Source organism: Ipomoea nil, unplaced genomic scaffold (genome assembly GCF_001879475.1).
Source record: "Ipomoea nil cultivar Tokyo-kokei standard unplaced genomic scaffold, Asagao_1.1 scaffold2580, whole genome shotgun sequence".
Classification (NCBI taxonomy): Eukaryota; Viridiplantae; Streptophyta; class Magnoliopsida; order Solanales; family Convolvulaceae; genus Ipomoea; species Ipomoea nil.
Window position 1 is genome coordinate 71,244 of NW_017619008.1, and position 72,089 is coordinate 143,332.

Genomic DNA, 72,089 nt, shown 5'->3' on the forward strand with positions numbered 1-72,089 from the left:
CTAGTCTTTGTGCAATTCAATGCAAACTTCATGAACAAAAGGAAAAAAGATCAAAATGTTGAAACATTACTTGGTAGTGATGCAAGCTTCGCACAAGATTGGACTGTTGAGGTTGTTGAAAATGAAGTGGCTAATAATGAGGAGGGTGATGAAGCATTAAGATCACGACGGAGTTCTAGATTGAAAGAGCTTGAAGAAGAGAACTTTGAATCCGAAAGTGAAGAAGAAGAAGAAGTGGTTGTTGAGTTTGAAGATGATGAAAATTATGTGATAGATGGACAAGTGGGAGAATAAAACCTTGAAAGTTGAATACTTGAATTTGATATCTTGTTGAACTTAATTGTCATGTACTTTGTTTGAAATTTGATGACTTGAAGTTTTTTGTATTGAACTAGTGACCTAGTGTCTAGTCCTCTAGTGATATGATGAATTGATAATATCTTTATTTGAAACTTTTGGAGTTTGTATGGACTATGGAGTTATGAACTATGAATTAATGGATTATCGATTATGATTTATGAGTTGTGTTTAATGGTATTGTGGTATTGCCTATTGGTATAAAATATTTACTTGTAAAGTTTAATTGAGTAATTCACTAATTCTTTAAATTGTATACTTGTATATAACTAAATAACTATATCATTCAAAAAAAAAAAAATAATAACTATATACTTATATAGTAATAAAGTAATAACTAATAATAGTATATATACTATTTAATTATTTATACTAATATACTATATAATTTAGTAAATTTACAATTAAACTAATGGATTATAATTTTTTAATTACTTTTTACACTTTTAGCCATTTTAGGTAATTAGGTATTAGAATTTTACAATTTTTAGTTCTGATTTTTTTTTAAATAAATAAAAAAAAAAAAAAAAAAAAAAAAAAATTCGGCGCCTAAGGGGCGCCTAACGTAGTTGCGACATTGCTTCCAATATAATAGCTAAAAACTTCATCTAGAGGTTATGTTATATTTCCTGTGAAAATTACATAACCTGAACCAAACATAGGAATCTTATACTCTCAAGCAAATATGACCTTAGCTATCTTATATAACATGAATCAAACCCCCCCCCCCCCCCCCCTTTAGGGCTAGGAATGTGTTCTAGGTTGCAATGTGGTTGATTAGCATGATGTGAGTTTAATTGATGGAGTGTGTTGACGATTAATTGTATGGATTTCTTGTTGTGGATGATTGTTTGTGATGTATTCTTGGACTGGGGCCCAACTTCTTGACAATCTCATAATCCTAGGTTTAGGCAAGAGATTGCTAAGCCTAGGTGAGCCTTATAGTCCTTCCACATTCCCCGTCCTAGGTCCGAGAGAGCATGGCCCCAGAAGGAATGTAGGCTAAGTGTTTGATGAATTGCCTCGTGGAGATTATGGACACTTAGGTGCCATATTGATCTACGATAGGCCGTAGAGACCAAAATTGGCTACGGCATTTGCAATCATTCATCTTGAAGCCATGTTCATCATGCACACACTCTTAATCTACCTTATAGACGCTAATCACCATTGCAATGTAGGTACAATCCTAGACCGCTTTCTTTGAATTGTTGTAGTTTCTCAGATACTTTCTCTCGCATCCAAATCTTTTGTGCTATGCTCTCCTTAGATCAACGCTTGACAAGCTTGAAAACCTCTCAACACCACTCTCTTTAAGCTTCCAATTTATCACTCCTTGAGTACAACACTCGGGGTCTCAACTCCACGTTTTATCTTTTCACCACACCAAACACGCACCTCGAAAACGACACTTTCAGCCACACATACAGAGAAGGCAATGAGATTACTGACCGACTTGTACGAGTTACTCTTAGAAGAAATTGTGATTGGATTGAGTTCCTTGAGCCTCTGGAGGACATTAGAGCATTCATGGATTAAGATAGGGCTTTGTTGGCTTTCAATAGGAATACCTAGTGCTTGTACCGGGTCCCGCCCCCTCCCTTTCTCCCAAAAAAAAAAAAAATTAATGAAATATTCCGTTACAAAAGTTTATACTGATGGAATGCATGACATTTAAGAAAACGTAAATGATATAATAGAGGGTAAAATAGGAAAAATAATAAAAATACTAAAATCAAAATAATATGAATCATTCATTTCAACAAACAATTACACCAGCATTTTTTAGTTCACGTTAGGGGCCTAACTTTTTTGGCTCTTATTAGGTTTGTATATTAATTTTTTAAGTCAATTCAGGGTATAAGGGGCATCCTCAATAGTAGCGGTCTTTTTTTTTTTTTTGTTTTTTGTGCTTTTTGAGGTGCCAATTAGGAGAGAGATGGAGGAAAAAACAATGAGAAGAAAAAGAAAAAAAAAAAGGAATCTATCAAAAAAATAATTAATAATTAATAATTAAAAACATTTAGTTACGTGCCTAATAAGTGTGTGCTATGCACGCCCCTACTAGGTGTGAATATTGCGCCACAAGCACAAATCTGAGCAATCTTTTCTCATTTTCTCTTTTCATTTGGCCCCACAAAGAATCTTTAATTGCAAGAGAAAAATCCAAAAAAAAAAAAAAAAACACCATCCCCATTTTTTAAAAAACAACACATGATTTTTTCTTTCTAAAAAATTGTGATAAAATCATTGTTGTAGATGCTCTAAAAGCATTCTCAATAGTGAGGTTTTTGAGATGAATTTTTTTAAGAGTTTTTGCAAGTATGATTAGGAAAAAGAATATGGGAGGGAAAGGAAACAAAAAAAAAAAAAAAAAAAAAAAAAACAATATCTAAAAAGTAAAAATTAAAAAAAATTAAAAAAAATTAAAAAAAAAAAAAAAAAAAAAAACCGACAAGTCGGGCGCGTGTATTACACTCGCCAGACTGGACTTGCTGTGTAGCTCACGCTTTAGTGAGGCAGTTGCCTTTTTCTTTAGTGGGACCTACAATTTCTGAAAGAACCAAGTTACTCCTGCAACACCCCAACCTCTTCTCCCTCTTCCTTGTCTCTCCTCCACATATGCACTTGCACATGCAAAAACCATGTAATCCCATATTGGGAGTTGGGACTTGGGAGAGTAATTCTACATGTACTTTCAATTCCTACTCTCATTTTATACTCCCTATGATTTGACATGTTTTGATTGCTCAATTTTATATGAGGTCATGATGTTTATCCATTTCTTTTTTTTCATCCTCCAATCAAATTTAGATACACGTGAGAGTAAAAGTTGAGAGTAAGATTTTAGGAGTACATCTAGTATTTTTCTATTGGGGATGCCCTAAGTAAATTTTAGAAAATAAAATATTGTTTTTTTATTTATTTATGGAAACTTGGCATTTTTGTGATTGGTAGGAACACGTAATGATTTTTATAGAATTAATCCAAAAAAATAAATAAATAAATAAAATGAGAAAAATCAGTTTGGAGAGAGGTGGCGGAGCAAATTGAAGGGCCTATAACCTTAAAACCCCTTTGAATTTCTAAAATTGGAACCCTAAAGACCTAAACACTAAAAATTAGGTAGTAAATCTGTGAGAAGAAGAGGCACAGCAGCATGAAGATGCCTCGGAGACCGATCCAAGCCGTAACGACATGGGTAAAGCGGCAACCGCCCAAGGTGAAGGCCTTCCTGGCCGTGATCACCGGCATGGCGGCGCTGGTGATGCTCCGAGCCATCGTCCACGATCACGACAACCTCTTTGTCGCTGCCGAGGCTGTTCACTCCATTGGAATCTGCGTCCTCATCTACAAGCTCATGAAGGAAAAAACTTGCGCTGGTAGGTTTACCTTTTTCGAATTGTTATCGAACGCCGGAAATTGGGGAAAAAATCGGTGCTTTAAGGTAGTCTGTTAATCCTAAAAGGTGTCGATTTAATGGGGGAATCAACAGATTGGCTCTTTTCCTATCATCGATTACTATTGAGGATGAATTTAGGGGTTTATCTGGAAAAAAACCTGATTTTTATCTTTTTCATGTTGGTAATTCATTAGTTTCTGAGGTTTGATTTTGGGTTCATCAGATTGAGTTATTGATGAAATCTAGGTTTTGTTTACAAACATGGTCTTGGGAGCTGAGTAAAAAAAAGAGTTACTACTGCTCAGTTCTGTGGTCTGATGACTTGGGTTTGTTGACTTTAGAATCTTCACTTCCAGGCTCCAGTAAAAGCCATATATAGTGTTGTTAGAATTTAGTTATAAGTAAAATCTGTTGTTTGAATTGCTTTTGGCTGTAAAAACAAGTCATTGTTAATCTTAGTATCACTTTTGCATAGCTTTTTTTTTTTTTTTTTTTTTTTTTTTTTTTTTTTTTTTTTTTATGTTGGGGCTTTGAAACTTGGGGGAAATCACAGTCATGAATAGAATTTATGCTATTTCCTTATAATGATTAGGGATAGTTTTAATTTTTCTATTATAGATTTAAAATTCAACTAACTATGCTACACTTGCGGATCCTTTGCCAGCTTCACTCTCAGCATGTTCAAGCAGCTTAGGTTTATTCAAGGAAAATAACATCGTATAACCTTATTTAACATTCATCCTAATGGATAATTAACAGCTATAATCTCGAAGCCAAATCATGTCATGTTTCCTAGGCTCCTAGCAGCACCTTCTTCTTATTCAGTTAATCATGACATATTCTTTTATGATTCATAGTAAGATTAGGAGTAGCTTTTCTTTTAATAAAATCACATGTAGCCTTTAGCATAATCATCCAACAGTACACTACCCTAGGTTGTGGCTATGCTCATTCATGGTCTTTGTGTATAAGTATAGGACATTGTACATGTTATTATACATATAGTAATGTACAAAGCTTCTTTATTCTACATGGTATTAGAGCCCTAAACCCTAGTGTTCATAAAAAAATTGGAAATTTTTTGAAACCCTAGGTTTTTTTTGGCAAAATAATCTCTCGTATTAGCCTCTTTAGCTTCAATCATTTTCCAATGGTCATCTCAAAAAATTAACAACACTGCTGTGCTCAAAACCCCATTGCAACCTCACACCCGAATGGCTGCAACCCCTACCACGTGTTGTCATGCGCCACCTAAACAGTGTGGTCTTTGATTGGATCTTCACATTAATTTCCATTTCTGGTGATCACCAGTCAACACTGCCCTCACCGGCATATTCCTCTCCCTCTAGCGACCCAGCCTGCAAGATTTGGTCACTTGTCTCCAACCAATGCACCCACGCTCTGCCACTGTCTGTCTTTGCCTGTTTCTGGCAAGAATTAGGCCCCATTGCCTTGGCGAATTTCCAGTCCTCAGAAGGATTATGTATTCCATGTTTTCACTTGTGTCTAGTTTTTGCCCTCTCTTGTGTATGCCTACTCATATTGCCAAGGCAAGGGAATGGGCACTCTAGATCTCTATATGAAGGTTGAATAGATGATTGATGTCTTTGAACTTGCAATCCTTCCATTTATTTCTAAAAGTAGATAGGAGGTATCAATGGGATCAATTCAAAAGCATTTTGTGGAATTTTAGTTGCACTTCTTTTGTAATAGTTTCAATTTAGTTACTGCATCTGGATCAGAGCTATAGGAACAAATGAAGACATTTTGTAGAATTTTCTTTTAAACTGGTGGAAATATTTTAACTTTTTAAGGAAGAAACTAAGCTTAAAAATTTTCTCATTTAGGTGGCATCACTTTTTTTTTGAAGTGCTAATTTGATGTAGGCCTTTTACCTTTAGAGAGCAAAGATTGTGAACTGCTTGCATAAATAAATTTCACTTTTAGTTGAAAATGTGGATTTTTATGTATGTCTTTATACAATTTACCACGGTTCTTTTCTATCTTTCTCTCATTCTTATAGCTGGTCCAATATGCTGTGAATTGGGCACTTGAAATCATTGCAGGGCTTTCTCTCAAATCCCAGGAGCTGACAGCTATGTTTTTAGCTGTTAGACTGTATTGCAGCTTCGTCATGGAGTATGACATACACACTTTGCTTGACATGGCTACGCTGGCTACAACTTTGTGGGTTATTTATATGATTCGTTTTAATCTAAAATCGAGTTACATGGAGGACAAAGACAATTTCGCAATGTATTATGTGGTGAGCCTCTTGTTAAATCCTGCAAAGAAGTATGATATTACTATCAATATGTCCTTTAATTGGACTAAAAATAGGAAGACAGTTTTGATTGCATTGCATGGAAAGAATCTTTTTTGAACATATTTACATCAATAGTTGGATCTTAAAAAGGTTTTATTGACATGTCCCAAACATACTTGTGTTCTACAAGCACACTGTTGCAAAAATCGGTCTAGGCGCCCGCCGCCTAGGCGCTAGGCTAGACTGTGACGATTTTTCCCCTAGGCGACCGGCCGCCTAGGCGTCCGCCTAGCACCTAACTCGGCCAATTTGGCCGCCTAGCGTAAAACTTAGCCGAGTTAACTCGTCCATTTCGGTCGAGTTAACCCGATCAGCTTGGTCTGGATAATTTTTTTTTCATTATATATATGTGTGTGTGTACACCCGTAGACTAGTTTGATACTTTCAATCTTTGGATGATTTCAGTATTTGAGTATTTTTAATTTTTAATATTGTTTTGATGTTATGACTTATGAATTATCATTATTTCATTTAGTAAGATGTGTTATTTGATTTAATGTTGAAAACATCATTAAAATTGTCAAACTGCAAGTATGCCACTGTTTTTTTTGCGCCCGCCTAGGCCGCTTAGGCGCTAGGCGTTGCCCGAGCGCCTGACTAGCGCCTAGCGCCTACTGCAACGGTGCAACCATGTACAAGCATCTATTCTAATTCTTTCTTCTTTGTCATGGCTTGTGATTCTGTAATATGTGTTTTCTATTTTAATTGCATAGTTACAGGCACAAGTTTGCTGTTGACAACTTGGCTTCTTTGCAGGTGGTTCCATGTGCTGTTTTAGCTTTTTTAATTCACCCAACTACATCGCATCACATTGTAAACAGGATCTTCTGGGCTTTCTGTGTATACTTGGAGGCAGTTTCGGTGCTACCTCAACTCCGTGTCATGCAGAACACTAAGGTATTAGTTCTTGTTCTCCCACATCACCCTTTGCTTTTTGGGCTGAGGGGAAGGTGAGAGTTGTATTGGAGCTTGTGCATGGACTGATGATTTCTATATTTGTTTTTCCTCAGATTGTTGAACCATTTACAGCACATTATGTATTTGCACTGGGTGTTGCGAGATTCTTAAGCTGTGCTCACTGGGTTCTACAGGTTTGACTTCTAAACTTGATTGTATTGCTGTTTATATTAGGCAACTATTATCTAACTTTTATCTTATGTGCTTTTTATTATTCAAATTTGCTTTAGGCCTTTTTTAAATAAAATGTAAACTAGCATCATACAGAGTAATATATCATATGAATTTGAACAAGTGTGTTAGAGCTTGGGTCACAGATGGATTGAATATCCTACTAATTGGAGAAATAGGAAACACGAGAAAGGAAAATGGAGAATATGTTTACTTTTTCATTTGAAAAAAAACAAAAACAAAAAACAAAAAACAAAGAATGGAGAACGGAAATTTAGAAAAATGGAAGTAAATACAGCTTTAAATTTTGTGTACCTGGGTTTTATTTCTGTACTCACAAGTCCTTGTTTGGCCTAACTAAAGTTTATTGAGATGGAGCCTTTTCTAGAAACTCTCAACTATGAAGCTTTTTGAAATATATGTTTTGACCTCTTATTTGGCTTTAAAAAGTTTTTCCCTTTTAAGTATTTGACCCAGCTTTTTTTCTTTTTTTTTTGGAGTAGATAAGATGTTATGCACTTTAGGCCAAACAACTGAATGAAGCATTATATCCAACTTGTCTAAATAGCAATTCTCAAAGACTAAGTTATGTGTTAGGAGAGCTAACACGTTGCTGCATTTCTTTCATAGGTTTTGGATAGTCGTGGCCATCTCCTAGTGGCATTGGGTCATGGTCTATGGCCTTCTATGGTTCTGATATCTGAAATTGTGCAAACTTTCATCTTGGCAGACTTTTGTTACTACTATGTGAAAAGGTTAAATAAACAAACTCGTTCTTCCTTCCAGTATGTTTGTCCTTTACAGGAACAGATTACTCGTTTGTTTGATCCGAATGATTCATCGATTCTTGTTTTTCTCGTGCAGTGTTTTTGGAGGACAGCTGGTTTTGCGCCTTCCTTCGGGGGTAGTGTGAGTGCTGATTGCAACACACACACGCCTTCTGTTTTCTATATTCTTTTGCTCTCTATAGCGTTCCAGGGACAAAGTGGTCAAGTGGGGAGTGGATGTAATTTGTAGTTGACAGTTGAAGCAAAACGTGATTATCCTGAATGAGTTGACCTTGGAGAAATCTCAATGCTTTCTGAACACTAACTTACGATCTGAGAATATGTATTTCATCGATGTTTTATCCCCTCCCTCCCTAAGCTTTAAAGCTGTGCAATGGGTTGTTTATCTTATTCTCCAACTTGTGCTCATTTCTATCTTTTCAATTTCCACTTGCACTTGAACATTAGAACCCTTTCTTTCTTTAACTTAGATGATGTTACACTCGTGCTTTAACAATATTGATGTGGTACCAATTTGCCCATTGAGAACCAAACCCCTGATTTCCCACATTTTTTGTTTCCCCCAAAATCTGGCCAATTTTGTAAGTGGTTTTTTTGAAAGTGTGTTGTATGACCAGTGTTGCAAAAATCGTGGATTAATCAGCGCCTACCTAGGCGGTTCCCAGGCGCCTAGTAATTTTTTCAACATTGTGTGACAGACAACGACACATTGAAATTAGATTACCAAAGAGAAATTAGCAGTGAGCGTGTGTGCAAATTGAATTGAATGAATTCCAAGCTGTTTTTGAGGTTGGTTCTCCGGAAGGGTTTGATGCTGATTTAGTTGGAGAGGATCGGAGAGACTAACAATTTATATAGTTACCTTTTGTTTTTCCTATTAAAGAAACCAACAAAATCTTTTAAAGGTTCATTACATTTGCATTTGTGTGAGTGTCATCCACACAAGTAGAGATGGAAGGAAGAATGAGATAAGCAAGCAAGCAGCATATATGTATGTATCAAAGTTGAGGCAGAGATTTGGCGTTTATGAAATCAACGACTCGACCTGCTGCTTCATCCAGAGCAGCAGTTACTGCTGTTAAATTTTCCAAGAACTCTTCCGATGTCGGCCTATCACCATCCACTATATCAGTCACGCCTTTCAAATAAATTGCAGGAACTTTCAAAAGATCCGCCACATAAGCTACCGCTGCTCCCTGCAACCCATCAAACCAACTCTTAACCTGATATTATTCTTCCTAAAACATGGCAATTCTTTTTCTTTGGCCCCAATATCATACCATACCATAGAGTAAAAATTTAACGATACAGCATATTACCACCAAACTTCACTTCCTACATCCCAATTATCATTGTATATATTTGGAAAGCACAAGTAAAAGACAGGCTAACCAAATAGGCAAGTCTGCGTACTTTTTCTTTCCAAAGGTTGAACCCCAACCCTAAGGGCCCCTCACACCCCGGCCCGACAGAACATCTGGGATGATGTAAATCATGGTAACTCAACTGAACATGAATCACGGAGGTTAGACCTTTGCTTACTGCGCACAAGGAGTCCCCCTCACTTTGAGAGGTTGCTCCCACACTGCCGCCGGTAAGACTCGATCCCTGGTCATTCTTTTCAACTTTCACCTCTATGACCAGTTGAACTGCCCATGCGGGCAGTCTGTGTACTTTTTAGTTGGTTGGGCAAAGACCACCGTGAATAAATAAATCACAGTGGAGGAGTAGATTGAAAGAAGATTACCTCCATATCTTTTACAGTTGCATCATTCGCAATGATACATGATTCATCAACTGGTGCCATATCTAGAGAATCACCAGTGGACAGTTTACCAACCTGAAACATCCACACATATGAACTTGAACAAGATTTTTACTTTTATCTTCAACCATTCCATATATATATGGCCAAAGAATAATCACCATACCTTCATATTTAACTCCTGCAGGAGATTGGGAGTCTCAAAAGCCTGACGCAAGCCAACTCCATATAAATCAAATGCCTGCAGGAATGACAAGCTAGGATTAGATATAGACTTAATCACGTCATGGCTGAAACACACAGAATATAGTCAACCAAAAGCTGCAGGTACAGGTTGGTTCTCTCTAGGACAATTTTGTGTGATGTCCCTTGTCTCATGAATGAAAAACTTGTAATCTCACCATCAGCGCAGAAGCTATATTTATTAAAAACACACAACTTACTGCAAAAGACTGGCATCATGCAATGTCCAATAAAGAAGATGCACAAGGTTGGCAAATAGACCAAGCTCAACATATGAAATAGCTATACTCCTTATTTATGAAAAATAATGTAAAATAAAGATTCTGGCTGCAGCATAAAATATGAACATAAATACTTCCCTTAACAGGTGCCAAGTAGGTAATAGGAAAACCCAGGATAGAGTGCGAAGTTACCGGTATGGGTATTCTTCTATCATGGAATGTAACATGTGAGACAAGAAACACATCTCCTAAGGAAGCTCCTTTTGCCTGAAAATGTCTAAAATCATTAACAAATACACATAAACATTAAAAATTTATAAGGAAAATTGTAAAGTGTCTGGATAGTGACTTAAAAAATATCATCAGAGAGAGGGGAGCTACAGTTTTCCAAGACAATATCCATATAGGGACACAAACTTTACCTTAAATCCACCAGCTGTTCCAGCATTTATTATGAGGTCTGGCTGTAATGCTTGGATAGAAGCATATGTCAGAAGAGCTGCAGAAACTGTTCCTACATTTTCAACCCCTGACAGAAGTGATTGTTCAGAGGATTAGTACCAGTAATACAGCAGCAAGAGAAACTCTGCACAGAATATGGGATAAATGGAAGGATGAGATCACCAGCTGCCTAGTGTTTTGCATAATTCATGGTCCCGGCAACATCATTCATGAATCATGATTCAGATTAGACTAACTAACAATGGTTATGGTTCTGTGCAATGACACCATACAGACTTTCACCATAGTCACTATCAATGTTCTAGAAGAAAGATTGACTTTTGCCAAACAACAGCTCCATATCCTATGATCACATTTGGCATGCTTGTATAGTTGTATACTTGTATGTGCATTTTTGTTGAATATTATGTTCTGAAATCTATACAAGTGACCAGAAAAGAAATATGTAGACATCAGATATTGCCAGACAAAAACAACCACGCACATCATCCATCAAAAGACAGGAGAAATACTGCATATATTCCTCTCATCAATAGAAAGTTCAAAGAGGCAACACATGGTTACACAGTTTCACAAACTCAACTTGAGTCAACCTTTTGATAGAGGATTGGTTACCTTCCAAACAAAGTGCAGTACAGATTTACAAGTAATCTAAAGCAGAGAACTCAGGTAACAAAAACACAACCAGCAAGTGGACAGAAATTGGGAAAAACGACTACCTACCCAAAATGGGGTCTTTTCCAGGGCAGACAATACTAATGTTCAGATCCTTATAGTTCCCATAATACCGCATCCAAGGTACCCCCTTTAGAAACCTGCATGATTATACAGTAATGGAAGCAGGAAAAAGGAAGCAATCTTTAGTAGTAATAATTTGTTCACTTTCCTGAAAAGAAGTCAAGAATTTTTTATTTTTTTTTTGGGTCGGGAAGTAAAAGATATTTTGAACTATATAACAACTTACATCATTGATTAAACATAACTGGTTTCATTTTTACAATAATGGCTATCAATATATAATATAACCGCGGAATGCATATAAATATCCAACTTCCTGTACAACATTTATAGTCTCGATATACAAATTAGCAAAAAAAGCAACAGTAAAATGGAATGAGGAAAGTAAATGTACATGGAATCGACATCCTCGGTGAGTTGGAGCCTGTTCACGAGAGGTTGCGCCTCCTTTTGCATAGCTGCGCAGCATTCACACCACGGTCAGTCCCCATCGCTTATAACTATCACATCGTGTATACACACACATGCATAAATATGCGGAGAGAGAATAAAGGGAATACCAATGATGAAGAGGACGGTAGAGATAGGACGGTTATCGGCCGAAGACGCGGCGGCGACGGAATCCTCCTTGATTTCCTCCTCCGGGGGCGCCATTTCTCCTCCTCTTCTTCTTCAGTTCTATTTTATTTTCTAAACTGAATTGTCAAAGTAATGACTAAGAAGCAATACTGAGCAAGGGAAAACAGTAGGGTATTCAAAACGCACCAAAAATGTTATTGTTATTTTTATTCTTATTTGTTTCGGAATAGAGTTAATTCCAGCAATGGTCATCCGATTATATTGATTTTTCATAATTGATCCCCGATTTTTAATTTAGACAATTTAGACATTTGATTTTTGAATTATTTCCAATATTGGTCATTCCGTCAAATGAAAGTTAAATGAACTTTAATTTAAGGGGTAAAAACATCCTTCAACTACTGAGTGTATAATTCATCTTCCTTCCCCTCTGTATACGCGAAAAGATCATTGTTTCCCTCATACGAGTTGGCATTCAATCGGGGCAAGTTCTTGGCCCAGTTCCCCAGCGACGTCGGTATCGGACTGGAGAATTTGTTGTTCGACACATCGAACACCACTAGCCGGATCAAGAGCTCCAGCTCCGGCGGGATGGGTCTGAAGAGTTGGTTATCGTGGAGATCGATGACGTTGAGGTAGGCGTAGAGGGTGAGCTGTTTAGGAATTAGGTCGGCGAGGCGATTGGCAGAGAGGTTAAGCACAGCGAGCTTGACCAGAAACTGAAGCTCCGGCGGGATGGGCCCCACCAGGGAATTGAAGGACAGATCCAACGCCTGGAGATTCGTGCAATTCGAGGCGCAAAGGGTGAGCTGTTTAGGGATTGGGCCGGCGAGGTGGTTGGCGGAGAGGTTAAGCACGGTGAGCTTGACCAGAAACTGAAGCTCCGGCGAGATGGGCCCCGCTAAGGAATTGGAGGACAGGTCCAACGTCTGGAGATTCGTGCAATTCGAAAGGTACGGAGAAATGGAGCCCTTAAGGGAAAGATTCAACAGAACATCAAAGGCAAACCACTCGAAATCGCATTGCCAAAATCAAGTTTCAGTGGCAATAAACTGTCCACCGGGTTCAACCCGCCAGAGCTGTTCCTTCCCACTGCCAGTTCCAACCCAGAATTCGCCATTGCAGGTGGCGCCATTGCACCGGGGAAAGAAGAAAACGACTTTCCCATAAACTTATTTGCAAGCACACATATCCTATTCAAACTTATATTATTACTCTTAGTGTAGTGAAGTGGGAGTGCTTCTATCTCTCTCTAGGCTAAGGATTCTCTCATTCTCCTCCTCTCTAGAAAGCTTCATCACTTAGAGTTCTTCTTTCCTTGCATTTCTTCAGTGCCGAACCTCCATGGTTTTGTTTTAAAGAATGCAAACTTATATTATTTTTGGAATTTCCCATCTTTTGGGTCTGCTCCTTTCGATTTATGACTTTGTTTCATTTTCGAATGGATTTTATTACGATTTTTTATCTGGAGACTCCATGGTTTCCAGTGGTTAGAAGATTTTCCGTTTATTCTTCTCATCTCTCAGGGAGAACGAAGATGAATTATACACTCAGCAGTTGAAGGACCTTTTTACCCCTTAAATTAACATTCATTTAACTTTGATTTGACGGAAGGACCAACATTAGAAAGAATTCGAAAGTCAAGTGTCTAAATTGTCCAAATTAAAAGTTGGGAACCGATTATGAAAAATCAACATAGTCAGAGGACCATTGCTGGAATTAACTCTACGGAATACGAGTATTTGTTGGAACTCAAGTTAAATTTTAAGATCTTTAGAATTGAATAGGTATGAATGAGCCAAAGGCCTTGTCGTCGAACAATATAACTGTGGTTCTTTAAATGAGAAGTCTCACGTTTAAATTTCATGGGCTATAAATATTTCTACATTGTAATAGAGTCAATAGCATTGATAGTCTATACTAAAAGAGTGTATTCAATTATGATTTTGTATTATTTTAAATGATTTCATATATTTTAAAGTATTAAATTCAAAATTTCAAAATATCCTATAAAAATTCATTAAATAGTGACCATGTTTAGTAACATAGTTAGCTTATCAGTTAATTTTGACTTATTTGACCACTATTAGTTGTTTAAATTAGTTAAACAACCAATATAAGTGTTTGATTAATTAATTTTTGTTACAATTTATTGCTCCAAAATGCTAAAATCAAGAAACTGCTCAAAACAACTTTTTCGATAAGCATTTTGAGAAAGTCATTTTTACATGTAATCAACTATCAGCTAACAACTAATTTACCAAACATCTTTCTACAATCAGTTAATGCTATCAACTAGTCAAACTCAGTAACTCAAGCATCTAGCAGCTATCAGCTAATAACAACTATTTACCAAACATCCTCACTATAAAAATCTATCATTTTAAAAGTTATTGGATACATTCTGAGTTTCTCGATCTTTTTTTTTTTTTTGGATGAGTAAAATGTGCAACTACTACTTGAGGGTGTGCATTAGGTGAACCCCGCTTCTGTGTAATAAACTGTAAACCAAACATGAAAGGTAAACAACACTAGAAAGCCCAAGACTTTATGCCGTGATTTTTTTTTATAGAATGAGTGGGGTGACTAGAACTCTGGAATGAATTTGTGTTTAAAGTTGGTATAGATTTCGATTAAGGAGATTAAGAAGGTGTAACACTATACCTTTAATAAAAAGGTGATACTAAAAGACTACATGAGTACATTCAACTATTGTTTCGATAACATTTTTTTTGTACGGTTGGTCAACGTGAAACACAAGTGTCACTTGCATTTCTCTCAATGAGCACCCTGATTTTGTGTGTTTGTTGCAGTGTTCTCTATATGGTTTGAAACAGGTTCCTCGAGCTTGGTTTACTCGTTTGCATGACTTCTCAATCTCTGTTGGCTTTCGATTGCCCAAAACTGATGTTTCTCTCTTGATTTACTCAGCTAAAGGTACGCAGGTGTATCTTTTGGTCTACGTCGACGATATTCTCATCATGAGAAGTGTTTCAACTTCTGTTTCTGCCTTGGTTGATCGGTTGTCTTCGGTATTTAAAGTCTGTGATATGGGAGCACCTTCTTTCTTTCTTGGTATTGGGACGATCTATGTACCCATTGGTATGCTTTTGTTTCATCGACGTTATATGAGTGCTATATTAAAGCTGTAACACTCCACTTTTCTAAAACCTTATAATCAAATACTTAACTTAAAAAGGATTACTAACAAGCAATATAAAACTACTTTCATCAATAAGAGGTGTCACTGCCAGTCCGCCACAACCACCATACACGGTGATTGCACAGGTAAAGGAAAAACATTTAAACAAGTCAAGTTATACAAACATTAAATAAACTAGGGGATAAAACCCCGGTGTCTGGCACCATAAAAAAAACTAGATAAGTCTAATACCAAGTCTCAAACAACATAACTGACAAGAGTTTAGACTACAACTAGCGAACTAAGCTAATCTAGTCTAACTCGAACGCTCTCAAGAACTGGGCCCACCTGAAAGGGGTTAACAAACAAAACAAATAGAAAGCAACCCGTTAGCACGAAGCTAAGTATAACGCCACTCAACCCTGTAAAATACTACAATATATACTTTTGGAAAACATTTACCAAATACACTTAGATCAAGTAACTTAATCACTTTAACAATACTTTAACCTACTCACAACAAGTTCTAGATGCTTGCAACCTAGTTATCAAAAATAGGCATGCATTCTCTATCATTTATCTCATCAACAAACTCATGTCAACAATATCTCAATGATCAATCTTATGCCATCACATAACTCAATAAGCAATCTCATGCTATCATATAACTCAATAAGCAACCTCATGATATCACAGAGTTTTTTGCACTTTTAGTCCCACGACTATGCTATCATTAACAACTTGATCCACTACTTTTAAAACTTGTAGAATTGGTCCACAACTATGACTTTCATAGCAAATTTGGTCCTTCCGGTGCATTTTCCGTTCAATTTTTGCAGGAAAATTTTACTCTCCTTTTTAACATGGGTAATATTATTTTTTCCATCTCACAAATTAATGACATAAATAAATAAATAAATAAATAAATAAATAATTAATTAATTAAACACAACCAATGGTATGTTGATTGAAATTAAAAGTCACCCAATTCCACTTTCAGTTTCACCCTCCTCGCTAAACGCCAAAATTTTTTAGCTAAGCCTGCAATTTCTCAATATATAATTTTTAGCCTAAATTTTTTTAGCTAAACCTGCAGTATTGTGAAATTTTAGGCTAAAAATTATATATTGAGAAATTGCAGGCTTAGCTAAAAAAATTTGGCGTTTAGCGATGAGGGTGAAACTGAAAGTGGAATTGAAATTGGGTGACTTTTAATTTCAATCACCGTACCATCGGTTGTATTTAATTAATTAATTAATTATGTCATTAGTTTGTGAGATAGAAAAGACAATATTATCCATGTTAAAATGGGAAGTAAAAATTTTCGGCAAAAATTGAACGGAAAATGCACCGGAAGGACCAAATTTGCTAAAAAAGTCATAGTCGTGGACCAATTCTACAAGTTTTAAAAGTCGTGGATCAAAGTTGTTAGTGACACCATAGTCGTGGGACCAAAAGTGCAAAAAACTCTGATATCACATAACTCAATAAGCAATCTCATCCTATCATATAACTCAATAAGCAATCTCATGCTATCATATAACATAAATGACAATATAAAGTCATGTTTTTTATCTCACTATCATGCAACACGTGCAATTAATTTAATCATGCAACAAAATGAACATGATGCTTTAGGTATAAGTATATAGATAGATATACATATATACTCGCACTTTTGTAAAAAATGAACACTTTTTCTGTGGAGGTTTCTTAGAGTCACAATGACTCGCTTTTCTCTTCTTTTTCTTGAGTCTCAATGACTCGCTTTCTTTCTTTCTTTCTTTGTACTCATGGGCGAGGTAGGAACTTCACCATAATGTGAACAGACCTATCCGGGCTCGGCATCTAGCCGGCCTAGTACTCATCTCGCCCACAGAACCACTCTCTTGGTTCATTTCTCAAACTTTGTGGAATCAGGTATCAAACTATCAGTGTGCACACTCCCTGACCAGGATTCCAAGCAACCACAACACTAGGCCTAAGATTCTCAAAGATTGGGAAGCTAAAAGGAATGATTCAAAGAAACAAGGTGAAGGAATGAGAAAATCTTACTGTGACTGCATTTCTTCTCTCAGGCAAGGCTTGGAGAAGCAAGGAATGAGATCAGAGAATCAAGGAGGAGATAGAGTGGGTTTTATAGGGTGCAAAACCCTAGACAATTTACTTATGATTGGCTGATAGCAAAAATGGTAATTTGGTGGTTGTTCTAAAAAGCATCAGACAACAAAGTGTGGAGTCTAGTGGTTCACCAAGCTTCATGGACAAAAGTCTAGAATCAAGATTTGAAATAGTTTGGGGGTTAAAATGAATTCCCCAAAAATGATTTTTTGATCAACACTTGGTTTAGGCTTCTTAGATTTCTCCCGGTTTCATTCAGAAAGATTTTTAGTTTCAAAACTTGGTACGCAATGTACCCGGAAATTTAGGATTTTTTAGAAATAGGTAATTCTCGATGTTGAATTTATTTTAAAAAAATCACTCAAAATAATTTATTCAAACACCGTGTTTATCGTAAAAAATTTGTAAGAGTGGAAAATGACTATTTTGGATTTTCTTAAAATCGAATTTATAAAAGCGTGAAAAATGGCTATTTTGAAAAATTTTGGGTTGTCACAAAAGCGTGCATGCATGGTTGATTACAAGACCTTAGCTACGCCTGCTTCGTTGGTGCGGACTGTTGATGAATTAGTTTAGCCATATGCGGATCTCACACACTACATGAGCTTGGCTGGGGCTCTGCAGTACCTCACGTAACTCGTCCTGATCTTTCCTGTGCTGTCAACAAACTGTGTTAGCACATGCACTCACCCATTCTGGCTCATTGGGATATGTTGATCAAATGAGTGCTTCGATATATTAAAGGTATGCTTCATTATGGCTTATTTTTACGCAAGTCTCCCTCTGATGTGTTGCATGCTTTTACTTATTCTGATTGGGTAGGTTCCCCTGAGGACCGAAAATCAATAAATGGCTATGCTGTTTTTCTTGGGTCTAACTTGATCTCGTGGTCGTGTCGAAAACAAAGGACAATTGCCCGATCTTCTATAAAGGTCGAATATAAAGCTCTGGTTGATGTATCGGCTAAAGTGACATGGTTAGTGGCCTTGTTGCGTGAGCTTGGAATGCCTGTTACGGTCTCTCTTAAGTTGTGGTGTGACAACATGGGTGCCACGTATCTTTGTGCTAATCCGGTTTTCACGCACGCACCAAACATGTAGAGATTGATTATCATTTCGTACGTGACAAAGTGGCAAAAGGGGAACTCCAGGTTAATTTCATCTCTACTGAAGATCAGGTTGCAGACATCTTCACTAAGCCGCTTGTTGGACCGCTTTTGCCCTTCTTCATGACAAGCTCAATGTTGTTAGTCATCCTACTTGAATTTGAGGGGGAGCATTAGGAATATACTACTGCTTTGTATTATGTCTGATGTAGGACTCTAGTCTTGTGTACTTAGTATAGAACTATATATATATATATATATATATATATATATATATATATATATATATATATATATATTTATATATTTATTTATTTATTTATTTATTGTGTATGGGTTCTTATTATTAATAATACTAGTAATTCACCCGCGCGATGCACGGGAAAAAATTATGTTATTATAAATATAAATAAAAAATAGAAAAATTAAAATATTTTAAATTATTTAATATAATAATATTTTTGAGCTTCCATTGGTCAAGTATTTATTATTTTTATAGAATACAAAATTACAATTAAAATTAAAATTAATATTAAAATTATAATTTTGTATGGTTAATATAATCTCTAATTATGTGCATATTCAAATAAACAGAATTTACATAATTACATTGATTTATTCTTAATTGTTTTTCATCTATATTATAATTTTCACAATACGAATAATAACTAAGATAATTACATTTGGAAAGCAAATTTTAAATTTTGTATGCGTAAATTTAAACTCTAATTGAACACATTTTTTATATGATTATATAATATATAGCTATTTTATTTTTCAAAAGTATATTTTTTATATGATTATATAACATATAGCTATTTTATTTTTTAAATGTTGTGCTTTTTTTTTTTTTTTTTTTTTTTTTTTTTTTTTTTTTTTATAATAAAGGATGTTGTGATATTAATTGTAACATTAATTATTTCCCAAACCATATAGCTTTATTATATAAAGGATTCCAGAATCCTATTGTCATCATCAGCAACAAATAAAATTTGTGTATCAAAACTATAAAATTAATATTTGCATATTAATCATTTTATTTTTCACAGAATTTAAATTTTATTTTTCAAATATTTATATCCACAATTCTGCAAACCAAATATGCCTATAATTTGGCAAAAATTTATGTAATACCGTCTCACAGATCTTTGTTCGTGAGACGGGTTAGGCGAAGATCAGATGTAATATTTATACTGAAAAATGTAATACTAATAAGGAATAAAATGTTTATTACTTATATGTGAAAGTATAATACGAAGTACTTTTGAAGAAAAAGTGAAAAACGTAATATTTTTTACATTTTGATTTTAAAGTATTACGGAATACATTTTTTTTTAAGTAATCAACACTTTGTCAACATTAAGGAAAAATGAATACTTTAATGAAAATTGCATTTTCAGTAAGAAATACTTTATTTTTAATTAATATTATATTTTTTAATATAGACTCACTGACCAGTGACCACACCAGTATGACCCCAGCAATTTTATGATTTTACCTTTTTTTTTTTTTTTTTGCCTGGGGTGTCAGTTAACGTACAACCACATGAGTTCCCGCCACGCAAGCAGCATTGTTCTCTCCCAAGTCCCAAGGCCTATCCTCTTTCGTTCGCTCTATCTATCTATCTATCTATCTTTTTCCGTTCACTCACACTCACACTCCCTCACCTTCCAATTCTCCATCTCCATGGCCACTACCTTCTCTTCCAAACCTCAAACACTCTCTCTGGTCTCTTTTGCTCCACTCGCCTCCCATTTCTCTTCTCGCCGCTGCACCAACTTCCTCCTCGGTTCCACTCGCAGCTTCAGGCCGCCGGGACTTCGTTCGCGACGGCGATGTCGGAAACTTTCTGGATTTCAGTTCCGCTCTCACTCTTCCGGCTTCCACCCCGTAGCCTCCTACCTGGACTCGCAGGTGGTCGTCGTCGTCGCTGCAGTCGTCACAATCTCTGCTCTTACAATTGTATATTTACGCGTTTCTAGAAAGAGCCCCAATACCGAACAGGTAAATGAATACTTGGAATTAGATTGGGAAGGCTAGTCCAGGGATTTAAAGTCATTGTTAATTCAAATGTGCTGAATCTCTTTTGACAAATTCAAGCATAAACATTAAGCGAATTGAAACCGTATACAGGTTTCTTTCAAATTGGATTGGTTGAAAATTGTACTCCGGTCTTTGTTATACCCTTAGTTATCAAAATATCATGGAGTATATAAAGACTGCTGAAAAATCTCTGGGACTCAATATTTAGGTGAAGTGTTGAAATGATAGGTAAACTGCTCAGCAGAAAGAATTTGCTGCCTGTCCAATGTACATAGTATACCTTAGTCTGCACAACAAATCTCCTTTCGGTCTTCTATGCTTTGGTAGATACATCTCTAAAGTTTTTCCTTATTTGATAGGCACCAGGTGAGCTAGCAGTAGCATTTCTTCAACAAATAAGAAATAAGGCGAGGTTAATTGTGGATGGATTTTTTCGTCCTACACACACATGGGAGGTGAAAGCTGATGGTAATTTGTCAAGGGAAATGGCAGAAATCAGCCATGAGCACAAAACTGTCGTGGGAGTGATGCAATTCAGTCAAAATGGTTCAGTGGGAAGCCTAGTTAATGAAGTTGAATCTCCCCATCTCACTACATCGACTTCTAATGTGACTGATTCTTTAGTCTCAGGAGAATCTGAAGATGCTGTCTCAATAGGTGCATTACCCACTACTTTTGTGGCAGAAGCACATAAAGTGCACCTGATAGAATATTTACAAGAAAGTAATATCACTACCAACTTGCCCAAGGTTGTAGTCAGTTCAGATTCTAGTGCTGCAACTGATTTAGTGGAAAAAGTGGATGAGATTGTTAGACCAGAGCATGAACTCGTTGCTGACAACAAAATTAGTACTCATAACATTTTCTTCAGAGGACCTGCACGGGAAGAACTTTACACATTCTATGAGGCTGAGGCATCTGCTGGAAATTTGGAAGGTCTAGGAAATTCGTTTTCTAGTGCATCCTCTGAAAGGAGAACTTACCTTTCATCCTTCTCAAAACGTTTGGCAGTTAGTGCAGCAAAAAGTTCCTCGCCATATTTTCTTTACCCTGCAGGTTATGCCATTGAAAATATGCTGTTTCCTCATTTCATTATACGTCATGCTTGCCGCTTCCCCTTTGAGTACCATAATCTCCATTTTCAATTTGCTCCTTCCACAATGTTTCTCTAGGACTTGCATGTTTGATGATTATCCTTTGTGATGATATGCTAATATGCTTATTGAATCCTTGACTTTCTTCAGAGAAATCTAATGTCAAAAGGTCCTCTGGAAATTACCAAGGTGGTGCATCTGAGGAAAAGGAAATATTGGTAAAAAGGAAGGAAATTTCTAATAAGAAGGAAATAAGCATTCAACAACCAAATAGTACCAAAAAATTCTTTCAGTCCCCTGATCTAAAGGGGAAGAATGAATATAGCAGACATCATATATTCAGTGCTTATCATAAATTCTTGAGGAATGGAAGGTAAGTAACTGTTTGCATACCACTTTTAGAAACATCACATTCTAGTGACCTGAAAAACACTTACATGGAGAAAAAAGTTTCATGCAAGTTGCTGGCTGTGAATAAAGGTTGAAATACCTTTTCTTTAGATTTCCAATGCAGTTTTCAGTTTTTATTTTATTTACTTTAGTTTTGGAAACTGAGGATTGGGGAACTTCTTTAGGGGAGTGTTGTGCAAGTAATCAATTTTTCACATTCTCTTGGTTGTTGTGAACATCATAGAATCAGCTACCATTAATCAAGAGAACCTTACAACCAATGGGTAGAGTTATTAACATGTAGTGCTGTCTGGATTGTTTATGCAATTACTATAGGTTTTACATTGAATCGAGAAATATGGGCTTTTACAATGTAATGTAACTTCGTAATATTCAACAAAAAACACAAAGGGGTTATGAGGTTACAATATGGCACATGTCTGAAAATGAAACAGTAGAAGTACTGGCTCTGGAAATCATCTATTTGTTCTCCTTCCAATGGGGGTTGTGTGATTTGAACTTAATCACTCAATTTCATTGTCCTAGATTGACAGACTGCGTGCAAATCCTTGAAGATATGGATGATGATGGTTTACTAAATATGGACAAAGTAAGGCACTAAGGCTATGCTGCAACTTTTGGCAATATTACATTTAACTGGCTTTTTATTAACACTTCATCAATTCTCTTTCAGGTTTATCATGCGGGTTTTTTCCAAGCTTGTAAAAATAAAAAAGCTGTTGAGGAAGCTTTTCGTTTCATGAAACTTATCCATAACCCAACATTAAGCACATTTAATATGCTTTTGTCAGTCTGTGCAAGCTGTCAAGATCTGGAAGGTAGTTCTTATTTTTCTGTTCATTTGGCTGATGTCTAATGGTTAATATTATTTGATCGCACCTTTATGATCTGTGTGTCATTTGCTTAGGAGCGTTTCAGGTTCTTCAATTTGTCCGGGAGGCTGGACTAAATGCTGATTGCAAACTCTACACCACTCTTATAACAACTTGTGCAAAAAGTGGAAAAGTTGACACAATGTTCGAGGTACTTGTACAATTTTATTCCCTACAAATTCTCAGCTGAAGTTCTTATTTACTTTACATCTTTTGGCTGCAAGTATTATAGAGTATAGACCTAAACAGTAGTATTGGATCATACTTTGTTGAATTTACCACTGAGATTTGTGTTCAAGTGAACTCCATGTGTTGTCAATCTTTTAATGACTCTTAATTGTGCTTGTTCTTATGACCATCATGTTTCCATCTGAAATGTTACAAAGTTGTAGGTTTTCCATGAAATGGTTAATGCTGGAGTTGAACCAAATGTCCATACATTTGGTGCACTTATTGATGGTTGTGCTAAAGCTGGGCAAGTTGCCAAGGCTTTTGGTGCTTATGGCATAATGAGATCTAAGGTATGACTATCCTTACCTATGTCATATGAATTTTAAGATAAAATCTTTTTTGTTATATGTAAATGTTTTGAAAATGTAAGTTCTCTTTTGGAGTTCTCATGTTCCTGTAGTAGGACCTCTTAACAATTCTTATTTCCTTATGGGTTGTATGCAGTAGAATGTGAAGCCAGATCGTGTTGTGTTTAATGCACTTATCACAGCATGTGGTCAATCTGGAGCAGTGGACCGGGCATTTGATGTCTTAGCAGAAATGAGGGAGGAAACACATCCTATAGACCCTGATCATATCACCATTGGGGCTTTGATGAAGGCCTGTGCCAATGCTGGTCAGGTGCGCTTTATCTATCTTTTTGGAACCAAATATTAATATCAGAAGTGGTGTTTACTATTAGTACTTCTTTCTGTCACACAATGCTTGTATTCTACCAAATTAACTTAATTGCCTGTTCAGGTTGATCGGGCACTAGATGTTTACAATATGATTCATGAATATAACATCAAGGGCTGTCCAGAGTTATACACAATTGCTGTAAATAGTTGCAGTCAAAATGGTGATTGGGAGTCTGCGTGCAATGTCTATAGTGATATGAACAAGAAAGGCATTGTTCCAGATGAGGTAATCCTTTATGTGTGCAATGCCAACTTGTAGCTGGATTCTACAGTAATGGTTCACAATATTGTTTGAGAGTTGTGTTTGTTATGATGCCTACTTTATCTAACTGGAAGTAGGAAAAGCAGTCTTTATTTATCTAGCTTGTAGTACGAAAAGCATTCGATGATCTGTCTTACCATAAAAAATGAACTGTTTGGTATATTATGGTGGAGTAAAGGTGTTAACAATTTTAGCCCCTACTTAGATCTTTTAGGTAACTAAAATATAGCTAAATATGATGTTTTTTGTTTTTTTTTTTTGTTTTGTTTTGTTTTGTTTTTGGGGAAATTCCCTATACCATGGACTATGATATGATCAACTTTTGTAAAGAATTCTAAAATGCATCTAGATTTTTTCATCTTCTCAGAGTTCTATTTGTTTCAGGGGTGATTTCCCTAGTTAAAATTTGATTATACAGATAGAATGCTAGTGCTAAGTTTTCATATGATCATATCCTTTTCTTCCAAATATATACTTTAAATGTGGTATGTGTATGTGTACACACGTTTTTCCCTCAGTCAAATCTCTCTTAATCAAAACCATGTTTGTGCAACTTGCTGGCAAAGTGCTGGTTAGATATTATAACATAGAGATGTAAATGTTCAAAATAACAAAATAATGCCTTACTCAAACTTCTTTTGCACAGATGTTCATCAGTGCAATGGTAGATGTTGCAGGGCATGCTGGTAAACTGGATACTGCATTTGAAGTATTAAAAGAAGCCAGGAACAAAGGAATAAACACTGGAACCATTTCATACAGCTCATTGATGGGAGCATGTTGTAATGTATGTACCGTCCTTCTGTCTTATTCTAATGTTTTAAAGCATTGTGTGTGTGTGTGTGTTTTTTTTTTTTATCTATTATATTTTCCACTTAATGAAATAATATATTTAAATCCAGGATTACAGCTAGAAATGATATGTAGTTGAAATGAAAGAAACCAAAACAAACAAATAAAAATGTTGTTTAAAAAAAAAAAAAAACAATTTCACACCTAGCACGGCTGACAGTGTCATGCTAAAGATGGTTGTTTTAAGCTATGCTCACAAAGTCTGAATTTTCTCTCATGGCTGGAATAAATGTCAATTTACATCTTATAGTCCATTGGTAAGCTTGTCTTCTCCATTGCAGACGAAAAACTGGCAGATGGCCTTGAAGTTGTATGACGAAATCAAAGAAATGAACTTGAAACGAACAGTTTCAATGATGAATGCCCTGGTAACTGCATTATGTATGTCCGAATCTCTCTGTTTGTCAATTGTTATAGACATAGCTGCGCCCAGAGGATGAAAAATTGCTAGAACTTGTTTAGTGTGATGTTGAAATCAGAGCACTATGTTATGTGAAAGCACTTTATATTTTATTCTTCTATTTGCCTGGGCTAACCCTAAGGAAATTCTATTTAGGTGATGCGGATCAATTACAGAAAGCTCTGAATGTTTTATTTGAAATGAAGAGAGAGGGGCTACCCCCAAACAGCATTACATACTCCACATTGTTGGTGGCAAGTGAAAAGTAATACTTGGGACCTTGGGTCCTTCGAATATACAGCAGTGTGCATATTCTATTTACTGCTACTAATCCTCTTTTTTTTTTTTTTTTTTCCCTCATGGCAGGACAGATGATCTAGATACTGGCCTCATGCTTCTGTCTCAGGCAAAAAAGGATGGTGTTGCACCTAGCCTTGTTATGTGCAGGTGCCTAATTGGTAAGATCTGTGAACTTTTCATTGAACTGATTCTGTTGCTGTATATGGTGATCTTATTCTTTCTTTGACAGTTCGTCTAAGTCTCTTTCTTTCTTTTTATTTAATTTGAATTTGGATCCATCATCCTGTTTCTTGAACAATAGGTCAATAGCCTTAGTAAGGGTGATGATTCAATAGCTATTTACTGCAAAATATTGACAGTACTGAAAAACTATTCATGCTTCAGTATGTCCAGTGCTGAGAATAGAATATTTTGTTGATGCATATATTTATAGATAAACCTCCCTAATAGACAATTACAAGTATACAAAATGTGGGACAAACTCCCACTTAACACTCACCCAGTCACCCTCAACTTGAAGCGTATTATATATTAATCATGCCAAGCTTGTTACAAAGTTCTCTTATCCTAGGACCATGATGAGTCTAGTAAGAATATGTGGCTTGATTTCCGTTTCTCTCATGGGCTAGAGAAAGATTAGGCCTTGTTTCAAATTTTTATTTTTAATATTCTAACAAAAGTGACAATCAATTTCAATATATATATATATATATATATATAGGACAAAGTTCAAATGCGGCGGGACCTTCCCGTGCGGCAGGGTTTCAGAATATACCAAGAGTGTTAACGAAAGGCACCAACAGTGTAAGGAAAACACACCACAATGAAATGCAAAAATACACCAAAAAATACACAACACACCCAAAAAAATACACCATATAACTCACCACCCCTAATGGTGTATTTCCAAACACTGTATGGTGATTTTACTTACACCTAATGGTGTGTTTTTGGTGATGTGTACCTAATTTTTGTGTGTTTTTGTGGTGCATTTCCTAACGTTGATGGTGTATATTTGCTCAACTATTGGTGACGCCGCACTGCCGCACGGGAAGGGTCCACCGCACCTGAACTTATAACTCTCTATATATATATATATATATATATATATATATATATATATATATATATATATATCCATGAAACTTTGGATTTGAGGCAACATGCATGGCTACTTGATTATTAGTTTCATGAGCTTGATCACTTCAACTCCCATGTCTTACAAAATTTGCTTATCCACATCAGTTCACATGTGATTTGAGACAATGTTTTGTATTCTGGTTCTGCACTTGATTTGTACAGTTTGTATATTTCTCTATATCCAAGTTCATGTATATATATATGTGTACACAAAAACCCTAGGGTTAGGGTTAATAACTTCACATTTGTGAACGTTGAAAAGGTTTATTGTACTTTTTATATCTCAAAGTATATACAGAGCACCTATATCCCATTACTACAAGGATTAGGACTAGGATTACTACTAGGGTTAAGACTATTATATCAACACTCCCTCTCAAGTTGGAGTATATAGGTCATATGCACCAAGTTTGTCACAAATATACTCCATCCAAGGATCTCTAAGAGAGACTTGGTCAGAATGTTTGCTTGTTGATCAGTGGAGTTGATGCAGCTCATACTCTCATAGTAATACATCCAGACATGATTTGCTCTCTGATGAAATGGCAATTGGCTTCTATATGTTTGGTCCTTTTCATGATATATTTGATTTGAGGAAATGTGCAAAAGGAATCAACCTTGTGCAGGTTGTGCTACTTGCCTCAATTCCATGTTTGTATGCTATTTGTCCATGTGCAATATGTTGCACTTTTGTTTAAAATATATATATGTCAAATTTGTTGAAATTTTAATGTATAGACTTGCATTTGAATATTAATTAAGTTGGTATGCTTGAAGCTATGTGCTTAAGGAGGTTTCAGAACGCTTGTACACTTGGTGAGCCTGTTTTGGCTTACAACTCAGTGCAGCTACAACTTAACAGCAAATGGTATGCGTTTCTCCTTAATTTTTGATTGTTTCTTTCAGGTCCGTAATCAAGGAAGGCTAGAAAGAATGCAAATTCAATGTGTAACAGTTTGTTGATTTGATAATTGATCCTCAATATTGAAACTCAACGTTTTTATTTTCTTTCCCAGTGCAATTGCAACAAAAAAAACACAAACTACTGCTAGAATTAAAAATAGTAAATCATTTTAGTGATTGCAGCCACAAGCTATTGTTTTTAAAATTGGACTCCAAGTATGCTGAAAATGATTTATTTTATTTTATTTTGTTTTTTTTAATAACTTCAGTTAGCATTTCTACATTCCAAATATTGTGTACATTCCATAGAAATCAAAGAGCAAAAGGAGAAAATATCTTGTTCAATCTCTAGTTTTCTCTTTAGGGCCTATTTGCTGGGAGGGGGGGGGGGGGGGGGGGGGGGAGATAAGTTTAGAAAGTTATTCAAATACAATCATTGATTGGTCTACAGGACATCGCTGGCCTTGATGATCTACCGAGAAACAATTGCTGCTGGTGTGGCACCCACAATGGAAGAACTTTCACTAGTTTTGGGTTGCTTACAGCTTCCTCGCAATGCAGGCTTAAAAGAACAACTTGTTGAGAATCTTGTGTTTACTGTTGATGCATCAAAAGATTCAAACTTGTGCTCATTGGTTGATGGATTTGGGGAATATGATCCCCGTGCATTTCAATTGCTCGAGGTTTGTAAGCTAGCCTGTTTATGCATTAGATTCTATGAACTTTCTATCTTGTAAAAAGTATTTCATAAAAAAAATAATTATTTTCCTTTTGATTCTTTTAGGAGGCTGCTTCACTTGGAATTATACCTTTGCCTTCTCTTAAAAGTAGTCCAATTGTTGTTGATGTGAGAGATTCACAGATTCATACAGCTGAGGTGAGTTTGTGCCATGGATGAAAAATTTTGTTATATGTACTGTGAAATTTATTTTGTACATGCTGAGAGGACTTGTTTCTAAGTGCTAATTGGATATAGTAATATACTTGGCTTGATACTAAACTGTGACTTCTGACTGTAAAATCTTGGTGATTTTTTTCCTGTTTTCTTTTGGTGTTAGCTTGTTTTCCACCTTTCCTTGATTTCTTCAATATTGCCTTTTTATTTATGGGGTAGGTATTGTTGGTTAGTTCTCATTTTTCTAGTTAACTTTTGGTAGCACAGGGCTTTATGTCTATTGAATGAAGTAATGCCATTGCTTCAATCCAAACATTACCCATCTTTTATTGAATAGTTCAGTCCAAAATTTTGTCTACATTTCATTGGATGCCAAAATAGTGTTATCTTTCTACAGTTGAATACAAATTTTAAAAGGGTATACCTTTAAAATGTAATGGCAATGTCTGCATTTCATTGGAATACCAAAAGTGGACAAAATTTGTGACGGATGAAGTACATTGATATGTGGCCCTCTCTGTTGACTAATAGCATGTTCATCCAATAGAACTGTTAACAATTTCATGGACTGAATTTTGTTTCTCCAAATATGGTCAGGTTTACTTTTTGACGGTTTTAAGAGGTCTCAAGCATCGCCTGGCTGCTGGTAGTACTATATTCTTTTCCTTATATTTCTTCTGTTGGGCCAAAATTCTGATAAGAGTTGGTCGGACTATATTTTTGCTGTTGGGCCAACTTTACACTCCAGTTTCAGTTTCCCTTTTAGTTCTAAGCTCAAAATTCCCTGTGAAAATTTCACCAAGCCTCACTAGACTGCATTTAAGGGCATTTTGTATTAAAAGTAAAACAAATCCAAGTCAAAGATTAAAAGTGGAAATGCCACTATAGTTGAGTGACCAGAAGTGAAATAAACTCCATAATTTATGTATCCAAGAAATCCAATATTAAGTTTCTAAGGTAGATTGCATTTGGTTATGTAATTCACTGGCAATAGTGAATCGGTTTCACTATTTGCAAGACCTGATATTTGGTTTATTTTAGGTAGAAAACGGTAAAAAAATATAATAGCTTACAAATCAATTAGTCATTACTTTTTATTATGCATTTTAAAAAAATATGTTGTTCCTATACCTTGATGATGATGATGATGAATATAATTCTAATTACTCCATCTTTTCTTGTTCTGAAAATTGTTCAGGTGTTAAGATCCCAAACATCGCTATTTTATTACCTGTGGAGGAGTCACAGTTGCAGACTCCCGCTGGGGAGAAAACAATTAAATTTGCTGGAAGGTGAGGATATTTTGCAGTTGAGTACATTATTTCATATACCTAATTTGCTAATTGTGCAATGGCATACTTGATACTTCTGTATTTTAGGGGCGAATAGTAATATATTTGATAGGGACAAATTCAGAACCTTAGATTTAAAAGAGCATAACAATGTTAAAAACTCAAAAGAGTATAGTTCAAGTGAACATATTCGTTATTGATAGTTTGGTACAATGTAAATATCAATCAGATGGTAGTAACTAGTAGTTTTATTTATACTTTGTTATCATTTATCAACATGCTAATTGTTGTGTATAGAATGCATTAACTTCCAGAATGCTATGAATTCTCTGAAAAACAGGTTAAGCCAGGCAGTTGCTGCACTGTTGAGGAGGCTTGGATTACCTTACATAGGCAAAGAATCACATGGTAAAATTCGAATAAATGGTGTTTCTGTGAGGAGGTGGTTGCAGCCCAAGGTTGACCCTCCATTTGGTTGGAAACCAACAGATCTGAGCTTGGCCGAGACACGCCTAGGTAAAGGAATAGCTCATCAACAGAGAAAAATTCGTACTGGCCATCTGTCCTTAGAGTAGAAAGTTTCAGGAGAATAAAGCCAAGTGGGAAATGCATTTCCACAACAATCTGGTGTTCTGGCTTAAATAGCTAGTGCTCTTGGCACTATTCGGCAACTAGCAGATGTAGTCTGAGTGTGCTATTGTTGACAAAGGACAGTGTCTTGCTGCAGTGCTAACACTAAGGCAATTTTGACTGAGAAATCAAGTGGGATTCTAGAAATTCTGAATGCTATTTTTTTTTTTTTTCCTTGTGTAATTTACTTTTGATGTTAAAATAGAAATTAATAAATGCTAATAAAATATATAGTGTGGTTGCGATTGCTGTGTAATTCTCCTTTTTTAAAGTGGAATGTTTGTTTTGACTGAACAGAAACATTGCCTCATTGTGATTCCCGGGCATAGGTTTTCAATTATACTAGGCATAAATGCATAATTTTATCTTATGCTATGCACAGATATGATCCATTGCGCCATAAAAATGTTCTGCTTTTGCGGATTGTTTTGTTTCTCTAAAGGAGGAATTCTTGTGTACTGCAAGAGTAAAGTCTAAGAGATTCTTGCGCTTGGGGATTTAAGGCCACCAGAACTATTAAAAGTAGTGTTGAATGCTCCTGGAATAAGAATATCTGCTATCCAAGCCTGAAAATCAAGACATGGACCTATAGACTATGACTGCACTCTCAGTTTGGTGTATTCCCTTTCCTTATCATACTACTCGAGCGCATGTCCTTTATGGCTACATCAAAATCAGCACATGATGGACCTCAACACTACAGCTGCACTCGGAATAGGTACACTCTTTTATCTCTATTTAGGAGCACATGCATGTTCCTTGAATTAGAGATTCATGTGAAAGTACATATCTGGTTAATATTACTTTGAAATCTCACTACTAAAGTTCAATTAACAGAACAAATGTGAGATGACATCATAAAAATCAATTGATTTGAGATTCAATCCATATATTCCATAATATGTGATCTTGAGACAATTTGAAATTTCAATGCATCAAATGTTCAAGCTTTCATTTGTATGTTGTGTATGTGAAATTTACAACTCTTGTGTGACAAGAGGAAAAAAGACAGAAAGTTTTTTTTTTAAAAAAAGAGGAAAATTTGTTCTGAGCTTTGTGTTGCCCCTCTAAAATGAAGAGTTGTTGAGTTGAGAAGTGAGATGGATGAAAGTGTCTTCCTTGCAGGGAATTGTGAGAGCGCCCATAGGATGATCAAACCCAAACTCTTCCTCAGCCCGCTTTAGCAAGCTCTGGAATGATGGATGATTTAGATATGCTATTGGAACCACATATCTCTTCTTCTCAATCTCTCCAACATATATTGCCAAGTGACCCTTTGGAACATCTGAATGATATCTGGCCCAGAGTGAGTGCAGAGTGCGGGATTGCTTGGCATTCACAATCGCGGAAAGCAAACGAATGGCCATAACTAACTCCCTGTGTAAGTACAGAAAGAAAACAAAGTTGAGTTTTTGATTAATGTAGAAGTTGATCTGAGGGTCTGATCTGGTGTTTATTTATAGGGTGGTTTTCAATGTGTTGCCAGTTAAGGTAAGCTGGTGTGAATGGAAAATGGGGCCTACTTCATGGGGGCTCACATGGCCTTGCTCTGATCAAAATCGGAGTTAATCTCTATCCTTTTTTATTTTTTATTTTTAATATGACTGCATATATGGGGTTGGTTACACTGAATGTGATTTCTGCAGAACAGGTGATCGGATCGTACCAAGGAATATTCACTTCAAAATCCAAGTGGGTAGTCTTGGAAGAAATTTTTCTGGTAAGTTGTATTCACTTCACAATCCATGTGGAGTACGTTTAATGTTAGGTCAGTAATCTCTATCAACATTCCCAGGCATTTGTGGCATATTTGCAACCACTAATTTAACCACTAAACCGGCCATGACTCAAGTAAAGGGAGTTCATTTTTACTGATACTATGCATTTGCTTTACTTTTAAGTTGGTTTGTTTATGTCATTGTCACATGTTCAACAATTGCCTACTTTATCACTTTAGTGGTGAATTCACGTTGGCTGTCTCCATCACATTTACTCAACTTAATTAGTATGTGATTAGTTTATAACTATTCTCCCATAATTTTGTCTATCTTCTTATCATATTTAGTGGTGAATTCCTGTTGATTGTAACTATTACATATAATTTACTTTACTTATGATGAGCTAATGGTTAGTTTATACTATAATCATATTAGAAGTTAGTTTCAACCTTGAAAGAATACATATACTTCGACTGAACTTTTGATATGCATTATTTTATCTATAGGAACCAATTATCAATTCTCCGAACACTTCCTAATTAGGATTTGGAAGGTCGTGTACTTAGTATTGCACGACTCAACCATGCCATTTCCTTGTCTTGCCACGGAAGAGCACATGTATGTCCTTTTGAAGAGTGGATAATCGATCCATCATCCATGTGCTATCATTATGTATACATATTCGGTAAGCTTTACATATGGTTCCAACGCTCAACCGTTGAACTTGGGTAGTAATATGATATAATTCAAAATGCCAAAGAGTTGAAGATTTGAAGCATATATATATATATATATATATATATATATATATATATATATATATATATATATATATATATATATATATATATATATGGATGCACTTAGGTGCGAATAAGTGCTCAGGAGGGAATATGTGAACGAATCTGCGCGCGACACGTGTCCAGATCTAATAGATTAAAAAAAAACGCGGTGACATTCTGTAAATAATTGATAATCAAAGTGCAAGTAAAATCACTTACAAGTGCACCTACTTTCACCTATAAGTGAATGTAATTTTGCCTTGTTAACATTCACTTCCCGTAAACATTCATGTACCTGGGTGCACCTACTTATAACTATAAGTGTAACTACTTATAACTATAGGTGCACCTACTTTCACCTATAAGTGCATTTAATTTTGTCTTGTTAACATTCATTGATCTGAGTTCAGCGGATAGTAATACCCCTGAAAATCACCCGCAAACATTCATGCACCTAGGTGCAACTACTTATAACTATGTGCAATTACTTAGAACTATCGGTGCAACTACTTATAACTATAAGTGCACTTTGTATTGATATTCAGTGTAAATTTTTACTTGCACCTATAATACATTTTACATGCACTTGTAATATATTTTACTTGCACTTTGATGTTCAATTATTTACGAAAATACCGTCGCGTTTTTTTTTTTTTTTTTTTTTTTTTTTTTTTTTTTTTTTTTAAATCAGTGTTTCTCATCCATTAAATCTGGACACGTGGATGGACATAATCCATTCCTATTTCGCGCCTGGGCGAAACATTCACATGTGAGTGCGATTCTGTATATATATATATATATATATGATCAAATGAGTTCATCCTGTTATATGAGTTCGTGTGGACAAATCTTTACCATTAAATGCTTGAGATCAATGGCTTAGATTTCGCCAACTGTGCAACGCGAATTGGACAAGTGATTGCACAGTTGCGAAATTGTACAATTGGCTTGATCAAAGCTAAGTCATTGATTTCAAGTATTCAATGACCCAGATCTGTCTACACAGACTCATATAACAGGGTGGACTCACGGGGAACACGGCATATATATATATATATATATATATATATATATATATATATATATATATATATATATATATATATATATATATATATATATATATATATATATATATAATGTAAACCAAATATATGTAATGATAGAACATGGAAATGTACTTCAAAGGACATGCATGTGGTTTTGAATAGAAAGAAAAGGAAAGGGCGGTACCGAACCGGAGAGAGAGCAGTTATTAGTTGAAAACACCAAAAAACTCCATACTATACGTAGAAGAAGCAATAAGCCATATTAAGTTGCATGTCCTGTTCTTGCATAGCTGGAATATTCCATTTGCGACGCGGATCGCGCTGCCTGACGCTAATAAAGCCTACTTATTGTTTATTTTATTTTGTAATTTTTTGGATATAATAAACAAATGTAGCTCTAATGATACTATCTCTATTATTAGTGTCATAATGACATGTGTCAGCAATGCGTATTAAATTAATAGATATGATATGATGAAGCTACTTACCATGTTATAATCAATGTTATATTTTGTTGTTTGTCTAGTCAATATTTTTTCTTTTAATTTGAATAGTGCGTTGATTATAATGCATGTGTTACGGTGCTATATATATATATATATATATATATATATATATATATATATATATATATATATATATATATAACCTAATTTGTGTATGTTTTTTGTTGTGCATTTCATAACACGAATTGTGTATATTTGTATAACAATTGGTGCGGCCGTACTGACCATACAACGCCTTCCCGTATGGTCAGTTCGGCCGCACCAATTGTTATACAAATATACACAATCCATGTTATGAAATGCACAACAAAAAACATACACAAATTAGGTACGCATCACCAAAAACGCGTCATTAGATATGAATAAATACACCATACAGTGTTCGGGAATACACTATTGGTGTGTTTCATTGTGGTGTATTTTATTACGTACACTATTGGTGCATGTTGTCAACACTGTTGGTGTTTCTGGAACCCGACCGCTATAAGGGTGCTTTTGCCGGTAGTGCAAAAATCTGGCGTTGGATACGAAAAAGGTGATGCATGTGTTTTGGTTACGAAGAAGGGAAAACCGTGTTTGTGGAGTCCTATTTTAGGAAAAACGCTATAGCCCATAGCAATTTTAAAAAGTTAATATTCCCAACTCCATACGGTTACTTTACGTATTCTACGCTTCCCAAAATTTGTAAAAACCCTAGTTTGACTCCAATATATTTATCTTCTTCCTATTTCTTCTCCATTTTTATCTCCTTTCTCTTTCTTCTCCATTTTTTTACCTTCTACAAATTTCTTCTATGGTCCCAGCACAATTCCTTTAAAATAGCAAAAAAATAAGATTTGTGGTCCCAAAAAACTTGTGGTCCCAAAAATCAGTTACCAACTGTGCTTGAGTTCCTCGCATAGGTGGATCGAAAGTCTGTTCGGGCAGTGGGGACGGCAGAGGCGGCGGTTTCCGGCAAGGGACGGCGGTAGGAGACGGCTGTGGGAGTGGATTCCGGCGGTTTTGTTTTTGCTTGAATAACATCTTAAGGTTAGTTCCTCCATTAATGGTGAAAGCTTGATTTTTTTATTTATTTATAAATCTCTGTTTTTTTTCTGAAATTTGTTGTTTATTTGAACAATGGGATCCACATAGTTCCTCCACAAAATGGGATCAAATATCTTAATATATAATATGTGGTTGTTTATAGTCTAACTGTTAATTCACATAGTTGTTGTTTTAGTTAGTTCATTTGTTAATTCACTCGGTCTAAAAACGAGAAAGCTCCTATATTTTGAAAGAATTAATGTGCTCAGATCATTGCATGTGAAAATGGAGTGAACAACATACTAGCTACTGTATGCTACATATACAGTATTTTCAAAAGGCAATGAATGTTTGCAATAAGCTGATGTCTGGAGTGAAATAATAGGAAGATATTCATCCTGCAAGTTACGAAATAATGTCAGTAAAATAAAATAAAAAAATAATAAAAAAAAGAAAGCAGTCAGTGTGCAGCGAAACTTCATTTTTTCTTTTAAAATTTGATTTGTTTGTTTTTTATTGTTTTATTACTTATATTTTAAAATTTTCACAAATTTCAATTATATAATATACGGAGTATATTTTTTATTAAATTTTGAATAATTTAATTACAATTAAAATAAAAATGATTAAAATAAATAAAGTAACAACAAAAATTAATTTATATATGTATAATTAATATTTTAATTAAATGTAGGTGTGTTTGTTTTAATTAATTTTCATACTTATAAATTTATAATTCAAATGAAAAGTGGGACCACAAATAACTCATAAAAAATTGAAAACTGATATAGAGAAGAGTTTTTTTGTGATTGAGTGAGATAATAGAGAATGAGTTGAATGTTGGGGCCCACAAATAACTCATAAATAACCCCAACTGATGAGGTTGCTCTAACAACTTTGTTAATAATGCTTATGATTTTAAACTGATTGAAAACTGAAATCTGTGGTTTGCCTTATGATTTAAAACTTTACATTGATTTCAATTAGAATGATTATGGAATCGGTGCGAGCTCAAAAAAAAAAAAAAAAAAAGAAAGAAAAGGCCTAGACTAGGCCGTGTTTTTTTTTTTTTTTTTTTTTTTTTTTTGAAAATGAAAAACGGCCTAGACTAGGCCTTTTCTTTTACTGATTTTGCTATTATGGATGCGGAGGTAAAGTTGGACATTCAATTAGTTTTTCTGCCTTTTTTTTTTTTTTTTTTTTTTTTTTAGCTAATTGTCTCCGTTAGTTAATCGTGTAGTTGAAAATTCATACTAGTTAAATTTTAATTTCACCGAGCTCAACATTTATTATTTGCACTTTTAATTTTTACCTATATATTTTGATCATAATGTATGTTTATTATTTAAGTGTATTTTATTCTATATCATGATTGTTATTAAGATTGTCGCATGATTGTTTCATCATTGATTGTTATTTAGGATAGTTATGGCACAACGAGTGAATCCTGGACCTATTAATGGAAGTGTGCTAACATTTCAAAGCCAACATCATAGTGGAGCAATTTGGACCGATCCCAACTACGAATATGAAGTGAAAGTTGCACGGTACGATACCGTAACACTGTGCGATGCCTCACTTGATCCTCGCGTGCAAGAACATCTACGTACTGCCGGATTTTACGGTATTTCGCGGTTGACGTCCATTAAATTGGACCATGGGCTAATTATTGCGTAACACTGTGCATGCCTTCCTTATGCCATTCGGTGAGGTTGGAATAACACTTCAGGATGCGGAAGTGTTATTTGGGCTGAAGTTGGACGGGTTGCCAGTGTCGGGGGACGATACTGTATATGAAGCAGCTGAAGTTGTGAGAAATTGCTTCGAACTGCTTGGGTTTTATTTGACACCGCAATTCATGACCAGGACAAAGATTAATGGGACTGTGGTTCCGAAGGCTGGCCAGTTAAACGAGGATAGCACACAGGAATCGGTGCTTTTGGAAACACGCCATTTTATTTTTCATTTATTAAATGGTTTTTTGTTTCCGGACACAAGCAAAGTGTATTATAAAACATACTTGCTAGAGTATATTAGAGATTTTAACTTATGTAGACAATACAGCTGGGGATCGGCTGTTTTGGGATATTTGTACCGTTCCTTGTGCAGAGGTGCTAAGAAGAGCACTAAAACGGTTTGTGGTTGTTTTCTTCTTCTACAAATTTGGGCATGGGAGAGGTTTCCAATGGTACGGCCAGAAGGTGTTCTGCAAGTCACAGAGATCTCAGATTACCCTCTTGCATATCGGTAAGTATCCATTTAAGTATTACATATACTAATCATTATAGAATTATATTATATTTTGTTTGCAATGTTATTGTTGTAGGTGGGTGTGCACACACACATGGGGTATAGTGGCAAATCACACCACTATCGCGTACCGTGATCAATTCGATCGCTTATCGGAACAAAGGGTAATTTGAAAAAAAGCCTTTTTTTTTTTTTTTTTTTTTTTGTACTATCACTCATACTGTATAATCATAAATATCAAAATCCCACAAATGTGGATAATAGGCTTCTGTTCCTCAATACGTGAATGCGAGGACGTTGATTTTTCCCACATCAGAATTAAAAAACAAGAATTTTGCAGCTTCAGCCGTTGTAAGCAAATTTATTAATTGTTTGTACGCACAAGTGTAGTAACCATTATGAAACCTTATTGTTTTGTTGCCATGTAAAACATATACGTAGTCATTGTCACTGTACGTTGAGTATATGAAGTCCGTTAGCAGTCCGTTCTCACACGTCAACTCAAAGTTTGTAATCATTAGTGTCCTGCATCCTATTAGCTCATACGTCGAAAGAGTTGGTTGGATGCTCGAACTTGCTGGTACAGATATTATACCGCCTTCGGTATTCTCATTCACATCACGTTCGTGGCCCTCACCTAGAGCATTGGGCAATTCAACTTGAGCCCTATTTCTTACAACAAAAAATTCGAATTGGAAAGCACCGATATGACGCATCACTATCTGGTCGTCGTGATGAATTCCATGTGCGTGTAAAAACTCTGCACATCCTTCATAACAACGCATGTTTTGAACAGGTAACTCCCACGGGTGTGAATGTCCGTGAAATAATAGTGCAGTAGGCTTTACGTGCTGAATTAAGTGGCCTAACATGCAGTATGGAAATAGAAATGAGAATGACGTGACAATGTCGACAACAAACCAACTAACCGTGCGCACGGACGGATGGGTATGACCTACCGGTCCAGAGGACATGTAACACGGTGCATTATAAAAAAATATATTAAATAAAAAGTTGTAAACTGTAAAAAGAATACGGTAATTGCACAAAGTATTGTAAAAGTCATACAACGGTGTATGCGGAAATTATAAGGAATTGAACCAGAAATCACAGTTTGGACGAATTCGTCTGCACGTCGTCTGGTGCGGATTGTGGTGGGGAATGTTAAGGAAAATCCTAAAACATTCGACAACATCACCCACGATGGTGAGACGACAAGCATGTAATTGCTTCTTCTACTCTCTCTAATTATTTTGAACATAGCATACTTCCGATTGTGTACAGTATGCACAAAGTACTCAATAGTCTCCAACTCATTATTCATCTCGATCTCGTTTGAACTAAAGTATCTCCACATATCCATTTTCTGACAAATTTGAAGTATTAACCACTATTATTAGAGCTATCACTACGCTAGTACTTGTATTATATAGAGCAATTCACTAGAGTGGTTTTATAACCTACAGTAATGTGAAATCAAATAATTTCACATCTAAAGGTTTTGTTTTGAATTTAATGTAATGTTTGGTGCCGTTCAACACATCTCATTTCCGTAAAATGTTGATTGCATGTGTAAAGTTGGACTAGGGGAGTGCAATTTTAATTGTTGGGGAAAGCAAACACCTTTTTTCCTCTTTTTCATAAAGTATCATAAAGTATGCTGCATTACTTCTCAAATTGTCAGCGCTGTCAGGACTGGGTGAATGTCTAAAACTTTGACTTAAAGTTGGACTAAACTAACCACAATTTGTGCATACAATTTTCGAAAAAATACAATTTTCGAAAATATTTTAAAGTTGGACTGTGGGAGTGCAACTTTACTTAATATCAAACAACAAGTTCCAAAACTAAAATGTGCAGATTATATTGTAAAGTGTAACTCGAAGTAATACTTGACAAACCTAAATTTTTGCATCCAATTTTCGAAACAATACAACAAACCTAAATTTTTGCATCCCATTTTCGAAACAATACAATTTTCGAAAATATTGTAAAGTTGGACTGGGGCAGTGCAACTTTAGTTCATATCAATACACTAGTTCCAAAACAAAAGTGCAGAATCTATTACAAAGTGTCAGTCAAAGTATTACTAGACAAACCAAAAATTTTAGCATCCAATTTTCGAACAAAAGTGCAGAATCTATTGCAAAGTGTCAGTCAAAGTATTACTTGACAAACCAAAAATTTTAGCATCCAATTTTCGAAAATATTTTAAAGTTGAACTGGGGGAGTGCAACTTTACTTCACATTATTATAAAGTTGGACTGGGGGAGTGCAACTGTATTTCAAAATAAAAATAATTACATTGTCTCCGAATATCTTTACTTGAATGTGTATTGTTATAAAAATAAAAATTACTATGATTGCTTATTATCATTAATTAAATATTAATATTCTATTTGAAACAAAATATTTCTCAAAAAAAATAAAAAAAATTCCGCAAATGTATGCTGAACTAATGGATGGAAACTTTAAACAGTTGGACTCCCTTAGTCCAACTGTAAAATACAAGAAAAAACATAACAGTAGCACTAGGGGAGTGCAACTTTAATAAAAATTAAAAATAATTAACAGTTGGACTAGCTTAGTCCATTTGTTTCTTCCCCTTTATTTACACCTACGCATGTGTTCAATTCTTTTTTCAGACTCACCACTGTTCATTCTTCAAGTAAGTTCAATTCTTTTTTCAGACTCACCACTGTTCATTCTTCAAGCAAAAACCACATCCAAATTTCCTTTTTACCTAACACACCACAAACACTTTTTCAATACCCACCACCACAACTGGATTCAATATTTTATTATGGCATCTTATTTCGGGAGTTATAATACTCATGCAACACCATCTTCTTCAACGATCGTGGAAACTTCTTCGGAGACAGATGAGAGTTATGTACCCGAGTCAATACCATCAAGCAGTGAGTATACTACGGACGATGACATAGATGAACCAGTTGCAGTTGACTTCCAAACTATGGGACAAACTCCTCTACAATATGATGGTCGAGGTACAACTGTCCCTGATTCTGCTATTCCTTTCTACCATTCTCCAATACCACAAATGACAACGAGATTCAGCCACGGGTTTACAGAGAGGGATGACCAAGAAATGATGTCATATGACCCCTCAACAAATGTCATCTGCATCAAAATGGTATTCCCAGATTTTCCAACACTGATAAAAGCTGTGTCAACATACAGTATTCACCAAAGGCGGAACTTCATAACGAATCACAAGAAAAAAAACAATTGGAAAATCTTGTGTCAAAATTTCAATGCAATTCCTGCTTGTGGCTGGACATTATCAGCAAGGAAATTGCATGGGGAATCTTCACAATGGATGATGACAAAGTTCTTTGATACACATGACTGCACACAACAATACAACCAAGGAGGAGCAGACAGAATGTGTACAAGCGCGGTAATAAGCAATTTGATTTTCCAAAAAATCGCTGCTGACCCGCAGTACAAAATCAAACACATCCAAGTAGATGTGAGACAACACTATGGTGTGGACATTTCGTACAGGAAGGCTTGGTACGCCCGAATAAAAGGCATTGAAATGCAGTACGGGAATTTCCAACAGTCCTACAATGATCTTCCACAATTCTTGTGTAACTTGCAAGTGTCCAACCCAGGAACGATTGTCGAGATGGAGTGTATTACTTCCGAACTACGTGGTCCTGAGTACATGCATTTCAAGTATGCATTCTGGGCTTTCAAGCCGGCAATTGATGGATTCTGGTCCTGCGTCCCAGTTATTTGTATTGATGGTACACATTTGTACAACCGATACAAAGGGCATCTCCTTCTAGCATGTAGATACACTGCAAACAAAGAAATATTTCCACTGGCTTATTCAATAGTTGACTCGGAAAATAATGCTAGCTGGACTTGGTTTCTAAGACTACTCGCTGAACATGTCTTCCCCGATTATGATTCAATGTGCATCGTTTCGGATAGACATGCTGGAATTGAAGCGGCGTTTAAGGAAGTCACACAATTGCATGGCCGAGTGAAACGTAGGTATTGCCTTAGACACCTTCGGAGCAATGTCCTAACAAAGGTCAGCAGAAATCGGTGGTTACGTAGATTGATTTGGGAAGCTGGTACTGCTGTTACAACAAATCAATTCAATCAACACATGCAGACCATCCAGCAAAACTGGCCAAATGCATACAACTATCTGTCCGCACTCGATGAAGAGGCGTGGACATTATGTCACGATGGGGGTCATCGGTACGACATTATGACAACCAATCTATCTGAGTCTTTTAATAACTCCATTAAGAGTTGCCGGATGTTACCTGTCACGGCAATCGCACGAATAACTTTTCACAAGTTACGAACAATGTTTGCCGATAGGCGTACTGCAGGGGAGATGATGCATCAACAGAAAATGCTTTTCACACCAAAGGTTCATGAAGATTTGGTTTCTAGAGAAAATGAGTCAAAAAATGCAAGCATTGAAAGATATAATGACACTCTTGGCATTTACGGCGTTGCTATAATTTCTGGATACATGGCTCACGGTCTGCACCATCATTTTCACGTCAACTTGGCTGAACGAACATGTAACTGCAGCAAGTGGAACGTGGACGGAATACCGTGTGCACATGTGATAGCAGCTTGTAATTTCCGAAGGGAGGCATTTTACCAATTCGTGTCACAAGTTTACTCCGTCCAAAACTACAGGAATGCTTACGCAGGTAATTTCTATCCGTTGGTCGAAAATACTCAGTGGACAAGTCATATCACTTACCTTCCGCCTATTAACGCTAAGCGACGAACACAAAGAGGCCAACGACGAACAACAAGATTTCCCAATGAAATGGACTATAGTGGCAATCGTAGAACAAAATGTAAGTATTGTCGAAGGACAACACACTCTTCTTTGCAATGTCCAAATTTAAATCATTAATAAAATTGAATGTTTTACTTCAACAGTCTACTAAATTATTATTATTTTTTTTACTTACAAATACATCAAAATAACACTTTTAATTAAATAATATCTTAAAATATTTTAAATCTACATATATATCAATTTTTTTTCCTCTAACTACCAATCAGATGAATTCTTGCTACAACCACACAAAATGACAAACTAAGTGTTAAAAAAAAGTCCTACTAGGACTTTGCTAAAAACAAAGTTGTTAAAGTCTCGCACGGAAAAATGTGAATAACATTGCTAAAAACAAAGTCCTAAAAGTTTGACATGGATAAATTGAAATAATATAATATATTAAATTGAAATACAACATTCTAATACGAAACCAACATACATATTTAAAATGAAAAAAAAATACAAATACAGAAGATTAAATTGCTAAGGCGCATAGCAACTTTCTATGGGAGAGAAATGCACTCCCCAAACACGGTTTTTCTTGTTTGGTAACCACTTTCCATGCAGAGACATTTTGGAATCCCCCATATTTTTTTTGCTCATTCGGGGTTATGATTCCCGCTATAAATGGCCACTGTAATTACCATAATACCCCCACGCGCGAAATTCCTCAGAATTAGCCACTGCCATTAGATTAAACTGATTCAACGACACAGATACGACCACACCACCACACCTAATGACATGACCACATATGGAACTGGGAAGGAATCAGGTGCAAGAATAGCTTCCCGTGCGGTTGGACGCACATTAAGCATTAAACTGACGCACTTTAAGTACACACACGCACATTAGGCACACAAACAAAACACCTTAAGAACACAAATCACGCACTTTAAGTACACATACGCACATTAAACACACAAACAAAACACCTTAAGAACACAAATCACGCACCTTAAGAACACTAACCACACATTTTAATTAAGCACATAACAAAGCATCTTAAGAACACCTAAGGTTTTAAAAATGGTTCACTTTAAGTTTCACATAACTGACGCACCTTAAGCATACAAATCACGCACCTTAAGATGAAAATAACACACATTAAGAAGTAAAATCACGCACCTAAGTTTTAGCAACTACTCACATTAAGCATAAAACTCACGCACCTTAAGCACAAAATCATGCACTTTAAGCATAAAACTCACGCACCTTAAGTTTCAACAACTACTACTATTAAGTACACAGCCCCACGCATTTTAAGCACAAATCTCACGCACCTTAAGCACAAACTCACGCACCTTACTCACAAAAATCATGCACCTTACATTTGACCTAAATGTAAAAAATTATCAAAATGTCACTGTTTTTTTTTTTTTTTTTTTTTTTTTTTTTTTTTTTTTTGGTAATCTAAACGTTGATTTAAGCAAAATCAATGGTTCTCCTTTCACCGCACAACCACACCCAACACTCAACCGCACAAGAACCCATATATATATATATATATATATATATATATATATATATATATATGAATAAAAGAAAAAGAGAAATAAGATTATAATTGTCTTTTATTTTTTTTGATGACTACAATCAATAGTAATTGTTCCACATAAAATAATCAATTATGGTCCTGGTAAAATAGTTAGCCTATCAATCAATTTTAACTTATATGACCACTTTTAGTTGGTTGGCTTTGTTAAATAATCAATATGAATATTTGATTAATTAGCTTTTTGTAACAACTTATTGCTCCAAAATGTTAAAATTCATAAAGTTACTCAAAATAGCTTTTTGAGAAAGTCATTTTGTATGTAATCAGCTAACAGCTAATTTACGAAACACTTTTCTACAATCAGCTAATATTATCAACTAGTCAAACCCACTAACACAATCAGCTAACAGTTATTTACCAAACACCCCCTATGTTTTATTTGCAAACTTTTGACCTCAATCGTCATTTGACCGTTGAGGTCAATTTTTTTTTTTTTTTTTTTTAAATTAAGTTTTAAAGTTTGAGTTTAATTTGTTTTTAAATTTTTAATTGTATTAACCGTTGGTATATTTTGTATTTAAAATTAAAAATTTTGTATTTGCTTTCAAGTGTTAATTTGTTTTGTAGGCAGGAACGGAACTAGAAATTTAGTTTAGTGTGGTGAAAAATAAAAATATTTATGGTAAAATATGAAATTGTTGAAATAAATTGTATATAATATCTATTAGGAAAAATGGTCAAATAGGTCCTCTAACTTTACATGAAAGTGCAATTAATTCCCTTAACTTTTAAAAAGTGCAAATTAAACACTCCAGCAATATAAATTAGATCAAATACACCCAATCCACTGGTAACCAATAGGTTACTGGTATATAACTCACCGTTGACCGCCACTATTTGCCTTGACTACCGTGAAATATCATTGAACAGTAACTGGTGACCGATCATTGGTCGCCGATCGCCCTCTTTGAAGAACACGACCACTGGGTTGCCTTCCCCAAGAACAAAGACAACCCCTAGGTCACCTCCTTCTCTGTCGGGAAAGGCGACTCAATGGTCACCTTCCCTAGGCGGAGGCGACCCCTAGGTCACCTACCCCAGGCGAAGGTGACCACTGGTTACCCTCTACGGCAATAGGGCGACCAGGCCAGTGGTTTCTATCTCCAAGAGAAGGCGATCACTAGGTCGCCTTCTCCTTCTGGCATCATCTGAGCATAAGGCTATTTGGCATCATCCGAGTATAAGGTTATGCTAGAACTAGCTACGCTATGGCATCATCCGAGCAGAAGGCGACCACATGTGGGTCGCCTTCTCTGTCGGATGATGCCAGTGGTAGATGACGGTTGCCGTAGTTTTAAGAAGGTGAATAACCTGCAAGCGAACTGCTATTGCAGGTCATTATTCAATTTTATGGTTTCAATGCATTAAAATAGCTAGTTGGAGTGTTTAATTGCACTTTTTAAAAGTTTGAGGGGCTAATTGCACTTTTGTATAAAGTTGGAGAGCTTATTTAACCGTTTTCCCTATCTATTAATATGGTATTTCCAAATACTTTTTATTTTAATTAGATCAAATCTAAGCATTTCTAGAATAATTTAAATATAATGACATGCATTTGAAACTTATAAATTACATTGACTAGATAGTTCATAAAAATAAATTTTATTTTAAAATATTTTTTATAATTGAATTACAAAACATATTTCATATCAATTAATTAATCACTTTAAATAGTTTTTTTTTTTTCTATCCCATATAACACATTATAAATTTTATAATCAATATACAACTATTTAAGATGGATTAAGGAAAGGTAAACTGTATTTAGGGGTTGCAACAAATTCCGTATGTAGTTAATAAGGTTCATTCCCTAGACCTTTCATGGAAAACAACCACTGCCTACCAAGTTATCTCATCTTCTAATAATTTTTTTATGTATAATAATATATGATTTATTTTTACTAAAACATACATGCACACATAATGGAGTTGGGGGTCTATAAATTGGGGGGGGGGGAGGGGGGGGGGGGGGGCAACTGCCCACATTGCCCCCTATGGATCTGCCCTTAGGTAATGTATTTATATCACTTTCAAATAATTAGAGCTCTTAAAACATGTTTAATCTGTTGGCATGCATTGCCTTGTCACCTAATGACAAATTTTATTGTGGACCATGTTTCACATAGCAGCGTGGATCAGGAAGCAATATGACGTAGTTTGAATAATTTTAGGAAAAAATATTGTGATCGTTAGCAATGATAGGCAACGTACCTGTTGAGTTTGTCTCATATATGGATTAGGAATTGAATATGAGTTTGTCTCATACTAGGAGTAGGAGTACGTGAAACGGATAGACCCTTTGTACAGGGATTAAATGCCTATAAATATTGAGTTTGTCTCATATATGGATTAGAAATATGAGTTTGTCTCATACTAGGAGTAGGAGTACGTGAAACGGATAGACCCTTTGTACAGGGATTAGATGACTATAAATATATTGGTTGTATCCCTAAGGGGTTGTGTCATCACTATCACCACACTATGAACAAGAGTATTGTTTCACTCCCGTGGATGTAGGCACATTGCCGAACCACGTAAATCCTCTTTACCTTTTCTGTCATTGTTATTGTTTCTTATTCTCGTTAATCTCTACAAATTGGTATCAGAGCACTGTTTAGATGGCTAGTTCAAGTACAAAATTCGAGGTATCAAAGTTTTATGATATAGGGAATTTTGGGTTATGGCGGTCTAGGGTAAAGGTTTTGTCGGCATATCAAGGCCTTCTGAAAACCTTGAGGGCCGAAAAGCCAGCTAATCTGGAAGAGGCTGATTGGGAGGAGTTGAAGAAGCAGGAAGCTATGAACGTGGTACAGGCTGATGACTATTATTATAGTGAATGTGATGTTCTAGCGAATACTAGTAACAAGTTCGAACATTGTTTGGACTTGTTGGGGGGTTTCTAGATGCTAGATGAGAAGGTGGTGAGGGGCGCTGTACTGTTGGGCAGCGCGGATACCAGGAGGGGTCGTGGACTTGGTATCGGTATGGATCGGGCTTGTCATGAGTCACGGCTGGTATGGGCCAGTATGACACTGGTACGGGTCGGGCTTGGCATGAGTCACGGCTGGTATGGGTTGGGCTTTTCATGAAACATGGACCTGGTATGGGTCGGGCTTGGCATAAGTCACGACTGGTATGGGCGGACGCTTCGGGATGAAACGGTTCGTGAACATGCATTGGGAACGTTTGATGTTGCATGGTGCGTGTTGCTGACTAGTGGCAATTACTGGTTAGTGGAGCATTGGGCAAGGCACACGGGTTTAGTGTGACTTTGCAGGGGCGCTGTTGTGTTAGGGGTAGCGTGGATACCAGGAGGGGACATGGACCTGGTATGGGCCAGATGCAAGAGGTCAGCTGAACGAGACAGTTAGCATGAGTCGTGGCGGTATAACAGGTCGACGGTTGAAGGGCGAATGGCTTGGAACAAAGCAGTTCGTGTACATGCACTGGGTAACGTTTGATGCTGCGTATGCATGTGGTTGGCTAGTTGGGATGAGCATGGTTGTTCCTACCCATGTGTATATGTGAGATAAGTCTTTTTCTCCTAAGGGGCATATTTGCGAAGGTGGAGATGGTTAGATAAGTCTTTTCTCATAAGGGACATATTTGCTAAGGTGGAGATTTGTTGAGTTATCTTTTCTCCTAAGGGACATATTTGCCAAGGCGGAGACAGTCTTTCTCCTAAATTAAGGGCATATATGTGAAGGTGGAGATGGTGAGATAAGTTTTTTCTCCTAAAGAGCATATTCGTCAAGGTAGGGATTTGTTGAGTTATCTTTTCTCCTAAAGAGCATATTCGCCAAGGTGGAGATTGTTGAGTTTGTCTCATATATGGATTAGGAATATGCGTTTGTCTCATACTAGGAGTAGGAGTGAAACGGATAGACCTTTTGTACAGGGATTAGATGCCTATAAATATATTGGTTGTATCTCTAAGAGGTTGTGTCACCACTATCACCATCACTATGAATAAGAGTATTGTTTCACTCCCGTGGATGTAGGCACATTGCCAAATCACGTAAATCTTGCCTACTTTACCTTCCTGCCATTATTATTGTTTCTTGTTCTTGTTTAATCTCAACAGTAACAAATTCCGATAAAGTCTATGTAGTAGCCTCTCATCTTCGTTGCGATCTTCTCATCCACTTTTCTTATCTTTGTTTTTCTTCAGCCTCTCCCATCTTCGTTTTGTTGAGTGCATTCCCAGAGTTTTATCGACCATGGATCAATCGACAGATAGAAGTAACCATAGTTCAATAACTGTGTGGATCATTCAGTTTCATTTAATACACACTATAGTTTTATTACAATACCGCTAAAGTATCATTCTAATTCAATAATTACAATTTCATTTGACAATATACAATCAATATGTGAGACATGTTATTCAATTTTATTTTATACATATTTTAGTTTCATTACAGTACAATTAAAGTATCATTCTAGTTCAACTACAATTTCATTTGACAATATACACTCAATATGTGAGACATGCTATTCGTTTTCATTTTATACACATGCACTGTATATATATTAGTTTTATTATAACACCACTAAAGTATCATTCTAATTCAACTACATATTCATTTGACTAGATACACTCAATTCAAAATTAAGAATTTGGATAGTTGCAAATTGTTCTCGAAGATGGGCATTATAGGCTCACATTCTTTATGTACATTGAATATTTATTGTGTTGCAACAATTCCTGACAAGTATATATATTGTTAAAAGGTAGACTAAATTAGTTCTTGAACATAGAATTATGAATATTATTGCATCTTAGCTTTTTCTAATATGTTTAGTATTGCTTCTTTTGTTTGGGTTATACAAATGGGTAGGAAACTTCAAATATCTGTTTTATCTAGTCAAGATAATTGTAAAACTTGACATATTTGTGAATGGTGAGCATAATAGGAGGTTGATTAATTAGTACAATATAATATAATATAGAAGAACTAAAATGAAGCAAAAAGCTAGAAAAATCATGCTAAGATTGTTGAACTAAACACAAAGGTAGGAGTTCAATAATTAGTTCAGCAAACTGTTTGAGACATTATTCGCAGTGGATATCTTATTCATCCAAGTTATGGAAGTTCAGAGATAGTACATGTTAGTTCAAATTCACAGAATAATCCAAATGTAAATTAACTCCTTTTGTAATGGATTTTTTTTTTTTATTTAATAGTAAATGAAAATTTTGTTTCATATAATGTTTATTTTGTGTTTAGTGTTTGAATTATAGTTTTTAATTTACTCTAAAAATGAATATGCAATATTATAAAACCTTTATGACTGTTGCTGTTGTATGTTGTTTTGAGGAGTAATTTGGAGATGGGCTGTTCATCCATATCCTAGCTAGAAATTTGCCACAATATTGCTGCGCTGATGACACAAATCTGAGACGTCATTAATATACCACTAGTTAATTACTAGGCGTGTATAGTAGGTTTTGACTTTTGAGATGTCACCAGCGAGCTGAGGTTCTTCGGATGGGCAAATTATATCGTGCACCGCGTTGCATAATCAATTATGCACCGCGCATCAAAACGATATCGTTTTGTTTAATGAAAAGAAACGGCATCCGTTTCTCGCCGTTCCATACCCTTCCGCAAAAAGTAACTCTATTGTTCAGTTTCATTTTGTATACACTGCAGTTTTTATTCAACACAACTACAGTTTCATTTCGATATCACTATAGTTTCATTCGATATTTATAGACTCAAATATGTGAAAATGTTAATTGATAGCATTAGTTGATTGTAAAAAAAATGTTTAATAAATTAGCTATAACTGTTTGATATAATTTTTTTTTTTGAAATAAAAGAACTAATTCATTAATCATACGATTAAAAGTTTACAATAAGATCGATGGAATAATAAAACATTCTTACAACCAGACATTGAAACAAATTTCGAATGCTACACCAAACTTGAATCTTTGACTATTCGTTTGGAGAACAAGCTTCTTTGATATTGTTAATGATCTTGCTATCCAAGTCTGACTCTAGCGGCTCTTCTGTCCATAGACAAATATCTCCATTAATCTGAATTGCATATCAAGGTTCAGATCTTCTTTGGTGCTCGGGATGAAGCAAACATACTCCATTATCAGATAAATTGTTTCACCTTATGAAAAAAAGAACTCGCCAAATAAACGCGAGGAAAACTCGCTAAAGCTAAGACACTAAAGGAAATAACTCACAAACGAAACGAGAGGGAATAACTTTAACAAAACAACATATGAGAATCAAATTTAAAACAGCTAAAACACTAACTAATATGTATATATATAAAATTTATTGAACCACTGAAAAAAGGTAAAGAAGCTTGGATCTGGAGTTGGAGATGGCGAAGGATAGTGGTGAATGAGGAATAAACGTCAGTGAGGGGTTGGAGGAGATGATGGTGGTGGAAGAGAGGCGGGAAGAGGTGCCGGCAGCGGAGGAGAGGTCGAAGGACAGACAATTGAGAGATGGTCGGAGTAAGGGAAGAAACGAGAGGAGGTCGGCGCCGCCTCCGCAAAACGAGCGGAGGTGACTGCCGATCAATGGAGGATGAGTGAAAACCCTTGCAGAGAGAATATTAGGTTGGGGGCGGTCTGTTTGATATAATTTCTTTTCTCACAAAACTAATTGAAAAAGTTGCTTGTTGCTTTGAGTAACTTTTTGAATTTTAGCATTTTGGTGTTACAAAAAGATGATTAATCAAACACTTATATTAAATTTCTTTTTAACCAAGTCAAACAGCTAATAGTAGTCAAATAAGGCAAAATTAGCTGATAAGCTAACTATTTTACCAAACACGGTCATTATCTTTTTGTGTCAAACTTAACAACTTATGGATGGAATTTTAATGGAAGACTAAATTTAATAGGTTTTTCATAGTTGAAGACTTAATTAAGTAAGAACGATAGTCGATGATCAAATTTATAAGAGTTTATACCCAAAATGGTCCTCGACTATAGTGATTTTTTTCAATTTCGTCCTAAACGACTTTGGTGACCTAATGTAGTCCCAGACTTTTGTGCTTTTGCTCAATTTAGTCCTTCGTTTGTTATTCCGTCAAATTGTTGTTAAATAAAGGGACAATTTAGTAATGAGTAAATACCACCTATGGTCTCTCGAGTTTGGTGGCATCGCCATCAATGGTCCCTAACTTCCGTAATTACCATTCGTCATCCTCCGAGTTGTCAAAAGTTACATTCTAGCGTCCTTCCGTTACTTCCTCCCGTCTCAGCCGTCAAAATGGAGGGTAATATTGTCATTTGACTTATACAAAAAGAGTTAATACCAGCCAAGGTCCCTCGAGTTTGGTGGTTTGGCCATCTTTAGTCCCAAGTTTCCATATTCCATTATTTTCCTTCTTTCATATTCTCTTCTTCAAATGTATTATTATTACTATTATTATTTATAGTTATTATTAAATTCTTATTATTATTACTATTATTTAAAGTTATTATTGTTATTATTAAATTATTATTATTATTGTTATTATTATATTATTAGCATTAAATTATTATTATTATTATTATTATTATTATTATTATTATTATTATTATTATTATTATTATTATTGTTGTTGTTGTTGTTGTTGTTGTTGTTGTTGTTGTTGTTGTTGTTATTATTATTATTATAATATGCATATTCATATTACTATTATTACTATTATTATTATTATTATTATTATTATTATTATTATTATTATTATTATTATTATTATTATTATTATTATTATTATTATTATTATTATTATTATTATTATTATTATTATTGTTATTGTTATTATTAAATTATTATTCTTCCAAAAGGCTGAAACCCCAACCCTATATTATTAAATTATTATTATTATTATTATTATTGGTGGTTTGGCCATCTTTAGTCCCAAACTTGGCCAAAGCATATTAAAGAAAGTTGGTGGTTTCTCAACCTCCAACTCGAACTTCCTCTTCTCCTATACAATATTAAAGAAAATTTACAAATGTATAGGGGTCGTTTACTTCATTTATTTGTTTTTCCATTTCCAGTTTTTCATTTCTCCATTTCTCCAGTTTTCTTTCTCCATTTCTCCAGTTTTCCTTCTTCATTTTTTAAGTTTTCCATTTTTTCATTCCTCCAAATTTTTATTTCTCTTATTTTCTGATTTTATTAAATACACTCATCCTATATAGCATTTGCACATTTCTACAACAACAACAACAACAACAACAACAATAATAATAATTTAATAATAATAATAATAACAATAAATAATAGTAATAATAATAAGAATTTAATAATAATAACAATAACAATAACAATAACAATAACAATAATAATATGAATAATAATAATAATAATAATAATAATAATAATAATAGCATTTGTACATTTCTACAACAACAAAACAATAACAACAACAAAAATAATAACAACAACAACAATAATAATAGAAATAATAATTTAAAAAAATAATAACAACAATAAATAATAATAATAATAATAATAATAATAATAATAATTTAATAATAACAATAACAATAATAATAATAATATGAATATGAATACTATAATAATAATAATAATAACAATAATAATAATAATAATAATTTAATGCTAATAATATAATAATAACAATAACAATAATAATAATAATTTAATAATAACAATAATAACTTTAAATAATAGTAATAATAATAAGAATTTAATAATAACTATAAATAATAGTAATAATAATACATTTGAAGAAGAGAATATGAAAGAAGGAAAATAATGGAATATGGAAACTTGGGACTAAAGATGGCCAAACCACCAAACTCGAGGGACCTTGGCTGGTATTAACTCTTTTCGTATAAGTCAAATGACAATATTACCCTCCATTTTGACGGCTGAGACGGGAGGAAGTAACGGAAGGACGCTAGAAGGTAACTTTTGACAACTCGGAGGATGACGGATGGTAATTACGGAAGTTAGGGACCGTTGATGGCGATGCCACCAAACTCGAGGGACCATAGGTGGTATTTACTCATTTAGTAATTTCAATATTGACATTTCTTTACTCTCAGACTTGCAAAGTGCGAAATCTCTATTTCTTTTACTCTCATAATTACTCCCAGGCTTGCGAATCAAATTTTATATTTTATGATCTGGTGCAAATGGTTCCTTGGGTGAAAAATGTGTAGAGAATCTGACCATTAGATCAATGTAAATTAGATCATCTCAGCGTTTTATCTTTAATGAAATGGGCAGTGGAAAGGATTTAATTTCGTAATGTTAAATTAAACGCGAGATGTTAGTGTTGGTCCCAAAAGAGGTAAGGTGAAAGTCTAGAGGGGAGGGGGGGGGGGGGGGGGGGGGGGGGGGTGAATAGACTTTCAAACTTTTTCGCACAGCACAACAATTGCTAAGCTAGAGATAAACCAAAACTCTTAACTAGATTGTTAGAGTATGGTGCACAGCGGAAATAAATGAACATAAAGTGTGTGTGAGATTGTGTGAGCAGTATATCTCATGTAGAGCGAATATGTAAAGAGCGGTAAGTAAAGAAAGCAGTAAAGAACACAAGACAATTATAGTGGTTCGCGAGGTGGTGTAATCCTCATACTCCACTTGCTCTTATCTCCAAGAGCAATTCACTATATCTACCACTTCTTGGTTCCAAGATACAATGAATTTCCGTGATCTAGTGCTTTGATCACAAAGCCCGCACTAATCACGCCCAGTGACACCACACTGCTGCTTCGGGTTTCACGTCGCCGCGCTACTATCCCAGGATTTCACGACTCCGCGTTACTTTCCCCCCGTCTTCCACACTCCGGTAGAAACGTATCCCGTGATCTGGTGCTTTGATCACCAAGCCCACACCAATCACGCCCAGTGCCTCCGACACTGCTGCTTCGGATCTCACAGCTCCGTGTGACAATCCAGGATTTCACAGCTCCGTGCTACTTTCCTCCCTTCTCTTGTTTTGCTCCAAAACAAGTGTTGTCTTGCTTCCAACTTCTGAGACTCTGTAGATGATCTTCAATGATGCGCAGGTCTCTTTGATGAAGATAAACACTCTGGAATGATTTCTCTTGAATGCTTTGAGTGTTTTCTCTCTTTGAATATATCAAGTAAAGCACTTGATATTTTTGCTCTGCTTTGCGCTATTTAAGAACTCTCAGAATATTTTTCTTTGAAGCTCTCTGAGTTCTTTTTCTTTTCTCACTTCTCACTTGAAGATTTTTGGTATGCTCTGTACCAAATGAGATTTTTGCTCTATGCTCTTTCAAGCTTAATTTCTCTATTCAATCCCTTTTATGGATTCGAATTTTCTGCTCTTGCTCTATTGCTCTTCACACGTCCTTCTGTTCTTCAAGTCTTCATATCTTCATCATTTTATAGCTGGTAATGAGAATCTGTCCGTTGGAAAGAGACGCTCTCATTTTTGAAATCTTGTATCTTTTTGTCAGAGATCTTATCTTATCTTCTGCAAAAGATGTCAGAAAGAGATAAGCTAGCTGTTTGAGAGATCTTCATCTCCATGCAAATGAGCTTCCAAACTTCATCTGATATTTCTCTGGTTTTACGTTGAGTGGGAATATCTGGGTGTAGAACGGCTTCTCTGATTAGCTCTGAAGTGGTTCTTGTATCTTTGGGATTTAAAAATATTCATCAATTTAATCCCATACTAGTTAAAACTAGTATTTTTCCTTGTGAGAATATTTTCACTGTAAGTTCATCTTCATCTTCTTCATTCTCACGTCTGGGTGTTCTCAGACTTCAAACTGGCTTTGAACTTCCACCCAATTTGAATTTCTCCTTTGTAATTGACACCCAATTTCAATTGGCTTGTAATTGGCACCCAATTTGAATTTCTCCATTGTAATTAGCTCCCAATTGACTTTGACTTGCAATTGGCTTCCAAATTGCTCCTGGTGCTTTCAATTGCTTCCCAATTTGAATTGTTGACTTTGACTTCGAAATTGGCTTCCAGACTTCTCCTGGTATTGAATTTCATCTCAATTCAATTTGATATCCTATGTCTTCTTTTGACTCCTATGTCTTCTTTTGAATCGGTCCCCAACGAGCCAATTTCAATTCTACATTGGCTCCCATCTTGAATTGATTCCCATGTGAAACTTCAATTCTACATTGGCTCCCATCTTGAATTGATTCCCATGTGAAACTTGCTCCCAACCATCTTGAATTGATTCCCATGTGGCTCCCATCTTGAATTGATTCCCATGTGAAACTTCAATTCTACATTGGCTCCCATCTTGAATTGATTCCCATGTGAAACTTGCTCCCAACCATCTTGAATTGATTCCCATGTGAAACTTCAATTCTACATTGGCTCCCATCTTGAATTGATTCCCATGTGAAACTTGCTCCCAATTTCAAGCAATTGATTTCAATTTCTCTGAAACTGGCTCCCAATTTCAATTGCTTCGAACTAGCTCCCAAGTGCAATTGCTATGAAAGCCAATAGCTCCCAATTTCAATTGCTATGAAAGCCAATTCCTTTGAATTGGCTCCCATGTGCAATTGCATCTCGATTGCCACCCACTTGTAATCGGCGCCCAAAGCTTAAACTAGCGCCCAACTCCATCAGATTAATTTAATTTGGCTTCTCAAATTTTACCTTGTAAAATTGTTGATGGTGAGTTTCGGACTTAAGCCATTTCGCATAATATATCAAATATCATCCACTTCGTCCATACAGCTTTTGATTAAATCTCCAATCACATTTGATGTACTCCTTTCTTTCCAAAGATGCTTGATCTCCAAGTCAATTTCATGCATTCTTCCAATATTAATTTTCTTCACGAAAACCTGGGATATCTTCTTTGAGTAGCATTGATGTGAATTCTTGTATCATTCATCTTCTTCTTCAATTTTTCATTTTCTCCAAACAAATTCTTGATTTTAGGCTTTATATCTTCTTCTTCTATTTTCATGCATCTTCCTCTGTTTTTCTCTTTTCCAATTTAAATAATTTCTCGATCATGGTCTAAGACTCTACTAGACCTAAGAAATAAAATTGGGGGATCTACAAATACAAATTTGGCATATCAAGACCATTACACTTTATTCCTAACAATTTCTCCCCTTTTGATAATGCCAAAACCTATACTCAGTCATTGGCTTTAAGTCTTTGAAAAATAACCATTTTGCTCAATTTTATTTGACAAAGCCAAGATGAGTTTAACAAATGGTTTTCTAGACACAATCAAAAGAAACTTGTGAATTAAATTTTTAGACAAGTTCCTAAACGCATCTTGAATTATTTTTATTTTGGTCATCATCAATTTTTAATTTTGTCGTGCGTTTGACATATTTCTTGTCTTTTAATTCACGAAAGTCTAATTACATTAAACAAATAAAATTAAGGACTCAAAATAGACCATGGGAAATTATTATTGATATATTTCGAAAATATTGAGAAAAACGCAACAGAGGTTCGAAAATAGAGAAAATATCAGCTTAAGAGAATTTTCAGATTACCTTCTGGGTTTCTTCACACCAGAGTCTTTCTTCAAAATTTCCTTGACATGTTCTCTGAGCTTGAAGAAATCATCTTTGAACTTTGCATTCTAAAATTTCTTTGTAAGCTGTCCGGCCATGTAGTGTCCATAAGCTTCTTTGATATTGTTGCCCGGAAGAACTCAGTTTTCCCACCATAAGACACATTCTTCGAAGCTTCTTTCTTCTCCAAGATTCATGCCCATATTTCCGGTGAAATCTCTTAGTTCATATCACATCTCGATTCTTTTCCTTTTGCCTTCTTCTTCTTTGTTCTTTTCCGAGATCCATTGGGCTTGATCGGCTGTAGGCCATTTCTTGATCATGCTTGGTAGATTTTCCTTAGTCCATATTGTTGTCTGAGTGGCGGTACCCTTAGAGCATTCAAACCAGCCACGCTGTTCAGCAACCTTCGATGTACTCGTACCAAGACTAGGATTTGCGAACTGAGCAAAACCAATCTGAGATGGTCCTTGTGAGGATTGTCCGCGGCTTCGGCCTTTACCTTGAGTAGACATTACTGGCTGTTGTTGACTTCCAAGAATAAATTCTTATTATTGCAAAGCCAAGTGACTGAGAATTTCTTCCCCCCTTTTGGCGTTATCAACCAAAAATGCAAGGGTCTTAAAGTCTCGGTCTTGGTTCGCCTTCACAGTTTCAACACTGTTGTGCGTTTCAATGGAAACGGTTTGTACGTTGTCCAGCTTGTTTGTTGTAACTGCGAGTTCAGCTTCAAGTTTGTTGATTCGGCTTTCTTGATCTTGAATCGCCTTGATCTGTCTCAAGTGACGTTTGTTGTTAATCTTTTTAGCTGCTTCACGTTCCTTCTTCATGAGCTGAATCACTTCAAGTAAGCCTTTTGTCAATTCTCCTTTCAAAATTCTTTCTGCTTTGTCAATCTGGGTCTTCAAAATGTTTTGATGCTCCATTAATTCCTTCAGATTGACTCGTGTATCCGTGTGTTGTTGATCCATCTTTTGATTTTGTTCAACCAACTTTTCTCCAATTGTTTGACAAATAACATCACTGGATTCGGCTACTTTGGCAAATAAGGATGAAAATATGCCATCATCTTGATCATTCATCTGCACAAAGTTTTGAGGGGATCCGAATGGACTTCTATTCGGATCTGTGAGAACAACTGTATCAATAAGTTGCATCCCTTCTTCTTCAGGTGATTCGGCTTCTTGATTGAGATCACCAACTTGTTCTTCTAAGACTTCCGTTCTTGTGTAGTTGTCTGCAAATATATCTTCATTTTCTAGAATAGGGTCCACAATAGGTATGGTAGACTCGGTGGTGTACCGGCAATACACTGGATAAATCCTTTGTGATTTGCAGTCTATTCTCAATAGCAACTTCTACTATAACTTCCACTGGTATATCTCTTCTTCTTTCTTCTGACACTTGTTCTCTTATTTCTTCTCGTACTGACACTTCTCTTAATTCTTTTCTTCTCTTATCCCTTTTGTAGCCATAATATATAATTTTTTTTTTGTTTTTATTTTATTTTTATTCATATATTTTTTTGTGTGTCTTTTTGGTTACGAAACTTTTGATCTTTTTATATACGTAGGGATTTTTCATTTTGTAGGAGAGAGAGACAGAGAGAAAATAGAGATAGACAAAACCAGTTGCAAGAACAACCATAAAATTTTATTTATCTCCTTCTTACAGAGAAGGAGAGAGAGAGAGAGATTGCATAACATTTCTTCAACAAGCAGAGAAGCCAGTACTCATGCAGTCTTCTGAGTCATAGCCTCCTGGTGGTGAAGGAGCATATCCCGGTCCTGAGTCACCACTGGACTCACTTTCCTCGAACATCGACCCGTTTGAGCTTGAAGATGAATAGGTTTGATTAAAAAACCTAGTAAAGTCCACTCGAGGACGGATGAACGGGTTGAGTGGCATCTGCTGAGGAGGCGGTGGAGGAGCAGGGATTTCTTGTGGCAGAGGTGCAAGAACTACCAGACTTGGTGGAAACTTCGGAAGAGGCTCTGGTGGAGGTGGAGGTGGAGGTTGATAGAGCCTATCGAAACCGAAACCGGGAGGAGGTAGAACCGGTCCAAAAGTCAGTTGTTTTAAATACTGGAGATATTCTGAATTGCTCATGTTCAGAATTTCAGCATATATGTCAGGTTGAACAACCGGAGAAAACTTCATGAATGGAGGCTCAGACCCTTCCACTTTCTCTTGTTCCACAGACAGTTTCTTGCCACCAATGTCTTCTTCATATATGAAGCCTGGTTCACGCGGTGGTGATTCTGCTGCTGCTTGAATTTTTGGCGATTCCTTTTCTTGCTCATTTTCTTCAGATATTAAAATCAAAGGGTTGCTTGGGGACTCTCCTGCTTTCCTACGTCCGTCCGTTCTTGTTGCCCTTCGGGGTTGCTTGAGAACTTTCTCCCAAGTTCTCTGAGTTTCCTTCCTCATCTCGTTCTCCTGAGACTCGCTGGACACCATCTTGCACCTGCAAAAATTCAAACAACAAAATCTTCCACAACAGGTATGTCTCGGCTGTCTCCCAATATATAGGGCGGTCAGGAGTGTAATCGGTTCACTTGCCGATGGAGAGTTAATTCTTCTTGCTGTCGTTTAGAGTTTACGGATGTGATGGATAGCGGCAAGACTTCTCATTGGCTGAGATGGCGGTGGATGGGAAGAGATTTGATGGGCAACAGTTTAGAGGGGGGAGTTTAATGAGGGGTTAGGTTTTAATTGCTCCGTGGGAGACGATTGATATTATTAAGCTGAGAGAAGGTATGGGGTGCCGATTTGAGAGAGAGAGAATATCAGTTTGGAAAGATTTGATCTAGGGGAGGATTATGGGGGGAGGTTTAGGTTGGGTGGAGGTTTAGAAAGGGTAGGAGTTTATGGGTGGAGGTTTGATGCCCAATTAAACTCTAAATTTTCCTCCTTTATCTCCTGATTTCCTTCTCAAATTCATGTACCACAAACATAATAACACTCAAACATCTCGTTAGTAGCAAAAATTACTCTACAAATAATTAATCACACATACCAATTATATTAAACTCATACACGGTAATTTCCAATCAAAAATTAAACACATTTTGGAAACTAACAAAATTAACATTCATATTCCAAATAACATTTAGAAACATCTTTCTAATTAGCACACAAATCAGATTCCAAAATATTTTAGAAACTAACAAAAATATTAACTTCTAGATTTCTAAGACATTTTATAGCAAATTATATCACATATACTGCATATATACGAAACACACATACAATTAACACTTTAAATCACATTTTGCACATAACACATGTATATTATTAAACAAACACGGTAAATCACTTTTAGAGCAAATTGTTCATGCAAACAAGTTAGTTAATTTACAGAAACATGAACACATACTCAAAAACTGATTAACACATTAAAACGTGCAATTTTATACAAACCATCAAATAAATCACGAATTGCATATTTTATCAAATTAATTTGCATGGCATATGATCTTACGTTAACTAATACATGCAAATACACAAATAAGATCCTAACACATATTGCAATTTTATCACAAAAAAATTTCGAATAAAAACATGCATATAAACACATAAAACAATTTATTCATATAAAACAATTTATTTTGAGCACAAGTATCAATTTAAATAGAGAGATTAAGTCCAGTGATACTTAGCTCATTTCGATCATTCCCAACTCGTGCCTTAAGGTAGAAAATCTCGTTTCACATAAAGGCTTCGTGAGAATATCAACAACTTGGTTTTCTGTAGGGATATATTCGATCTTCAGATTTTTCTTTTCAACATGATCCCTTATAAAATGATGTCGAATGTCGATATGTTTGGTTCTTGAGTGAAGCACCGGATTGTGAGTGATAGCGATTGCACTAGTATTATCACAATAAATACTAACGTCATCACAATTAACTCCGTAATCCTTCAATTGTTGCTTCATCCACAAAATTTGCGCACAACAACTTCCTGCAGCAATATATTCGGCCTCGGCGGTACTAGTTGCAATGGAATTTTGCTTTTTGCTGAACCAAGAAACAAGCCTTCCCCCCCCCCCCCCCCCCCAAGAACTGGCATGTCCCGGAAGTGTTTTTTCTGTCTATTTTGCAACCTGCAAAATCCGCATCTGAAAAACCCGTTAGAGTAAAATCTGTACCTTTTGGATACCATAATCCAACATTGATTGTGCCTTTCAAATATCGTATGATCTTCTTTGTTGCGGTGAGGTGGCTTTCTTTTGGATTTGCTTGGAATCTTGCACACACGCCCACAGCATAAGAAATGTCCGGCCTGCTTGCAGTAAGATATAGAAGTGAACCAATCATTCCTCTATATTTTGTTTGATCGACATCCTTTCCATCTTCATCTTTGTCTAGCCTTATTGATGTGCTCATTGGAATTTTGATCGATGATTTTCCATCAAGGCCAAACTTCTTTATCAAGTCGCGGGTGTACTTTGCTTGATTGATGAATACTCCTTCTTTCAGTTGTTTGACTTGTAAGCCCAAGAAGTAATTCAATTCCCCCATCATGCTCATTTCGAATTTATTCTGCATAAGCTTCGAAAATTTCTCACACAAAGAATTGTTAGTGCTTCCAAAAATAATATCATCAACATATATTTGCACTAATAAAATATGATCACCATCTTGAATTCTAAATAGAGTTTTGTCAACAAGGCCTTTGGTGAATCCACAACTTATTAAGAACATTGACAAAGTATCATACCAAGCTCTAGGTGCTTGTTTCAACCCATACAATGCCTTTTTAAGTTTGTAGACTTTATCACCTTCACCTTTTACCTCAAAACCTGGGGGTTGTTCGACATAAACTTCTTCTTCGAGTAGACCATTCAAGAATGCGCTTTTCACGTCCATTTGATAAACGGTGAAATCTTTGTGTGCGGCGTAGGCTAGGAAAATTCTGATTGCTTCAAGTCGGGCCACCGGTGCAAAAGTTTCATCAAAATCTATTCCTTCTTCTTGAGAGTATCCTTTTGCAACGAGCCTTGCTTTATTCCTAACAATTACGCCTTCTTCGTTTGCTTTGTTCCGGAAGACCCATTTGGTTCCTACAACATTGTGGTTCGCCGGTCTTGGAACAAGTTCCCAAACATCATTTCTTTTGAATTGATCGAGCTCCTCTTGCATTGCATTTATCCAATCCGGATCATTGAGAGCTTCGTCAATTTCTTTTGGTTCAATTTGAGATAGATAACACGTAAACAATGCTTCCATGGTAGATGATCTTGTTTTCACTCCTTCATGAATATTCTCAATAATTAATTCTGGAGGGTGATTTTTGAGCCATCTTAAATCTGGTTCAAATGGGTGCATGATACTGGGTGGATCCATTTGTTGTGTACTGGGAGAGTTGGTTCGAATTTCCACATTTAATTCATTTTGTAATTGACCACCAACTTCACCAGTAACTTGATCACTAATTGGAACCCGTACTGCATCCTCATTATCACGTGAGGCATCACTCCCAAAATTATTATTAAAAGAATTTCCAACTTCTTCTAGATGAGGGATGGGATTTTCTAGAGAATTAATTTCCAACTCATCCATTCCCTGCAAAACATCATCTTCACACGTATCATTAGTATCACAAAAATCAATATGACACTTGTTACCATTTTGTGCAATTTTGTGATTTTTCATCAAATACCACGTGTATGGATTCTTCAACTACCATTGATCTTTTATTCAAAACTCTGAATGCCTTGCTGGTAGCTGAATATCCTAGAAAAATTCCTTCATCTGCACGCTCATCAAAAGCTTTTAGATGCAATTTATCATTAATATGAATAAAACATTTGCATCCAAAAATATGAAAATAACCAATATTTGGTTTTCTCCCTTTATAAAGCTCATAAGGCGTCTTCTTGTACTGCTTATGGATCATGCTTCGATTTTGCGTGTAACAAGCAGTGTTGATAGCTTCCGCCCAATATCGTTTCGGGAGACCGGCAACACTAATCATCACTCGTGCGGCTTCTTTGAGCGTCCGGTTTCTTCTTTCGGCAACACCGTTTTGTTGCGGTGTTCTTGCGGCAGATAATTGATGAGAAATTCCATGTGAATTGCAAAAAGCTTGTATAACTCCATTCACGAACTCGGTTCCGCGATCCGTTCGTATTTTTGATATTTGCAATTCTTTCTCATTTTGTAGTTGCTTCAACAGCTTCGGTAGAACTTGCTCAACTTCATTTTTCTTCTTGAGAAACACAGTCCAAGTGTACCTGGAAAAATCATCAACAACAACGAGAGTATATTTCTTACCACTTACACTTATTGGATCAACCGGTCCAAATAAGTCCATATGTAGTAAGCTTAGCGGTCTTGACGTTGACTCGTGTGTCTTTGATTTGAATGATGATTTGATTTGCTTTCCGCGTTGGCATGCATCACACACTTGGTCCTTCTTGAAGATAATATCTGGCAAGCCTTCTACTAGATTCTTCTTTGCAAGCTGATTGATAGTCTTGAAGTTTAAGTGGTTGAGCTTTCTGTGCCATTCCCAATTAGCTTCATTTGAATTTCTGGCCATTAAGCACACTGAATCTTTGCTTGTGCTCCAATCAACAATATACATATTCTTTCGCCGTTTTCCAGATAAAATAATTTCATTTGTGAGCTCATTTTTGATTAGGCAATTATCTTTAGAAAATTCTACAAGATAGCCTTTATCACAAAATTGACTAGTGCTCAACAAATTAAATTTTAATCCTTCAACGAAAGAAACATCTTCAATCTTCAAACCATTTTTCTTGATCGTGCCAACTCCTTTTGTAATTCCATAATTTTGATTTCCTCCGAATATAACTTTTGGTCCATCGATTTCTTTGAAATTTACTAGATATGATTTATTTCTAGTCATGTGGCGTGAGCAACCACTATCGATGTACCAAACATCCTGCAAAAAAGATTAATTAACTTTAGGTACCCATATTTGCTTGGGTCATTTACTGTTAGTGATTTTTGGTAACCAAACCGACCTTGATCTTATTGAGTTAAGATGAGGCGATTTGTAACCATTAGAGACACGATAATCATAACTCACATTAGAAAATATTTTTGGCGCCGGGTTTTGAAAATTATTTTTATATTTTGGCACCTGGGAAGAGAATGGTTGCTTTGGTCTATAAAAAATATTACATCTATTGCACAACCAATCTTTTTGAGTGGGATGAAATTTCCCAACTTTATTTCTAGAAAAGCTTCCCTCTTTTCTATGAAATCTTTTTGCACTTGACTCTTTGGCATATCTTTGCTTGAAGAAATTTTGTTGTTTTGCCGTATAATTAAATTGTTTCGGCCTTTCAACATTCATCTTTGCATTTGTTTGATAGCCAAGTCCTTGTCTCATTGTGCTATTCTGACTTTTAACAAATTTTACCACTTGAACTTTATTATTTAAAGTAGTAGTAGAATTAGTCAGATTTTGAGGGGTTTGAGAACATGTGGAGTCATAACCAATTTCGGTTCTATCTCCTGATGGCTTTTGCATGCTCACCATTTTATCTATAATTTTAGACGAATTAGTGAACGTAGCAATAGTAGCTCTAAGATTATGTTCTCTAACCTCTCTTGCTTTACACTCTTCTTGAAGATGAATATTTTCATTCTTCAATTTACTCACTTCAAGTAAAGCATCTTGCAATTTTTTATTCATTTCTTCTTTTTCAAGAATTAGAATATTATTGCGCTCCTTGAGTTGAGGATGAGTGAGCATAATCTCTTGACATTCTCGCATTAGATTGTCAATTGATTCACGAGAAAAAGAAGAATTAACAGAATTGAAAGAATTAGATGTTACCTCTTCTTCCTCTGCGTCAAGAGCCATAAGACAATCTTCACTTGTACTCAACTCAATTGACTTGCATATTAGAGCCGTATCATAATCCGAACATGAACTTTCATCGCTTGATGATGAATCCTCCGAATCATCATTTTCATTTGGTTCATTGCTAACGAGAGCTTTTCTTTTGTTGCGCTTGAACCTTTTGCTTTCGGATTTGTTCGGCGTAGATTCAACATTTTTGCCTTGATACTTGCTAACGATCGGATACGGACAATTTATTTTAAAATGTCCGGGTTTGCGGCAATTGTAGCATAAATCCTTGTTTTCTTTGACTTTTTCTTCTTGTGTTATGCGAGAGATGAATTTTCCTCGAGCAGAATTTTTGTTGTCTCCTTTTCGCATAAACCTTTTAAATCTTTTCACAAAAAGAGCAAATTGTCCGTCAGTCATAAAATCAACATTATTTTCTACTGACCTGGAGGTTGACGGTTGTTCGGCCATTAGAGCAGAATTTCGAGCTTCATGAACATCATCATCTTTGTCCTTCATTTCGAACTCATATGCTTTTAGATCACTAAATAATTTGTCTGTTGACAACATTCTTAGATCTCGGTGATCGCGCATAGCCGTAACCTTCATATCCCATGCAGATGGTAAGCCTCGTAGGATTTTGAGATTAATTTCTTATTGGCTAATATTTTTGCCAAGATCACTAATCTCTCCAAGAACTTTGATCATTCGAGCTTCCATGTCTGCAACACTTTCATTTGAGAGCATTTTGAAATCTTCAAACTTCTTCATGGCGATTGTGAGCTTATTGTCTTTTTCTTGTTCATCTCCTTCGCCAATCTTGATGAGAGTTTCCCATATTTCTTTGGCAATGGCACACTTTCGGATCTTCGGAAATATTGTATCATCTACGGCTTTGAATAGAATATCCTTGGAAATATTGTCAAGATTATTCCGCGTTCTATCGTCCGATGTCCATTACGGTTTTGGCTTTTGTACGTACTGTGGAGCATCCGGGGATATAACAAATGCCGTATTGATTTTTAATATTTCTATAGGGCCAGTGGAAATAACTTCCCACATTTCATCGTGTAAGGCCGATAAGTGTACCTGCATACGAACTTTCCAATCATCAAATTTATCAAGTGAGAATAATAGATTTTGAGCTAAATCTTTCTTCATCATCATCACGAGAGATATGAAAGATTAATCCAATTCACACACTTTGTAGAATGGATCTGTCTAGCAGTCAGAAATGGTTGACCCAGTTAGGCACGTGTTTAGATAGCAATTTGGCCTAAATAGACAGCCTGCTCTTATAGCAATTGTTGGTATCAGTTAGAGACAAATTCTGACTCGGATAGGCACCCGCTCTGATACCAATTGTTGGTCCCAAAAGAGGTAAGGTGAAAGTCTAGAGGGGAGGGGGGGGGGGGGGGGGTGAATAGACTTTCAAACTTTTTCGCACAGCACAACAATTGCTAAGCTAGAGATAAACCAAGACTCTTAACTAGATTGTTAGAGTATGGTGCACAGCGGAAATAAATGAACATAAAGTGTGTGTGAGATTGTGTGAGCAGTATATCTCGTGTAGAGCGAATATGTAAAGAGCGGTAAGTAAAGAAAGCAGTAAAGAACACAAGACAATTATAGTGGTTCGCGAGGTGGTGTAATCCTCCTACTCCACTTGCTCTTATCTCTAAGAGCAATTCACTATATCTACCACTTCTTGGTTCCAAGATACAATGAATTTCCGTGATCTAGTGCTTTGATCACAAAGCCCGCACTAATCACGCCCAGTGACACCACACTGCTGCTTCGGGTTTCACGTCGCCGCGCTACTATCCCAGGATTTCACGACTCCGCGTTACTTTCCCCCCGTCTTCCACACTCCGGTAGAAACATATCCCGTGATCTGGTGCTTTGATCACCAAGCCCACACCAATCACGCCCAGTGCCTCCGACACTGCTGCTTCGGATCTCACAGCTCCGTGTGACAATCCAGGATTTCACAGCTCCGTGCTACTTTCCTCCCTTCTCTTGTTTTGCTCCAAAACAAGTGTTGTCTTGCTTCCAACTTCTGAGACTCTGTAGATGATCTTCAATGATGCGCAGGTCTCTTTGATGAAGATAAACACTCTGGAATGATTTCTCTTGAATGCTCTGAGTGTTTTCTCTCTTTGAATATATCAAGTAAAGCGCTTGATATTTTTGCTCTGCTTTGCTCTATTTAAGAACTCTCAGAATATTTTTCTTTGAAGCTATCTGAGTTCTTTTTCTTTTCTCACTTCTCACTTGAAGATTTTTGGTATGCTCTGTACCAAATGAGATTTTTGCTCTATGCTCTTTCAAGCTTAATTGCTCTATTCGATCCCTTTTATGGATTTGAATTTTCTGCTCTTGCTCTATTGCTCTTCACACGTCCTTCTGTTCTTCAAGTCTTCATATCTTCATCATTTTATAGCTGGTAATGAGAATCTGTCCGTTGGAAAGAGACGCTCTCATTTTTGAAATCTTGTATCTTTTTGTCAGAGATCTTATCTTATCTTCTGCAAAAGATGTCAGAAAGAGATAAGCTAGCTGTTTGAGAGATCTTCATCTCCATGTAAATGAGCTTCCAAACTTCATCTGATATTCCTCTGGTTTTACGTTGAGTGGGAATATCTAGGTGTAAAACGGCTTCTCTGATTAGCTCTGAAGTGGTTCTTGTATCTTTGGGATTTAAAAATATTCATCAATTTAATCCCATACTAGTTAAAACTAGTATTTTTCCTTGTGAGAATATTTTCACTGTAAGTTCGTCTTCATCTTCTTCATTCTCACGTCTGGGTGTTCTCAGACTTCAAACTGGCTTTGAACTTCCACCTAATTTGAATTTCTCCTTTGTAATTGACACCCAATTTCAATTGGCTTGTAATTGGCACCCAATTTGAATTTCTCCATTGTAATTGGCTCCCAATTGACTTTGACTTGCAATTGGCTTCCAAATTTCTCCTGGTGCTTTCAATTGCTTCCCAATTTGAATTGTTGACTTTGACTTCGAAATTGGCTTCCAGACTTCTCCTGGTATTGAATTTCATCTCAATTCAATTTGATATCCTATGTCTTCTTTTGAATCGGTCCCCAATTTGAATTTCTCCTTTGTAATTGACACCCAATTTCAATTGGCTTGTAATTGGCACCCAATTTGAATTTGAATTTCTCCATTGTAATTGGCTCCCAATTGACTTTGACTTGCAATTGGCTTCCAAATTGCTCCTGGTGCTTTCAATTGCTTCCCAATTTGAATTGTTGACTTTGACTTCGAAATTGGCTTCCAGACTTCTCCTGATATTGAATTTCATCTCAATTCAATTTGATATCCTATGTCTTCTTTTGAATCGGTCCCCAACTTGAAATTGCATCCCATACTACAGCCTCAATTGGCTCCCAATTTCAATTCTACATTGGCTCCCATCTTGAATTAATTCCCATGTGAAACTTGCTCCCAATTTCAATTGATTTCAATTTCTCTGAAACTGGCTCCCAATTTCAATTGCTTCGAACTAGCTCCCAATTTCAATTGCTATGAAATCGGCTCCCAATTCCTTTGAATTGGCTCCCAAGTGCAATTGCATCTCGATTGCCACCCAAGTGAAATTGCTTCCCAATTTCCACTTGTAATCGGCGCCCAAAGCTTAAACTAGCGCCCACTACAAATACAAATTTGGCATATCAAAACCATTACACTTTATTCCTAACAGTTAGAGGGCAAAAAAGTAAACAAAAACAAAACATAAAAAATAACCCCCACAAGAACTCCCCAACCCCACTTTAGTTTTATGCAACTAGTGCACATTGTTGTTCCTTTTAGAGCACAATTTTATCATTTTTTTGTGCATTTTTTTTAGACAATCAAATAAATCTTAATAGAATATGTTTATTATACAATTTTTGGCATGTAATATACTACCAATTTTTTTTGGAATGAGGTCTATGATTTTAGAAGAGAAAATCTTAAAAAAGAATAATAAAAATCAAGCAAAAATAATCAATCATCTCTTTAAGAGGATACAGAGCACATTGTTTGGTCTTACAGAGCATATTGTTTGGCCTTATAGTGCACTTTGTTTAGCATTACCGTGCACATTATTTGACCTTACCGTGCACATTGTTTTGTTTTACAATGCACATTGTTGTGCCTTACAGAACACATTTTTATTAAATAAATCTTAACAGAATATGTTTATTATATGGTTTTTGGCATGTAATGTAATAACTTAAATAAGCTATATGTTAAAGATGGCTTGCATGCATACGCATGTGAGAGAGAGAGAGAGAGAGAGAGAGAGAGAGAGAGAGAGAGAGAGAAAGAGAGAGAAAGGGAGGGAGGGAGGGAGGGAGAGAGAGAGTCCACTATTCACCAACTCAGCACTTCCCGAGCGTCTCGCACAAAGCTACACGCAATCAATCAACCAAGTTAGGGGACCCTTCCCAACGTTGGGCTCAGAGCGGGTGCCTATCACGCCCGCCCTTAGGGTCGACCCTACCAAAAGAAAAATATTATAAAAAATATTCGACCCTTGCACTTTGATTACACATACCTTGCTAGCACTTCTTCTACATACTTTATTTTGTTGAAGGTCTGACTCGAACCACTAACTTTGCACATGTGTTACTTCGAGCAAGCTTGTTAGTACACAAGCTATCATTCTTGCTACTTGTGTAATTTGGTCTTCATGGGATTCGATCTTGAGACCTCAATCATGACCATCCTTGGTAGCAAATATGCTACTTTGAGGAAATTATTTCTTCATGAGATTCAAACCATGAACCACTCCAATGTCCTCTTCTTGCTATCTCCTTTGCTACTAAGTTGACTTTGACTTATAGACAACTTTGCTACATATCTTGCTACTCCAATATTTGTTGATTCTTAGGTTCTTACTTGGAACTTCCTTAATTTTCTTTCAAGCATTGCTATTTATGTTGCTATTCCAAAAAATCACTTCTAACAACAAATAAATAATTCTCTTTTCTTCTTTTGACTTTGAATAATTTTTGTGATTTCCCTTCTTGTTACAAATTTTGTGAATACTTTCTTGAACAAAAAGATATATACTAGACTCTAAATCAAAATTTAGGGAAACTACTTAGATTTTTCAAAATATAGTTTTGGCTCATCAAAATCTTGCCATAATTACTAACAGAATATCTTTAAAAACAAAAAGAAAAAACAAGGAAAATAATCAATTATCTCTTTAAAAGGTTATATTGCAAATTTTTCGCCTAATAGAGCACATTGTTTAGCTTTACAGAGCACATTGTTTGGTCTTATAGTGCACATTGTTTGGCCTTACAGTGCACATTGTTAACAACCTTTAAGTTCAGTTTATGCTTCCAGTGCAGATTGTTGTGCCGTGCAGAGCACAATTTTATTACTTCCAATGCATTTTTTATGGCTAATCAAATAAATTTGCATAGAATATGTTTATTCTATTATTTTTAGCATGTAATGTACTACAAAATTGTATAGAATCTACAACTAAAATAGGAAAACAGTCAATCATCTCTTCCAAATGGACAGTTCCTACTGTCATGATGACTCAAAATGTTACAATAGTTATGACGTTCCTCAACTTGTTTAACTAGATAACCACGACTTTCCATATACTTAAACACAATTCGAGATTTGCAACCAATCATGTTTCAAACTTTCATCCTCTTTGGGATAGAAAAACCTGTTGCTACATCCCTGGAGATATATTCAAAGAATAACCATCTCTTCAAAATGTTATAGGAATTTGCGTCAGAAATATTCAAGTTGTTGCCAGAGGTGAAGTCATTGAGTAATGACGTTGGAACTGAAACATATAAAATATCATGTAAGTACACAAGGAAAACAGTAAATCATATCTTCAAAAGGTTAGAGTGCACAATATTTTCCTAACAGAGCACATTTTTTCATTCTTATAGTGCACGTTGTTCGGCATTACAGTGCACATTATTTAGCTTTACAGTCCACATTGTTAACCACCTGAAAGTTCAGTTTTATGCTTCTAGTACACATTGTTGTGCCTTCTAGAGCACAATTTTATCACTTCCAGTACATCTTTATGGCTAATCAAATAAATCTGCGTAGAGTGCATTTTTTTTTTGCACTATGACTTCCAGTGCATATTTTTATGTCTTACAGAGCTTATTGTTGTTTCTTACAATGCACATTATTGTGCCTTTGGATTGCACAATGTTGTAATTTCCAGTGCACATTATTTCGCTACTTCCAGTGCCTTCAAGTGCATATTCTCGTGTCTTATAGTGCACAATTTTGTGCAATCAAGTGAAAAATTATGTGTATTGCCAATTAAAGAGTTTAAATTCTTAGCGATCATATCAAAGAACGTGCAAGAATTCATGAATACATCTATGAATGATTAAAAACTAATCAAAAATCAAAATAGAAAAATTTGCAATTGAGTTTACCTTCATTCATTATGTGTATCAAAAAGAATTTGTAACTGATATGCGAAGGAAGGAGATCGAATAGTGTTGATCGAATGTCGTTGATCAAAGGGAAAGAATGAAGAAGAGTTTCAGTTTGAGTAGAAGGAAGTAATTGACAAAATATGTTTTTAGGAAGTACAGAAAATTACAAAAAAAAGTCATTCTTTTGCACTTTTTTTTTTTTTTTTTTTTTTAAGAAAGTGGGTTAATCTTGTGCATTGGATCAAGACAGATCTATGCCTTTCATTTCACCCTATTTTTCACCAAGGGAACATTACCCACGGTATACTAGTACAGAAATAGTCATACGTGTCCAAGAAAATTTACAATACGCGTCCAAAGTTGCATGGACGTGTATATAGGAGACGCATATTGTATGAACAATCTACGTCCAAGATTACTTTGGTACTTTGGACGCGCATAATAGACTATATGCATCCAAAGTTAACGAACTTTGGACGCATGGTCGGGAGTGTGAGGCTAGGCAGTCAGGTTCGACACGGTTTGATACTTATCAAGTTGAATGACATTTCATGGTCCCCGTTCGCCATATGAGACGCCTGGAGATAGCAGTCAGCCATCCTCAGTAACTAGTCATCCACAGGAACTGACCCCTACCCGGGCGGAGATAGGCAGGCTCGGGAAAAGCGACCAGGCTCAGTAGCCGGTGTGTCCTCGGCTGGGCTCGCACATGAGACGTGGTTGGGCGACCAGCCTCGATAGTCGGCGTGTCTCTGACTGAATGCCCTCCTGGGATTCAGATGGGCGACTAGGCTCCGCGAGCGGTGTGTCCTCGACCGGGTACCACTCAGGAACTCAACCGGGTGACCAAGCTCTACGGTCGGGGTGTCCCTCGCTCGAGTGCCGCGACTCCTTCGAATCATCACCTAGGTAGTTAGGGCGTCCCCGGTTGGGTGCTCACCCAGAGGCGGTTACAAGCAGATTTCACGGAGATCTCTTGCCCATTTTAATACAAGTAACTTCCTTTATTATCTTAGGCAGTTATGGTATTAAGGAAGCCGGATTCCTTAACTAGTTTGGCTCTACGTCAACCCTACTTTCCTTGTAGATTTTGGCTCTACGTTAGCCCTACTTTCCTTGTATAGATCTTGTACTCTTGTATAAATATCCCACAGGATCATATAGAGGACTTCTGGCACTCAAGCGGCCTAAACCCTAGAGAAATAA

The 72,089-nt window shown here is 35.9% G+C and overlaps 6 protein-coding genes across 6 annotated transcripts; 4 read left to right on the forward strand and 2 right to left on the reverse strand.

Moving 5' to 3' along the window:
- Positions 1-3,351: 3,351 nt before the first annotated feature.
- Positions 3,352-8,400, forward strand: LOC109154086 (putative ER lumen protein-retaining receptor C28H8.4). The gene is made up of 6 exons (XM_019301959.1): positions 3,352-3,740; positions 5,827-6,026; positions 6,843-6,983; positions 7,097-7,177; positions 7,845-7,969; positions 8,079-8,400. The coding sequence occupies exons 1-6, from the start codon at positions 3,518-3,520 to the stop codon at positions 8,125-8,127; spliced, it is 819 nt and encodes a 272-aa protein (XP_019157504.1). The 5' UTR covers positions 3,352-3,517; the 3' UTR covers positions 8,128-8,400.
- A 443-nt stretch (positions 8,401-8,843) lies between these two features.
- Positions 8,844-12,183, reverse strand: LOC109154012 (5'-methylthioadenosine/S-adenosylhomocysteine nucleosidase 2-like). Its single transcript, XM_019301900.1, has 8 exons — positions 11,992-12,183; positions 11,826-11,889; positions 11,417-11,508; positions 10,654-10,760; positions 10,424-10,498; positions 9,934-10,008; positions 9,750-9,842; positions 8,844-9,198 (listed from the first exon to the last, which is right to left on the reverse strand). The coding sequence occupies exons 1-8, from the start codon at positions 12,083-12,085 to the stop codon at positions 9,001-9,003; spliced, it is 798 nt and encodes a 265-aa protein (XP_019157445.1). The 5' UTR covers positions 12,086-12,183; the 3' UTR covers positions 8,844-9,000.
- A 1,616-nt stretch (positions 12,184-13,799) lies between these two features.
- LOC109154014 (uncharacterized mitochondrial protein AtMg00810-like) lies at positions 13,800-15,162 on the forward strand. The gene is made up of 2 exons (XM_019301902.1): positions 13,800-13,841; positions 14,824-15,162. Exons 1-2 carry the CDS (start codon positions 13,800-13,802, stop codon positions 15,160-15,162), a joined length of 381 nt encoding a protein of 126 aa, XP_019157447.1.
- Positions 15,163-19,944: 4,782 nt separating this feature from the next.
- LOC109154068 (pentatricopeptide repeat-containing protein MRL1, chloroplastic) lies at positions 19,945-30,639 on the forward strand. The gene is made up of 19 exons (XM_019301940.1): positions 19,945-20,382; positions 20,781-21,477; positions 21,666-21,888; positions 22,452-22,515; positions 22,600-22,744; positions 22,834-22,949; positions 23,191-23,319; positions 23,477-23,650; positions 23,771-23,935; positions 24,618-24,758; positions 25,105-25,204; positions 25,380-25,488; positions 25,590-25,681; positions 27,441-27,531; positions 28,018-28,249; positions 28,351-28,443; positions 29,059-29,107; positions 29,660-29,753; positions 30,094-30,639. Exons 1-19 carry the CDS (start codon positions 20,065-20,067, stop codon positions 30,326-30,328), a joined length of 3,267 nt encoding a protein of 1,088 aa, XP_019157485.1. The 5' UTR covers positions 19,945-20,064; the 3' UTR covers positions 30,329-30,639.
- Positions 30,640-31,450: 811 nt separating this feature from the next.
- On the reverse strand, positions 31,451-31,750 carry LOC109154015 (auxin-responsive protein SAUR21-like). The gene has a single exon (XM_019301903.1). The coding sequence runs from the start codon at positions 31,748-31,750 to the stop codon at positions 31,451-31,453; it is 300 nt and encodes a 99-aa protein (XP_019157448.1).
- Positions 31,751-40,517: 8,767 nt separating this feature from the next.
- On the forward strand, positions 40,518-42,669 carry LOC109154016. The gene is made up of 2 exons (XM_019301904.1): positions 40,518-42,423; positions 42,662-42,669. Exons 1-2 carry the CDS (start codon positions 40,518-40,520, stop codon positions 42,667-42,669), a joined length of 1,914 nt encoding a protein of 637 aa, XP_019157449.1.
- The last annotated feature ends 29,420 nt before the right edge of the window (positions 42,670-72,089 follow it).

Bases quoted from the DNA above. Each gene is read 5' to 3' on its own strand.
- LOC109154086 (XM_019301959.1), top strand. From the start codon at position 3,518: ATGAAGATGCCTCGGAGACCGATCCAAGCCGTAACGACATGGGTAAAG. The intron at 6,027-6,842 runs GTGAGCCTCTTG...GCTTCTTTGCAG, and splicing joins ATTTCGCAATGTATTATGTG to GTGGTTCCATGTGCTGTTTT. The intron at 7,970-8,078 runs GTTAAATAAACA...TTTCTCGTGCAG, and splicing joins TGTTACTACTATGTGAAAAG to TGTTTTTGGAGGACAGCTGG.
- LOC109154012 (XM_019301900.1), bottom strand. From the start codon at position 12,085: ATGGCGCCCCCGGAGGAGGAAATCAAGGAGGATTCCGTCGCCGCCGCG. The intron at 11,890-11,991 runs GTATTCCCTTTA...AATGCTGCGCAG, and splicing joins TACCGTCCTCTTCATCATTG to CTATGCAAAAGGAGGCGCAA. The intron at 11,509-11,825 runs GTACATTTACTT...ATAATCATGCAG, and splicing joins ACCGAGGATGTCGATTCCAT to GTTTCTAAAGGGGGTACCTT.
- LOC109154014 (XM_019301902.1), top strand. From the start codon at position 13,800: ATGAATGAGCCAAAGGCCTTGTCGTCGAACAATATAACTGTG. The intron at 13,842-14,823 runs GTTCTTTAAATG...TGTTTGTTGCAG, and splicing joins CGTCGAACAATATAACTGTG to TGTTCTCTATATGGTTTGAA.
- LOC109154068 (XM_019301940.1), top strand. From the start codon at position 20,065: ATGGCCACTACCTTCTCTTCCAAACCTCAAACACTCTCTCTGGTCTCT. The intron at 22,950-23,190 runs GTACTTGTACAA...ACAAAGTTGTAG, and splicing joins AAGTTGACACAATGTTCGAG to GTTTTCCATGAAATGGTTAA. The intron at 23,651-23,770 runs GTGCGCTTTATC...TTGCCTGTTCAG, and splicing joins CCTGTGCCAATGCTGGTCAG to GTTGATCGGGCACTAGATGT.
- LOC109154015 (XM_019301903.1), bottom strand. From the start codon at position 31,750: ATGGCCATTCGTTTGCTTTCCGCGATTGTGAATGCCAAGCAATCCCGC.
- LOC109154016 (XM_019301904.1), top strand. From the start codon at position 40,518: ATGGCATCTTATTTCGGGAGTTATAATACTCATGCAACACCATCTTCT.